Source organism: Artibeus jamaicensis, unplaced genomic scaffold (assembly GCF_021234435.1).
Source record: "Artibeus jamaicensis isolate MK-2021 breed Jamaican fruit bat unplaced genomic scaffold, CSHL_Jam_final contig_471, whole genome shotgun sequence".
Lineage (NCBI taxonomy): Eukaryota > Metazoa > Chordata > Mammalia > Chiroptera > Phyllostomidae > Artibeus > Artibeus jamaicensis.
In genome coordinates, this window is record NW_026521850.1 from 6058207 (window position 1) to 6119198 (window position 60992).

The following is a 60992-nucleotide window of genomic DNA, read 5'->3' on the forward strand; positions in this document are numbered from 1 at the left end:
GGAGGGTGTGCTGCATTTGAAATCAGACAAGCAGCGATTAAAACAGGAGAGCCCCGACCGCTGTGGCTCTGTGGCTTGGGCATCGTCCTGCAAAGCAAAGAGTTGCCAGTTTGATTCCCAGTCAGGGCACATACCTGGGTTGTGGGTTCAGTACCGGGTTGGGGTGTGTGCAAGAGGCAACTGATCTGTTTCTCTCCCTCTCTTTCTACCTCCCTACCCTCCCTCTAAAAAAAAAAAATCGCACAGTGGTTCAGAGCTCTGGCTCCAGTCATGAGATTTGAAGTCAGCTCCATCACTGATCACCCATGTGACCCTGGCCGTGCTGTCCCTGACATCCCTCTCCATTTGATCGAGCTCCCTGTCCTCGATGAGCATAAGGGCCCCTGGAGTCCCCATGTGACCCTCGCCCTGTGGGGGTTTAGTGTCAGCGGTGTTCTGTTCATTTCTTCCTTCCGTCCCGTCTCTACTCACTCACTGGATCCCTGTAACGCGCCTGCCCTGGGTGGGGAGGGGGGACGGACATAAACTGTTCTGAGAAGTGGGGATGATGTTGATTCTTAGTCTGTCCCAGCTGCTGTGACAACATACCACAGACTGGGTGGTGTATAAACCACAGAAATCTATTTCTCAGAGTTCTCAAGGCTGGAAGTCCAAGGTCAGGGAGCCAGCAGGTTCGATATCTGGTGAAGGCCGGCTTCCTGGTCGGGAGAGGGTTGCCTTCTTGCTGTGTCCTCATATGGCGAGAGCAGGGAAAGAGCGCTCTGGGGTCTCCTGCAAAAGGGCCCTAACCCCATTCAGGACGGCTTCACCCCCCATGAGCTGAGGACCCTCCCCAAAGGCCCTGCCTCCAAATGCCACCATCACATGGGGGGGGCAGTCAGGATTTCAACACAGAAATTGTAAGGAGCATGGGCCCCCCGGGGGGGACCCACATGGAACAGCTGTTGTTATCTTTTTTAAAGATTTTATTTATTTATTTTTAGACAGAAGGGAAGGGAGAGAGAATGAAAGGGAGAGAAACATCGATGTGCAAGAGATACACCCATCATTTGCCTCCCTCACGCCCCCAACTGGGGACCTGGCCTGCAACCCAGGCACGTGCCCTAACAGGGAATCAAACTGGCAAATTTTTGGTTCTTAGGCCGGCACTCAATCCACTGAGCCACACCGGCCAGGGTGCTGTTGTTGGTTAAAGAGACGTGACAGCATCAAGGCCTTCTTGAAAGCCACTGTCCCGCAGGAGGATGGTCAATGCCACCCTGCCTTGGGCTGCGGCACTTGTATCCCCAGGGCTTGCAACGGTGCCTCACACACAGGGGGGCGTCAGTGCTTATTGTAGCGAGACAGGCCCTGCTCTAAGCACTTCACAAACATCCATTCATTCACTACACATGACGTCACTGGGAAGTAAGTGATACACTCGCATTTTAGAAATCGGGAACCAGGTCACACAGTCAAGACTCGGCAGAGTTGGGATCTGAACCCCAATGTTTGTGGGAGGAAGGAAGGAAGGAAGGAGTGAGGTACGGGCTCTGGGGTCTCTAGATCTGACACGCAGAATCAGAGAGCCGGGTCCTCAGCAACCTCCGCTCTCACTCCCTCCTGGTTCCACAAGTAACAAGTGGAGACTGGGGACTAGGAGGGTGGGACCCCAAGGCCAGATAGGATGTTAGAAGTCAGGGTTCCCAGCTCACAGCCCTGTGACCCCGGGCAGTCAAGAGTACGGGATGCGTCAGGAAGCCCCAAGCTTTACATTCCCTACTGTCACTGAAAAGAGGCTCATAAGGAGTTGAGTAGAAAGGACAGATTACAGCACAGAGAGTGAAGTTAATAGTCAGCATTTGATAAGCACCTCGCACATGCCAGGTAATTTACAAAGTCCTTTAAATACAGGGTCCGGCAGACGCAAGGCCTGCCTGAGTGTGGTGGGTAGGGTAATAATATGGGTGTAATAAGTTACAGTTTCAGTTTGACCATTTCACCTAAAATGTCATAGGGTGTGCTTGAATGTGATATTGTTATGTTACAGAATGACATGCTTATGATTTTGCAATAAAAGATTGTATCATTTTTTAAAGGGTGTTATTTGTGTTGGACCCCTGTACATTATTACCACGTTGAGTCCTTAAAAAAAAAAAAAAAAACGCAAAACCACCAAACCCATCTCACAGCTGTCAAAACTGAGGCTCAGAGGTTCCAAGCACCTGGCTCCAGGCCACAGAGCCAGCAGGCAGGAGGAGGCTGAGGCTCACGCCGTGGTCCGATCGCTCTGTCCCAGCTGCTCCCCGACCCCACCATCCACCAGATGTCTCACCACTAAATGGCATCACGGATGATTTTCACATTTGAAAGTCATAGCTTCTGCTGACAGTGACATGAGCGACTACGACTAAGAATTCAGAAAATAAGCAGAGCTCAGCAAGGGCTACAGGGCTGTGTGTGTGCCAGTACCACAGAGGACAGGAGGGTGACCTGGGAACACCTTCGTAAACATGGCTCTGATCACTGGGTGAAAGGCACCGGACTCCTGACTGGTTGTGTAAGCTCTGGGTCCACTGGCCGACTCCCGGCCCCTTGGGCCTGCATGGGGTTGGGGTGAGGGTCTGAGAAGGCCAGGAAGACCGAGTCTAACTCAGAAGGCCTCCTAGCACATGGTCGAGCTGCCTGGGAAAGGCCTCAGCCGACCCTTCCCTCCACCCCAGTTGGGGCTAGTGGGCCACAGGGACCCCTCCAGGAAATGGGACGACCCCCGCAGGAAGGCGTCCTTCAGGAAGCCCCCTCTGCGGCTTTGGGTTGACTTTGCCTGGAAGGACTTCAACGGGACTCCATTTCCTGAGTGGCTCTGTGCCATGTCCTTTTCCCTTGTAATTGGTGTTACTGTGCAAGGTGGTCATTACCTCCACTTTATGGCTGAGGACACTGAAGGTGAAAGAGTAACCTGGTGAAAGCAATAGGGCCAAGGAGCAGCAGGGCTGGGCTTTGACCCCATGTCACTTCAGGCAGAAGGAAGAGCCTGAGAACCGTGTGCTCATCCAGTATCTTGAGACCTGGGAGCAGGTGGAGAAGGGAAAGTGGAAGCAGGTAAATTCCTGAGTCTCCCCGGGAGACCAGAGGTCACGTAGGGAGCTGGCCTGGAGTAATCCCACCATCCTGTCTCATCCCTTCCGTGGCTCCCCATTCCCTTTAGGATCAAAGCACAACACCATGAACGTGGCCGGCCAGGCCCTCCCGTCGGATGGGGCCTGCCTGCCTCCAGCCTTGCCCTTGCCTCTTGCAGATCCCAGGCTCCCGTGTCCTTTCAGCTCAGACTCTCCCCTCTACCAGCTCTCCCGGCTCCTGGCTGACTTCTACCCCTTCATCAGCCTCAGGCTCGCGTCCCCCGCCCCAGGCCAGCCTGCCCGGACCACACACTCCCGGTGGGGCCCCCTCTGTGTTTCCTGGATCTTTAAACCATCCCGACTCCATGGGTGTCACCGTGCTGGTCACTTGGGCCGCATCTTCGTGCTCGCCGCCACAGCCCCAGTCCCAGAGCATGTGGCCTGAAAAACACCTGTCAGTAAAAAAAGGAGTGAATGATGTGAACAGTGGAGCGCTCGGCAGACCTTGGAAGGCCGGGGCGGGAGGCTGACCCAGGGCAGGGACCGCGAGGCTGCTGGGCTGACCTGCGGGTGGTACTAGTGACAGTTCTCCAGGGGCAGGGCCCGCGCTGGGAGCCGGAACACAGGCTGAAGTTTGGACTTCGTCCTGTCAGCAATCTGGAGTTCTGGGCTGAAGGCATGTGAGAGCCGGAGCCTGGGTTTGAGAGGGGAAAGCTGGCCACAGGGCCGGAGGGGGAGACAGGCTGCCCTGGGGAAAGCCACCTAGGGGTCTCTCTGGACAGGATGGACATGGGGTAAACACACTTGAACGTTCAGCCCGGAGTCATCTGATTCCGCACAGCATCGCCTCAGGCATCGGGCCGCAGCCTTCACACGCCCACTAACCAAATCTGGTCAAAGGCGCCAGGAGGCAGGGATCACCGTGGCCCCTCTGGACAGATGGGAAGGCTGAGGTCAGAGAGGTGGTGTCATCTGCCCCAAGTCACAAAGAGACTCTCCAGCCCTGCCTTAATTGAACTTGGTATTGCATCTCACCCAGAAGTGGGAGGGACCTAAAAGCTGGACCCGTGCTGTCCAATATGGGAGTCATTAGCCACGAGTGGCTATTTAAATTTTAAACTTAAAATAAGTGGGATTAAAAACTCAGTTGCTCAGTCACACTAAGCCACATTTTAAGTGCTCAATAGCCACATGTGGGTAGCGGTTACCACATTGTGCAGATAGAGGACATTTCCGTCCCTGTGGAGAATTCTATGAGCAGTGCCGGTCTAGACCATGGAGGCAGACAGGCCCTCAGAGACCATTTAATTCCATGCTTGTTTTTAACAGACAGAGAAAGAGAGGTCAGGGACTGGTTCAAAGTCACGCGGTGAGTCAGCGGCAGGGGTGGCACTCAAAGCCTGGACTCCTGACTCACAATCCAGTGCTCACTTCACTGAAGTAGGTGGAGTCCTATCTCTTAGTTGGGGCTTGGTAAGGGGAGTCTGCCAGGCAGAAAGGCACCATAGACAAAGTCCAAAGACAATTCAGTGGAATATATAATATAGGTAACAGAGGTTGACATCCACCATATGTATGTCATAAGCTACTACAAATAAATAACCAAAGATGACTGCTCCAATTTAAAGTGTGGACAAAGGATAGGGTCAGGTAGTTTACAGAATAAATTTAAACTGCAAAAAAATATATGTGTGTGTGTGTGTGTGTGTGTGTGTGTGTGTGTGAAGTTCCTAGTGAAAGAACTGCAAGCATTGCAGTGTAGTTTTTTGTTTGTTTGTCAGACAGATGGAAAAAGATGGGGAAAGCATGAGAACGGGCACTGTCTTGTACTGGGTGGGCGTTCAAATGGGTCCAGCCTCTTTGGAAGGCACTTTGGCAGCATCTCAGCTGTAAATGTGCAAATGCCCTTTGACTCAGTAATCCCTGGCCAGAAACCCAGGGCCACCTGACTCCAGATCCTGTGTTCTGAACCATGACTCCCCTTGGTGAGTGATGGTCAGGCTTGGGTTGGAAAGGGCAGAGCTGACCGCTCAATGGGGAGACTTGTGGACTTGGCCGTGGGAGGTTTCAGCAGGACAGCTCACCACGGGTGAGTTCTTTGGAGACTTCATCTTCTTGTGTGACTGGCTCAGACATTAGTGAGGAGCCCAGCAAAAATCAATACACCCTTGGTCAGCTGCTGGGGTGGCTCGGCTGCCATTCCAGTTCTGCAAATAATTGGAGCCCAGTCACTGGTGAATCAGCACTGACCGTCCTTGACAAGCAGGGCTGGGAAGGCAGGGTGGCGTGGCACTCTGTGCTGGGTGTCAGGTGACCCAGGGAGCGGTGCGGCTGGGCAGCTGCCCTCAGGATGATTCGGGCAAATGAGATTCCCCACCCCTACCTCAGTTTCCCGTCTCTTTCTCTGTTTCTTTCCCTTTCCCTTCTATTCATTTCTTTTTTCCTCCTTCTCTTCTCCCTCTCTTCCAGTGAGTGCCAAATGTGCACCAGGCATTGTGACAGAAGACAGGAGGCCAGGAGTCCCTGTTTTTTCTGCACACAAATCGTTGGTGACTTGGGGGCACAGAGAAGGGAGGGAGTATTGCGCCTGATGTAGTGGGAAATGGGGTGGGAGAGGGTGCTGTAGCTGAAGATTGACACTTAGTAGGTGTCACCAGGCAAGCAGGGGACCAGGCCAGGACCTTTGGGCAGGGCTGCAGGGGCCTGAGGGAGGGAACTAGGGAGAATCCAAGCTGCTGCTTCCATAGGGGCCTGAATGCTGGGCTAAAAAGCTTGGATTTGTATCTAGAGGTTGACAGAGAAGCATAGGCTTTTGTTTACCTTATATAAATAATCTGTCGAGAAAGTATGAGGCCATGTAATATGAGAAATAGAGACATTTATTGAAGAAGATACAAGATACAAGGAACATTGCACACAGGACAATGACGCCTCAGTCCCCTTCAAAGTAGGCACCTTGGGACCTCACACAGTTCTCCCACTCGCCATCAGCTGCCCTGTCATATTTTTCTGAATTTCATTGACTATCTGAAATCTCTTCTCTTTCAAATGTGATTTTAGTTTTGGGAAAAGCCAGAAGTCACAGGATGACAAATCTGGGCTGTAGCAGGGCTGAGTCACCTGGGCAACTCGATATTTTGCCAGAAAAACCCTGTACAAGACGTGATGTATGTGTGGGCATGTTGTCATGATGAAGCTGCCAATCACCAGTTGCCCGTAGCTGCGGCCTCTGAATCATCTGAATAGTTTCCATGGAGGAATGTTCAAGCTTAATGCAAAATTTGATGCAGATCTGTTGCTCTACTGGCTCAGTCATTTTGAATGTGACAGCCACACAGTACAGATGCTCACTCGACAGCATCTACTGCCCCCACTGACTAGTACAGTGAAGTCATCATTCACACATGCGCACTCCAGTCCACCCTCCTTGGCTGCCAGGTTACACCAATGTGGCACAAACTGTTCTCGTTATATTAACAATGGCTGGACTTTTTCCGGACAGACCTCATTTTCCATTAAAAAAATAATTTGATTGTACTACAAAGATCAAACAATACCCAAGAGTATTCATTAAAATAGAGTAACAATTGCCCTCTCAACCCTCTCCCTAGTTGCAAGCCTCCATTAACATTTTCCGGTCTATCTTTCAGGATTCTTTTCTACGAATCCATAAATGATACAGTTTTCTTCACATCAAGCTTGTCCTGTACGCACTGTCCTGACTTACCTGCCACCGCAGTGTGGATGCTCCCACCTTGGAAACGCCATCTCCTCCATTCTCCTCAACGGCAACAGCGCAACACCTCACTGACGACGGCCCCCTCGGTTCCGCAAGCATTTACTGAACCCTGTTGTGTGCCAGGCGCCAAGGATGGAGCAGGAGTTAGAACACAGTCTTTACCCACAGGCCTTGCTCTTCCTGTGGCCAGACATCAGGCTGCTTCTGACATTGACATCTAATGTATCACGGAGCAGGGACCATCTTCTACATTCATCTCTTATGCATGCGTGAGTATTGCTATTAGGTGACTTACCGCTGACTACTATTAACTTACTCTAAAAGGAACTGTGCACATTAAAATTTTAAAAACATTTTTTGTTGATTTCAGAGAGAGAGAGAAACATAGAGTTTTGTTTTTCCACTTATTTATGCTTTCATTGGTTGATTCTTATATGTGTCCTGACCTAGGATTGAACCAGCAACCTTGGTGTCTCAGGATAATGCTCTAATCAACTGAGCTACCCGCCCAGGGCCTGCACATTGAATTTTGATAGGTATTGGCAACACTGAGGAGTGTTAAAGTAGGGGGTGACATAGTTATATGTACAGCCATCCACCCATCCATTTACTGATCCATCCATACATCTATCTATCTATCCACGTACTCATCTGGCAACTATTTATGGAGTGTCTGTCATGCGGCTGGCCCTGAACCGAGCATGGGCACACCATGGGTGTGGTGTCTGAGACAGTAAACAGCCCCATGAGAGTTGGTCCGGGTCCAGGTAAGGGTAAGGTTCTCCAAGGCTGTGCCACTTTCTCCCACTGTGCTCCTAGAGACCGCAGCCCCGCTCAGTCCCTGCCCCCGCTACTCCTGCCCCACACCTCTTGCTGCACTTCTGCTCATTCACCTCCCGACTTCAAGAACCTGATGACCTTCGGTCAAATTCACAACCCTGGGAACATTTGAAAAGTGCTCATTGAGTAACTGTTATCACTGCGCAGCATGTGCTGAGCTCTTCCTCTGAAATGTATCCCCTTTCTCTTCCCATCGCCCTGCCCTGGCTCTGCTCTGGCCTGGCCACCAGTCTCCCATTGGGATGCCTGTAATGGCCTCTTCACCTGGCTGCCTGCTTCTGTTCGTGCCCCTGACAATCAACCCATTTCCCAAAGAGCAGCCAGAAGGGACTTCTAACATGGTATTTTGGCTCTTGTCACTAGCTTGCTTACATCCTCCGATGCTGTCCCTTTGGGGTTAGAATAAAATCTGAACTCCTAGGACCATGAGCCCCTGTGAGCAGGTTCCTGCCAGACCCCATGCCTCTCTCTCTCCTCCCTCTACTCGCTCCCCTCCAGTCACACTGAGTCCCCCAAACCTGCCTCTGCCCCAAGAGCTTCCTGTGCTTGAGTCCCCCTCTATTAGTCAGGTCTGGGTTGAGACAGCAGCTCACAGAGACCTTCCTAGACTACCCCATCCAAGTCAGGACCCCCAATCCAATCACCCTAACATTTCCATGGGGTTCCTTCTCTAGACCACTTGTCTGAATTATCTTGTGAAATACTGGTTTCCTCATATGTCTGACGGGGCCTCGAGAAGGTAGGACAAGCTATCTTTGGGAACATTCCGGGGCTGGAGAAGCATGGAAGTGCTGGCCCAGGTCCCTGCTGCCCACTCTTTCAGATCCCCACATCCCTCCAGGCCTAAGCCTTTCGCAGGCACCACCTTTGGAACATTCTGGAAAAGTTGGTATTCTCATTCCCATTTTACAGGTGAAGAAACTGTGGCTCAGAGATGGAAAAGTTTAGGGTATGTGCTTCAAGATTCTGTCCTATACAATGCAAATGACATGCAGAGTCTGTGTGACACAGGTGGTCAATGTTGCATCTTCCGGATTTGGACCCAACTCTGTTGGCTCCAGGGCAAGTGGCCCTGACCGTACCACACTGAACTCCTTTGGAAGCCCCCGAGCTCCGTGTCCCGGACCGAGGTCACACTGCCCATGCACAGCAGAACCAGGATTCTAACCTAGGGTTGTGTCACCCCAAATGGAGCCTCCTGTCCTGGCACCACAGTCTCTCCCTTCCCCAGGTACCATCTGGGAAGGAAAACTTCCTGGGTGCCCTGCTCTGAGTTTGCGGGGAGTTGGATGCCCCACTGAGCTCAGTCTGGCAGCCGGGCCCCCGCCCTCCGGTTAGAGTGGCCCAGGGTTACTCACAGTCACCGCTGAGGAGCCAGCCAGGTCTCGGGACATCGTTGGCTGGCTCCTTCCTCTGAAATCCCCTCCTGGGGTCAGGTAGCCACAGACTCTCACCCTGTGGGGGAGGAGAACATACCCCACAGTGGGAGCAGCAGGGCCACACACTAGAGTCTGTGCTCTGGGGTCAAGACCTAGTCAAGTGTTGTAAATTCTCCGGGTCTCAACTTCCTTGGCTATAAATGAGGGTACATAAACGGGAGCTGCTATTATCATTATGTTTCTATAAGGCTAACTGTGTGTTCTCAATTATGGGATAAAGTGGAGATAAATACAGGGTAGGGCAAAAGTAGGTTTCTAGTTGTGAGTACACAGAACACAGTTTATTCTTGTATCATTATTTAATTGTTGCATTATTTTCTATACAAACAACTGGAAACCTACTTTTGCCCAGCCCTGTACAGGTCACCACCCACTTCATGACTGGGAAGGAGGGAGAGATCAGAGATCTGAGCTCTCCAGTTACATGTCTGTATCCAAATTCAGCTGATTCGTGAATACCTCTCAGACCCATCCTCTCACTTTCCCCAGTGCTCAGGTTCCACTGTCTTTGTCTTGGATCCGCACAAGGGGCCCTTCACCTGTTTCCTATCTCCTCCCCTCTATTCTACCTGCAGCCAGAGCAAGCTTCTTATAACAAAAAGCAAATTTGTCAGGGTCACTCTCTCCTCCTCAAAATGTGAAGTGGCTCCTTTCGTTACTCTAGTCTACAAGACTCTGCAAGATTCCACTCCCATCCCTGCCAAATCGCCCAGCCCCCTCCCCCCTGAATTGCCAAAATGCATACAGATGGAGGGACTCATAGCTTTCTGTGGGCACTGCTCTCCCCGACCAGTCGGCCCCTGGAGGCTCCCTCTGCCTGGACCCTATCTAAACCAGGGCATGCGTCCTGTGGGTGGCTTGGAATATTTTGTGCCAGAAGGCTTCTGGGTCCTCATCGCCACCATCCTCACTCCACTGAGCTTCTCCAGTCCCCAATTACAGTTCTCATCCACTAGATCTGTCTCTGTCTGCTTCACCTGTTCTTGAGCTTGGAGAGGTTGGAGAGCTCAGGCCCACCAGGCTCACTGCTAGGTCCCAACCTGGCTCAGAGTGGATTACACCTAAACATTGGGGTGCTGTATGAATGAACTACAGTATGCTGAAGGTCTGAAAGGTACAAGGCTCCAGAAGCGACCTCTGTGCCCAGGGCAGTCAATCTAGTCAGGGAGACCAGCCATAAATAGGTAAGAAACTAGCTGACAACAAAAGGCGTAGATAGCAGTTTGGGTTGGGAGAAGCTGAGTCTATCACAGGTTGGTGATGAATTGCTCTAAATCACCTCCTCCGCGAAGCATTTGCTGACACGTCTCTCATCAGAGCTGAGAACTATCGTTTCAGAGGCTGTTAAGACCTGCTTGGTCTAGTCCCCACCACCTCTCTCGGTGTGTTTTCTGAAGAAAAAAAAAGGGACTTGATACCTCCCAGGCCTAATTAAGGGGTCAGCGGGCTCGGGTCGGGATGGGGTGGACATTTGGAAGGCCATTCCAGCCACAGTTTCCATATTGTTTCTTCTCTTCATTGTTTCTTCTTTTCTTCTGCTCGCGCCCTCCTCCTTGCTTCGCCAGCCCCGGCTTCCCGCCCCGCGACCTCCCACTGCCTTCGCGGGGCCCCTCTCTCTCTTTCCCTCCGCTCCACTCGGACCAAGGAGGCGAGCCCAGCCACGCGGCACACCAATGCAAGCTACACCAGCAGCCTCTGCCCCTCCAGGTCCCGCCTCACGCCTCCACTCACCAATCAGGTTCCGCGCCCGCTCCGAAGGTCCGCCCAATCGCTGGCGGGCTGAGCTGCCGGCGCCCCGCCCCTCCCGCGCTCGGCCGCGGCTCCACCGGCTGCCGTGCTGGGCCTCGGCATTCTCGCAGCGGCGCCGCGCAGCATTACGCTCGGGTCGCGGCATCGGGAGCGTAAGCGGCGGTGCTGCTGCTCGCGAGGTGCTGGGCAGAGGCAGCACGCGAGGCGGGCGCCACCGGCCGGCCGGAAAGGCGCTTCAGCTCCGCTGGAGCCCGCGGTGCGGGACCCAGGACCGAGAAGGAGGCAGCGCCCTCGCTGTCCCGGGCCCGGCCCAGTGCCGGCCCGGAGGGGTCGCGGCCGGACGTCTTCGGCCCCGGCGCGCCTCCCGGAGAGGCCCCCAGAGTTCCCGGCCGCCCCCTGGGGGTGCCCTCAGCCTCCCCGGATTCACCTGCGCAGGCCGCCTGGCACCCAGGTGCGGGGGCGTGTGCGTGGCGAGTGCACTTCCCTCGGCCGCCAGCGGGGCGGGGGCGGGGCTGCCCGCGGCCCTCGACCTCACCGGTCCGCCTGCCGCCCTCAGTCTCACCGGTCCGTCCGCCGCGCTTGGCCGCGGGGCGTGAGCTACCCGGGGACCGCGGGTCGGGATGCTGCCTGCCAGTGCGGCTGCTCGCGTGCCGCCCGCCACTCTTGCCCTTGCTTCTTGGGCCATGGCCCGCTGTTTACATGCCGGTGAAGCCCCTGGCCACTCCGAACCCCTCCGAGCCCCAGCTCCCCGAGGGTGAAGCCAGCCGACCCGCGAATTGGACTGGTCGTTCAGACCTGGGCCCTCTGGACTCAGATCCCCGCCCGCTCTGCCGCCTCCGCCACCATCTGGGCGGGATCGAGCTCTGGTGTATTGAGGAGGGGGTGTGGTGAAGGGAAAGGAATCCTGGGGATTTCTGGCTCTCCCCCTTTTTTGGCCTTCGAGGCTTTAGACTCAGGGAACTCGCTCATGGCTTTCTTGATGAAGAAGAAGAAATTCAAATTCCAAACCACTTTCACCCTGGAGGAGTTGACCGCTGTCCCCTTTGTCAACGGGGTCCTCTTCTGCAAAGTGCGACTGCTGGATGGCGGGGATTTCGTCAGTTTATCGTCCAGGTAGGAGCTGGGACGGTCTCATCTGCAGGGGAGGAGGGGTGAAGGACGGGGTCTAGCCAATTGGCGAATGTGGAAGCGCCCCTTGGGGCTGAGAGTCCTGAGGGTTATGTGTGTCTGGGTTGGGTTTCCACAAGGCAGGGCTTGAGCGATCTGGGAAGTCCGGGCCTGAGGAATCTGACAGAGTGTCCACACAGTCTGCAGGTGACCTGCCAGACACCTGGGGGTCTCTTCTTTCAGCCCCCTCTTGGGGCCCTACATGCAGCCTGCTGTAAGTCCATTCTGCAGACTTGCACAAAGAGCCCCGCCGGTGTGTGCATGGAGGGGCCTGAAATGGGGAGGAGTCTTCTAGGCTACCTTGCACCCAGCTGGCCTTTTGGGCTATCGTATGATTTAGGGCCCGGGGCCAGCCACAGGTGCCCAGGTCCTCCCGGCTCTGGGAAGGCCCAACCCCAGCAGGCACTCCTGGTCTGTCTGGAGGGAGGCGGCTGGATTTTGGCCTGCCCAGCCCCCTCTGAGTGCCCTCTTCTAGCTGGAGCGGGGCTGCTTTGCATTGCAAATGCCCTTGTCAAGGAGGCTGCAGCCCGCTCTGAAAGAGGCTTGATCAACTTTGGTTTTGTGTTCCCCATCCTGCAGGTCCAGCTGCCCACCTCATGGATGAGGGCAGCTGAGTTCCCAGGCTGCACCCCCTGACTGGGTCCACCTGGGATCACATAGTCCTGGCCTGCTTGGGAGAGTTCGTTCCTTGGCGTTTGACAGATGGGGGTTTGACTCTTACCTCTGTCACTTTCTGGGTCCAATACAGGTCCCTTTCAGAAAGTTGGGGAGATGTTTCAGTAGATAGAAGGCAGTGCGGGGCCTGGCCCAGTGCCTAGGACAAGTTGGTTTCCTTCCCTGGTCTGTCCCTCTGCTCCCTGGGCCTTCATGTGGGGTGCCTGTTAAGAGAGGGAGAAACTGAGGCCCAGAAAGAGGAAGTAAGTGGCTTGCCAGAGACCTCTCAGGAAGCAGTTGTCAACTGAACTTGGTTTGTTTGGAGACTTGTTGGGCATATCTGGCGGTCAAATGTTCGGTTGGGAGGAGGGGAGGAGCACTGTACAGCCTAACCCAGATTTAGGGCTCTCTGGTGTGGACAAGGTGGGGTGCCTTTTTGTGCATTTGGGCCTGCTCAGGCCTGGAGGGTCTGCAGTCTACTGGGAGGTGCTCTTCTGAGGGATTCAGACAAGGGCTTCCCTTTGCTGAGGGGTGGGTAGTGGGGATAGGGTGGGATATATACGGTTGCTTAGGAAGCCTGTGGTTCGGGGCCACCCCACACAACAGCCCAAGGGTTCAGGGAAAGGGCTGTGCTCACAGCTAGGGCCTGGGGTTGATCACTTACTCACCGGCTGGTGGCTTTGCGCCAGTTCCCTAACCTCTGTAATCCCAGCAACCAGCAATTACTGGTGCGGTGCTCCCCATTTCACTAGCGCCTTTCACTTAGCTCTTTGACTCTGCCATGGAGCAGGGTGGAGGTAGGGTTGGGGGGCCTGTAGGATCATTATCCCGTTTTATAGAGGTGGAAACTGAGGCTCAGAGAGGGAGTGGTTTGCCTACTTTAATGCAGCAGGGCCCAGGTTCAAACTCAGCATGTGTTTTCAACCCCTATCCTGTTCTGCCTTTGAGCCTTAGTTTCCCCATCCCTAGAGCTTCGAGGGGGACGGATAATACTGCACAGATAATAAGAATCTGGCTCTGCAGATTGTTGCTGCCGTTGTGGTTTCTATGGCAGAGGGCCCCAGCCCCCAACCCCTCCCAGGTCTCAGGGGACCAGCTACAGTCAGCAGGGGGCCTACATGTGAGCTGGCAGTAAGGCCAGGGTCCTGGATCACACCGAGGAATTGGTATTCATCCCCAGGCTGAGGTTTCTACCTGCCTCCCAGGCCCTGGGACCACTGCCGCCCGACCTGTCAGCCTTTCCATGGCCCTAAACCTGCCCCCGAGCCTGGGAGAGTCTGGAAAGTTCCAGGTCTCAGCCTGCAGCTGCTGGATTTCACCTTTGCCTCCCCTTCTTCCCTCCTGGCAAGGGCCCATGGATTCCCTGAACCCGACGAGCCCAAACAGCCTTGCCCAGCCCTCATCCTGGCTGAAACCTGAGTGGGGCTGAGGAGGGAGGAGCTGACAGTGAGCCCCCCAAAGTCGGGGGCGGGGTGCCTGTGCCTGTTTGCTGCTGTGCAGGTGTGGCTGGTGGGAGCAGACATCAACAGTGAGATCCGAGGCAGCTTTAGAGCCGCTTCGGATTTTGCTCAGAAGGTGGGGGTTTCTGTTTTATGTGCTTCTGTGTTTTTATCTCCTCCACTTCCATCCCACCCACCTGGATCTGAAGCCCGGGAACCCCACCTCACGGCCCACCGCTCCAGACAGACAGGCCCTGAGGTTGTGGAGTTGGGGTGGGGTTAGGCGTGACGAGACCTGCCTAGATCCTGGCCCCAGAGCCAGTGGCTTATTTGCCTGAGCACCAGGGGCCCCTGAGATGGCCCAGAGACGGGTGGCGGTGGTGGCATGGGTGGTGTCTGAGCGAAGCAGGCTCCAGGCCCCACCCATGCAGCACCCTCCTTCCTAGTTGGAGTGTTTCCCTGTGTGCTGGGTGCCATGGCAACAGCACGGAGCATGGTTCCAGCCTGACCCACTTTGAGCAGGTAGAACAGGTGGCGGTTTGTTGCCTTGTTCCCATCGTCATCTCTCCGAGGCCTCCATATGAACTGTCATCCTCACAGCTACAGTGTTCCGATGCCCACGCTACATGCCAGGCACCGAGCTGAGGGTCTTGCGGATCGTGTGTCCGTTAATCCTCTTGGCCATCGGGAGAAGCATCAAGGCCAGGGAGGTGAAGCCACAAGCCATTGGTCACCTGGCTGGTCATTTAATTAGGAAAATAACCCTTTATCATTGGGGTTGAAACTGTCATTGACTGTGCGCCTACTGTATGCCAGGCACCGTGAATGCATGATCCTCAAACCACCCCATGAGTTGATGAGGCAGCTGAGGCCAGGAGACCGAAAGTGGTAGGCCGGTGCCACTCTACCAGGGAGTGGCATCAACGTGATTTAAATTCGGGCTGGTCCAGCTCCAGAGTCCTGCCTTCCCTTGGTGGCAGAGGCCTAGAAGCAGCTATAGCCCCATGTGATGTCCCCAGACCTTCAAAGTAGGTCCCTCTTAGTGGGTTGAGTGGGGGGCATACAGGAAACTCCACGTAGGAATAACTGCGAGTCACTGAGCTAGATCCTGTGAGATCCCAAGGTAAGGGATAAGGGGCCCAGGGACATAGCTGGGGGTGGGGCTGAAGCCACTGCCCTGGTTTTGGGGCCAGGCACGGACTGGCACTGTGGTACAGTGGGCACGTGCCAGGGACCCTGCCCAGAGGTCTTCTAAACGGATATATCCAAATGGCAGCTGAGAGGCTTTCCCAGGGGTCCCAGGGGGTGCAGAGGTCCCGGCCAAGTCTGGTAAGTCTAGAAGCGCGGGCTGGGCCGTGCTCTCCCCGGGGTGGGCCCGGAGCACGTTTCCAGCCTCCAGCCGTCTGTCCTTCAGGCACGATCCCAAACATCCCGAGAGGTCGCTGCGTCCAGCTGGCACTGGTCCTGTGGCCTGCCCCGTGTACGTGGCTGGCAGTGCCAGGGGAGGGAGCGCGAGGGAGGTGTTGATTTACCTTACAAGTCCTCTCTGGAGGAGACAGGCAGAGATGAGAAGACTGAGGCCTGAGGCTGAGAAGTCACTTGTTCAGGTCACTTCACGGGAGCTGCTAAGGGCACAGCTGGGTGGATTCGGGTCTGGTCCTGACCTCTGCCTTGTGTGCCTCAGTACCCCTTTTCAAATGAAGTGGGCAGGCAGGACCAGAAAGGGGGGGGACCCCTTCAGGGGAGCCTCCCGCTGCTCTGGACTTGGGTGCCGGGCTGTCTAAGAAGCAGACTGTGACTTGGGGAGACACCTCCCCCTTCCTTTCTTCTTTGGTAACTTTGAACCCTCTATTGTCTCTCTTTAAAAAAAAAAAAGATTTTATTTCTAGAAGGAAGGGAGGGAGAGAGAGAGAGAAACATTGATGTGTGAGAGATACATTGAATCAGTTTTCTCTGCAAGCCTGCAACTGGGGACTTGGCCTGCAACCCAGCCATGTGCCCTGACTGGGAATTGAACTGGCAACCTTTCAGTTCACAGGCCAGCACTCAATCCACTGAGCCACACCAGCCAGGGCTCTACTGTTTCTTCAGTGGGATTTTTACTTGGTCAACCTGTTGAAAGAGGACACGCCTGCCCTCAGTACAGGCACTGCCTTTCCCCTCTGGGCCAGGCCTTGAACCAGCTGGGGTGGGAGGCCTCAGAGGGATGTTTGGGATTTTTGGGGCATGAATAAGGCCTTGGACAGGTCAGCTCTGCAGCTGGAGGGCCCTGTGCCCAGGCCTGGCCACAGCAGGTCTTTGCGTGCACACCACAGGCTTGGCTGGGCCTCCACTTTCCCCTCCCTCCCTCCCTCCTTGACAGAGGCCACTGGCATCTGCTGTCCTAGAAGCTTGCTGTCACCTTGGTGTGGAGGGAGGGTGCCATGGGCATGACATACAGTTTGTCCTTTGGGCCCAAGGGGCTGAGGATGTAGGGGTCCCACAGCGGTGGGACCCTGAGGCAGGCAGCATACCCTCTTTCCATCACAGAGCAGGAGCTCTGGATACTGAGAGTGTGGGGAGGGAGGAAGAGGCCACATTTATTGAGCACCCACCCCCTGGGTCCTGGGCTTTCCAAGGTGAAGGGGGCCAGACAGCCCTGCTTCCATGGAACTCCCCATGGGGCATCAGGGAGAGAGAGTCAGAGCCAGGCAGACCTGCAACAGGTCCTCCCCAGGATTCCATTAGCTCCCCATGGACCAGCTGGGCAAGGCCTTTCTAGTCAGTCATCTCTCCGTTTGTGTGACAGGTGTTGACTGGGCACCCATCTCAGGCTGGACACAGTCCTTGACTTTGTGGAGCTCAAGATCTCGTGATAGGGCACATCTCCGAGGCAGGGAGCAGGGCTGCCCGAGGCAGCCGCCCTTCACAGGAGTCCGGGAGGCCAGGGGGGCGTGGGTAGGAGAGAGGCTGGGAAGAGCCTTTCGGTGGAGGCCCCGGACTACGAGGCGCGTGGTCAGTGGTCCAACCAGGCAAGGGTCTGGTTGGGGTACAGAGAGGGGCAAGGAGGGGCACGAGTGAATGAAGTTGTGGGGAGTGGCTGGGTTGGACCATTCCTCACTTTGGAGGTCTAGCCGAGGGGCAGGGGAGCAGTGTGGCCTGGTGTGCCAATGAGGCTGATGGCTGTTGGTTGCTGGTGAGGAGGAAAGGGGGCCCGAGTGGCACCCAGTAAGGGACAGTTGAGTTGGCTGGGCAGTGGTGGGCAGAGGAGTGGCAGGTGGCTTTCCTCATCCCGAGGTGCTGGGCACCGCGACCGGTGCTTGATCGGTGCTGAAAGGTGGAAGTTCAGAAGGTGCACGGTAGCCACACGCGGCTGGGGTTTCGGTCCCATACTGGGCTCTAGTTGTTTTTGACAACGTGAAAATCCAGGCTTTTGGTGTCTTTTGTGTATTTATTTTTTCACCCTCACACAAGGACATTTTTTTCATTGCTTTTAGAGAGAGGGGAAGCGGGTGGGGCAGGAGGAAGAGAGAGACATCAGTTGGTTGCCTTCTCTACTCATCCCAACCAGGGTGTGATCCCAGACCGGGGATCAAACCTGCAGCCTGGGTACGTGCCCTAAATGGGAATCAAACCCACAACCTTTTGGTCTACGGGACAATGTTCCAACCAACTGAACCACACCGGCCAGGACCTTTTGGTACCTTAAATTGGAAGACCTGGTAACAGTGCCGAGTGGCAGCTTTTGACCCAAGGGGCTTTGCAGCTGCCCCCTCCATGGGTCGCCTGCTGTGGGCCTCTCCTGACCTCACTGCCTGTCCTCAGATCCCTGAGCATGATCTGTCTCCCTCGTCTTACTCAGGCCAGCCTAGTCCTTGGAGCCCTTATGAAGGGCCTTCCATGTGCAGTCAGGGACCTGAGGAGGTGGACGCCTGTGGAGAGAAGTCATGCTGGCAAGCCACAGAGGCCACCCCTGGTGGCCATTTGGTGGCATCAGGCCAGCTGCTAGCTTCCCTTGGGGTCAGGCCGTCATGCTGGTGACGGCCCAGAGCAGAATGTGCAGAAGGCCCCTTCCTATGGGTAGAAGCCCCCCCCAGCCCAGCCCGACACCCCCCCCAGGGGGAGCACTGCAGCTCCCACTGGCTCAGAGCCATACACCCCGAGGCAGGCAGGTTCCTGCAAATAGGCTCCACTGGGGCCCCTGAGCTCCAGCATAAGGCCCTGCCCCCTACACACCAGGTGTGCCCCTCACCTGTCCCTACCCCTCCAGAGGGCAGGGAGACAGCCCTATTTGGGAAGTCCCCTCTGTCCACAGCACCCCAGTCAGTCCCAGCCCACAGGGAAGTGTCAGGGAAGTGTCAGGCTTGGTGAAGCCTGAAGCTATCCAGCCTGTGCCTGGCCTCCTTGTCTGCTCCGTGGCTCTGGCCTTTGCAGCCACTGGCCACACCATTGGCAGGTGCCAACGTGGCAGCCCCTGTAACGTGCCTGCCGGCCTGGCCCCAGCAGAGCCCTGACCCGAGCTGATCTGGCTCTGGAGCCAGGGCTGCTCCCTGAGGTCTGCTCCTCGCTTCCAGCTCTGTCCTGGGAGTTGCTCTGGCCAGGGGTTCTCAGCAGCAGCCGCACTGTGTCTGTGGGCCCTGCTGCCTGGGGTGGCCAGCGTCCTGAGAGCCTTTGAACTCTGCTTGTTCGGAACCTGGAGGCCTGACTTGACTCAGGAAGCTCTGTCTGGGCCTTGTGTTTGCTGCTAGCGTGTCTGTTCTCGGGCCTCAAGAGTCTGGGAACTCGGTGTGTGGTATCCGGTGACTGCCATGTGGTGAACCTGCAGTCACTTGCCTGCTGCTGGGGACAGGCCGTATAGCACCGGTGGTAACCAGTGGAGATTTATGCTTATCTCACCCAGGTAGCCACAGAAAGGCTGGAGCTGTATCAGATTTGCTTAGAAAGCCACCTGGAACCAAGGTGGGGTGGGGAGGGCATTACCCACCTTACCTGGCAAGTGCTTTGGGTTGTGGGGAGACCAGACCTGTCCCCAGGGCTCCAAATGTGCTCTGTGACCTGAGGTCTGTCACCCCGGGCCTTTTGGCTCTCCACAAGGTCCCACTGTGCTAGTGGTGACCTTGCTGAGTGGGGCCTGAAGCTGCCCAGGCTGTGTCCAGCCTGGGTATCTATCTGCTTGGGCATTTGCAAACCTTTGTCTCTGCTCTGAGCCTGTTTGGCATCAAACAGCTCTCACACGCACGGCTGGGGCCACCCGCCCACCCTGCCCAGATGCCAGCCGGCAGCGTCCCTCCTGCCACGCTGTTCCAGGGCTGGGAGGAAGGAGCTCTGGTGGAGGACACTGCCTCTCCAGGCAGGCTGGTTGGTGTCTTGTCCCACACAGAGGCTTGGGGAGGACGTTCCTGTCCCGATTCTGCCTTTGCTGCCTACGTGACCTTGGGCAAGGTACTTAGTCCCTAAGCCTGTGTGGCCCTCCCTACCCAGTGGGGCTGCTGGTGCCTGCCTCGAAGTGACCCTGGGAGGACACAGTGCGATAATGCCTGTCAGATGTCCAGCTCGGCCCCTGGCACACGGTAGGAGTGTGGCGCTCACCGCCACTCACCCTTGAGTCCCTGGGCCACGTCCTGGCAGGGGGCTGATGGCGTTCCTTGCTCGCCCCTCTGCGATCCCTGACACTTCCCTGTGGGCTGGGACTGACTGGGGTGCTGTGGACAGAGGGGACTTCCCAAATAGGGCTGTCTCCCTGCCCTCTGGAGGGGTAGGGACAGGTGAGGGGCACACCTGGTGTGTAGGGGGCAGGGCCTTATGCTGGAGCTCAGGGGCCCCAGTGGAGCCTATTTGCAGGAACCTGCCTGCCTCGGGGTGTATGGCTCTGAGCCAGTGGGAGCTGCAGTGCTCCCCCTGGGGGGGTGTCGGGCTGGGCTGGGGGGGGGGCTTCTACCCATAGGAAGGGGCCTTCTGCACATTCTGCTCTGGGACCCACTCTGGCAGGCAGAAGACAGCTCCCCACGTGAGGTGGAGGGCAGGGGAGCGAGGCGGAGGGGTGGCTCAGCTTGGGGGAGGCCTCTGTCCCTCCTGGCCCTCCCTTTGCTTTCACCACATTTTATCCTCTTCTTGTTTTGTCTTCTGCAGTTGCCTTGTCCTCAAGCTCCCTACCCCCACCCCCTGCTTCTTCACCTAGCTGAACTGCTCAGCACAAGTGCTACCTCCTCCAGGAAGCCTTCCCTGGCTTCTCTCGGCCTTTTGTACCCACTGTGGGCCCTCATGTCAGAATGCTGCAATCTCTGTTCAGACCTTAGCTCCTTCCTCAGACTGTGGGCGGGAGCAGCCTCCGTTGTATCGCAGTCCTGGTGCTTCCTGCCACGGGTTGGCACTAGTGCAGGGCTGCGACGTCTTTTCCTTGGCATTTAACCAGTATGGGCACTGATGGTGCCGGACTGCGTGTCGGCTACTGCCAGCTGCTGGGGTCCAGCGCCTCCCCACTGGTGCCAGAGGTATCAGTCCGTGTCAGGAGCAGCCCTCACCCGAGTCCCGGGCAGCTGGGGACACTGCTGGGTTGTGTTGGGTGGACCCTCTGTGGAGGTAGTGGGGGAGGGGGCTGGGGCTGCCCCAGGCTCTGTAGTTGGACCTTGGAAGCTGCCTTCTGCCTGACTCCGTGACCATGGCTGAGGACCTTGTCCTCAGCCTTGGCTTCCTCCTCCAGCAGTTGGGCGCGGGTGCTCATCCAGGGCCACTTGAGATCAGGGCACTTGCTCAGACGGGGCCAGGCACCTGGTAGCTGCAAACAGACTAAACCTGCCGAGAGGTTTAGCCCGGTGCTGGGGAGGGTGCAGGGGAAGGTGGAAGTCTGGGTTCTGTTCTCACGCAAGGCACCCTCACCTCCTACCACTTCCTCTCTGGTGGCGCTGCCGCTGCCTGCAGGACTTTTCTGCACACCTGCCGGCCCCCCACCCCCCCGCCATCCCTCTAGTCCCTCAGGGGTGGTTTCCTGAGCACCTTCTGTGTTCGGGGGGACCCTGTGCAGCTTCCTGGGGACACAGCACTGCCCCCACAGGTCCCCAGCCCAGGAAGCGATTCTGGGCTTGGTCTCAGGGATGAGTAGGTTACTGGTGGTGGGAGGAGAGCAGCCCAGGGCAGACTGAGGTGAAGGCAAGAGTGCTGAGCAGGGAAGAGCCAGCAGCCGGGGGCTTGGAGTCGGGGAAGGCCCTGGGGAGGGGCCAGGACCTTGTCTGAGGGCAGCCACGGAAGGGCGTGAATCAGTCAGATTTTTATTTTAGAACCAACCAGGGCAGCCAGGCTGGGTGACTCCTTGGTGCTCCACAGGGCAGAAAGGGAGGTGGCTGTCAGCTGAGAAGGGTGGCTTCCCATCACTGTCATCACGGGACAGTCAAAAACAAAACCCAAGCCTACTGTGCACAGTGAGAACCCAATAAGCGGCTGCTGCTCTCAAGGGGGCCGAGTGGTGCAAATGGCCTTGAGGGGGGAAGCTGGAGATGGGAACGTGCCAGGTGATGCTGTTTAAATCGAGTTCAGAAGCATTCTGATTAAAAAAACCCCATCCTGGTACAAGTCAGGATGATATCATCTTCGTCAGGGTGGCGGTCATGTCTGGAAGGGGCCCCTGGGGCCCGCAAAGTCCTGCCTGTTCCGGGCTGGCTCCCTGGGGCTGTTGCGAGGACCTGCAAGCTGCACACTGACGCCGTCTGCACATGCCTGTGCTGGGGCTGGGAGCCAGGATCCTCCAGACAAAAGCGAGGGTCCTTCTTGGGGGCCAAGAGGCCTCGATGAAGTCCTTGGGTCTTGCCAAGGTCTTGTTCACAGGGCAGCCTGAACCATCCCGACCTGTTTCTGAGGCTGTAAGTCAGCAGGGTGGCTGCCAACAATCTTTGGCCAGGGCTTTCGACTCCTGCAGATCGTCACGGGACCTCTCCGAGCCTTGCTTTCCTTGTCTGTGAAGTGGGTGCCAAGTGCTTTCCCGGTGCTTGGATTAAAGGAGCCAACACTCTATGTACCCAACATAGTCCCTGGCACAGAGCTGGTGGTTAGTGAAGGCTGGCCGTGGTTGGTATTAATTGGGGGCAATTACTGGAGGGGATGCAGGGTGGGGAGCAGAGAGGGAAGGTCCGAGTTCCTCCTCTCCCTTTAATTGTTTCTCTTTTCTCAGCCTGCGGTTCACCATTTGGCAATCATTTCTGGTGAGGGCCAGGCTGCTGCCCGGGCTCTGACTCAGGGCCCAGGGGCCAGGACACCATTAGACACATCGGCTCTCAGAGGAGTGCTGTGCACAGCGGGGAGGGAGGCATCAGCCTGTCCTGCCTGCCCTGGCCCTGACCCCTCACTTTGGGGGAGGGCCTTTGAGTGACTGGGTGCTCTCCCTGGGTGCCAGGAGAAGGGCCTGACCCTGGGTCCCCGTACCTCTCCAGGGTTTCATGTCGGCTAGAGAGAAATCGCATGGACCTGGGTGAGACCGGCCAGGCCCATTTTGGATGCAGGCGAGACGGAGGCCCAGGCTTCTGGATGTGTCCCCAATGTCTCGCTCCGCCTGGCCTGTAGTAAGTGCTCAGGGAACGCGAATGGCCCGGGGTCGTTCTGTAAGTCCGCAGCAGAATCAGGTGTTCAAGGAGGAGGTAGAGATCAGGAAGTCGGGGCCTCAGGGTCCCACCCGACCCCGTACCCTCTGACCTGTGGTTGGAATCTGGGACGATGGCTGGAAAAGCAGGCCTGAGTCTTTGCTGGCTCTGTGAGATGGGACTCTGGCTGAGAGGTCCCTGATTATTCCCTGGTCTCCTCATGGGGAGCTGCGGGAACAGCTGGGGTAGGTCCAGTGCTCCCAGTGTCCCCGACCCTCAGACTCTGCAGAGAGCCGGGGGACAAGGCCTGACCTCCGCTGGGGGGCTCCTCTCCCGGAGGTGGGAGCACCAGTGCCCGGAGGCCCAGGGCAGCCCTCGTTGGAAGCAGGGCTGCGAAGGTCCCTCACTGAGTCATCAGACTCTCACCGAGCGCCTGCTATGTACTGGGCAGTGAGTGGGGCAGAGGCCTTTAGGACCTTCGTGCTCTGGGACACCGGAGCTTCGTGCCATGTCCCCACACCTAAGACCCAGACCCAGAGGAGGAAGCCGTTTGTCCAGCCACAGTAGTCAGGGGGAGGGTGCTTTCAGGAAAGTCTACGTATGGGGTTGGGAAAGGACTCAGGGGACAGGGGCATTCCCGTGACTTGCTTGAGTCCAGCCATTGAAGGAACAGGGCTCTGGGAATAGGGATCCCTCCCTTCAGTCGCTTCCCTTCCTGGGGTGATTCAAATGCCACCCAGGCCTGAGTCAGCCAGGAATGGCCCAGGCATGCCCAGGCCACCTGTCAGTCTACCCCCCAGGACGTCCCAGACAGGGTCGAGGCCTGGGGACGAGGGAGCTCCCCGAGCACAGCCAATCCCGAAGCTCTGGCTTTCTACGTTGGTGTGTCCCGGGCGAGGAGAAATCGTGCTGCAGCTCGGCTGTGCCTCTTGGTTTGTGTTTCTCGGGCCTCCAGCCTGGCCCAGCTCTGGCCTGGGGGCCCGGTTTGAGATTCTGGGGTCACACAGCTGTGGGCCCAGCGGGCAGGTGGCTTCTGTGCTCTGGGCCTCGGTATCCCTGCCTGTGACATGGGGGTGGTGGAACCTGTCTTCCAGGGTGGGTTGCGGTCTGGATTCTGGGAGGTCAGGCAGGGAGAGCTCTTAGGTAAGTGCCTCATGCATAGAAGGTGCTCAAGAGGTGGGAGGCTGATGTTACGAACTCCTGTGCATGCCCCCATTTCTCCCTCCCATCAGGATCGACCCGGCTTGGTCCCTGACGCCAGCAGATCCTGGAGGATTTGGCCCAGTGCCTCTCCGTGACCATGCCCTCTGACCCAATCACCACCCTTCCTTCGGCTTCAGCCCGGTCTCAAGGCTGCCTCTTCCCTGGCATTGAGACTCTCGGTGAAGGGTCAGCTCACACCGCACAGGCACGTTGATGTCACAGCGGCCTGAGAACGGCCCTGATGTCTTGGTGCATTTTCCCAGCCATCCTGCAGGGTGAGGGGGTGGGGGTGCACATCAGCCCCCACCTCCTGGGTGATCTGTGGACCCCGAGTATCAGTTTGCTCATCTGTGAAGAGGGTGTAGTTGTGTCTGTGGAGAGTTAATGCTTCGGCAGCACCTGGCTGGGGGGGGGGTGCCTGGGAAACAGGAGCCAGGCTGGGTCATGCTGGGTGGTAGGGACCTTCGCCTGGGTGCACAGGGGGTGGGGGGGGGTGAGGGGGGCACCAGCACTTTGTCAAAGCCAGCAGGTTACTTTGCGTCCCTTCAGGGGCCTGCTGTCCTCTCGGGCCGTGAGAGCCAGAGGGTGTGCCCATTGGCGTCACGTGAGGAGAGCGCCTGGGCGTTCTCCTGGGCGGTGGGGAAGCAGCCTCCCAGCCGGACCCCAGGTGCGGAGGGCAGAGCAGGGGAGTGCTGAGCCTGTGTCTGTGCAGCAGGAGGCTGGCGCCTGCCCACTCGGGGTCTTTGATGTGTCCTGGTGACTGGGCTGGTGCGTAGCAGGGTTCGAACCCACGTGCACGTGACTCCAGGCTTCTTCCGCTTCCCGTGATGCCTCCCCGCCAAGGCGGAGAGACCTGGCTGACCCTGACCCCTTCTCTCACGTGGCGTTTCTGAAGCTCCCTGTGTGCTGTCCCCTCTGCCTCCACGGGTCACCTGCTGCCCCAGCCTTTTACTCCCAGCCCACCTGCCAGCCCCTGGGCCACCCTCCGGGCTCTCTTTTTTGGCAGGAGAGGAGAGGAGGATCCTGGTGACCCCTCTGAGTGCTCCAGTCCCCAAGCACAGAGTGGTTTGGTTTCTAGGAACTTCTTGCTGCCTCACAGTGTTGTGGGGGGGTGGGGGGAAGGGGAGCAGGGGGGTGGCGGGCTGTGTCAGAACTGCAGCAAGCTGCTTCCCCTGCACACAGCCCTGAATTCCTGGCAGGAGCCAGATACTGCCAGGCTGCCACGTTGGCCACGTCGTCGCTGCTGTTGGGATGAGGTTCCACCGCCCCACAGCCCTGGATGGATGCCTAGGCTGGTCCCCGGGTGGGCCCCTCCCCGGGTGGGCCCCTCCCCAGGCGGCCGTGCTCTCTTCTCTTTGGGGAAGCACAGGCAGATGTTGTCGATTTAAATTGTTTCCTTATTAGACTCTCGCCTTTCCCTGGCTGGCTTTCATCAGCCGGGAACCTTGGTTGCATCACTAGGGCCCCTCCCTCCTCCAGGAATCTGGCCAAGGACTGGGAGATCACAGAGTGGGTGTGCCTGGGGGTGCAGGCTGGATGCTGTGGCAGCCCCCCAGCATCTGCCAGCGGTGGGGGGGACTGGTGATGGAGCCTTGCTCCGCTTACCTCTCATAGGCACCGAATGGGAGGAATAGGGGACCAGCCCTCTCAGGAACCCAGGAGCACCGCCGAGGCCGAGAGAGGTCCCTGGGGTCCCACTCCGTTCTGGTGGGCCTGGCCTTTCTTAGCTGGGTGCCCAGGCCCTGCCTCAGAATCACCTGCGATCTTGTCTACAAAGCTCAGTCCAAGTCGTGCAGCACGGGTGCTCCACTGGGGCAGTTTGCACCCCACCCCCGCCCTGTTCCTAGGGGAGCATTCGGCAGCGTCTGCAGAGGTTTTTGGTTGTCTCAGCCAGGGTTGAGCTCCGGCAGGGAGCTGCCAAACACCCTGCACAGCTCAGGTCAGCTCTGGGGGAAAAGACGGGATTATCCGGTTCAGAGCATCGCTATCGCAGGGATTGAGAAGCCTCGCCCCACGGAGCCTCCAGTCTCCAAGGGCCAGGGAGTCTTCATTTGCCACAAGCCAAGGATTTTTCACTGCTGGCTTCAGTCCGATGAGCCCCGCCCACTGTGGCCACAGCAGAACCGCTCCCTGCCAGGCCAGGCCTGCGTGCTGGGCAAGCACCGGGGGTGAGACGGCCGTGGCAGATGAGCACCTGTAGCCCAGCAGCCAGAAAGGGGGTTTTGGGAGTGGCCACAGCCCAGAGTCCATTCCCTGGGCTGCCCCAACTGGCCCTGGGTTCCCTTCTCCCGACTCCTCTCCTGTGACTGCTGCTGTGACCAAAGGCTCAGTCTTCGCGCCCCCGAGACCCCACCCACTCCTGGGAGGGGCCCTCGATGATTCCTAGGACCCTGGGGGGCTTGGCAGCCTGTGGCCAGGAGGTGGCTCCCCTTGCACGGACCCCTTGTCACCTTCATGGTGGAGACACTGTCCACAGTGTCTGTGGTTGCGGAATAGAGGCCCTGGTCTGGGGCCACGGGAGCTCCGTGGGAGTTCTGGCGGACTGGGGGGTCCTCTATTTCAGGACAACCCAGAAATAGCCAAATTCTGCCACTGTGCTGGCCTCAGTGGGCTGTGGTGGGTGGGTGGAGGGCTCGCTCTGCTGCTCTGGGATTTGGACGTCTAATTGTATATCTCAAAGCCAAAAAGGAGACTCCCCTGAAGTTGCCCTGAAAAGCCAAGCTCTGTTATTACCTGTCCCTGGCTGGCAGCTGGAGGCCCAGGCCCTGAGGCCCCAGGCTAGGGAGGGTCGGGCCTTCCACATCTCTTCCCAAGGGAGTTAGTTGGTCCAGCCAGAGGAGAGTAGACCGGGGTCTCGAATCAGGTAGATGGAGATTCAGATTCCTTTGCTTTTGATCAGCCCTTCTAACCTCACAACCTGTTTTCACTTTTTAATTTAAATTTTACTTATTGCCCTGGCTGGTGTGGCTCAGTAGATTGAGCACCAGAGGGTCACCAGTTTGATCCCTGGTCAGGGCACATGCCTGGGTTGCAGGCCAAGTTCCCGGGGGTGGGGCAGCGCTCAAGAGGCAACCACAGATTGACGTTTCTTTCCTTCCCTTTCCCCCTCCTTTCCCCCTTCTAAAAATAAATAAAATCTTTTTAAACAGTAGATTTCACTTATAGAAAGGATTCTTGGACAGCAGCCAAGACCGTGGCCCTGCAGCCCCCTCACCCGGACCTAGAGTCACGCTGCGTCCGTGGGCCTCTGCTGCCCTGGTCGTCACTGCGCACAGTGGCTTTCTGGCCTCCGACCTCGCTGCAGTCAGGGCTCCCAAAGAAGTTGGTCCCCCCCCCAGCCCCTCATGCTTTTACAAAAGCCACAACTCATCTACTTCCAGTTCAGAAGGAGAGGAAAAGGGCCCGTCCCCCTCCACCACGGTAACCTCCCGGCTTCTCTGTTCTTCCCCACCCGCTGTGCACGGCGCACGCCCGGGCTCCCTCCCCAGTCTCCGGTTCCTCCACCCTCCCCTGCACTTGCTCTCCGCCAGCCACTCTGGCCCCCTTGGGCTTGCTTAGGTGAGGCAGGCACACTCCCACCTCAGGGCCTTTGCACTTCCTGTCCCTCAGGCCTGGACTGCTCTTCACTGTTACCTGCATGGGTCACTTTCTCACCTCCTTCAGCCCCTGGCTCAGATGTCACCTCCCATGAGTGCCCTCCCTGGCCAACTGTTCCTCGCTGCGCCCACGCCTAGGCGCTGTCTGCCTGCTTCGCGGGTTCTGTTCCTACCACAGCACCAACCTCACCGCCATGCGATGTGGGGGCTGCTTCATTTCGACTGTATCCTACCCACTGCCAGACGACAGGCCCCTTGAAGGCAGGGATTTCTGTCTGTTTTGCTCACTGTTTCTGTCCCCAGCAGCGTCAGCCATGCCTGGCACTGAGAACGCACCCAATAAAAGGTTTTTCAGTGACTTGAGCGCCTGGGATTTCCTCAGACCTGGCCTGGCCAGCTCCCGCCCTGGGCTCCCGGCCAACTGCTTTTCATCCTCCTGCCGGTCTCTTTTATGATACCTCCCTGCCCCGTTCATCTCCTCTCCCCATTATTCCTGTCCTGTGCGTGCGACCCCATGCCACCTGGCTGGCAGTGCTCTGCCCCCTCTCTGCACGGGGCTGAGTCCTGGCTGCACTGTCTCAGGCCCTGGGATGTGGGCTCTGGACACAGATGGGCCTGGTCTTCTGAGCCTCGCTTTCCCAATCTGTAAAGTGGGTCAGGATAACAGTCAATTTTCAGTGTTGAAGAATTCCAGGTGGCACATAGTAGGCCTTTGGGAAATGGCCACCATCGGGGTGTGTATTTTACCTTTGACGTGACCTCCCTGGCATTTAGGGGTGTGTGCGTGGAAATAAGAGGGAGGCGCAGGGCCGAGCCCCAGAGCCCTACCCAGACACTGCCGCCCGTCACCTGAGCCCAGGAGGGCTTCCTGGGTGTTCCCAGGGCAGACTCACGAAGGGGACGGGAGAGGGCGCGCGATTCGATATGGGTTTTTGTTCCCTGACACTAATCCTGATTCCTCTGGGTGTGTCTGCACGCCCAGCATTGGGAGCTTCCCCCTCGGGTCTCCAGCGGCAGCTTCCGGCTCCTGCGCTGGGTCCAGCAGAGCCGGTAGGAGGAGATCTGAGTGTCCACTTGGGAGCTGAGTCCCCAGCTTCTCCTCTGTGTCAGCTCAGGCCTCTGGCTGCTTGGGAAGTGTTTCCACTCTCCGCCCTTCCACCCACCTCCACCAGGTTGTCGGCCCCAAAGCCAGGATTCGCAGTGGCAAGACGGGCCCCGTCAGAATTAGATCTGAAGGGCTCACTGTGGCCCTCGAGGTCCAGCACGACCTGACCTGACGCCTGCTCCCTTGCCGACCACATCCCTCTGTGCTCCTCCCCAGTCCATTCACTTCTGCTGCTTTTTCATCTGCCCAGCACATCTCTACCTCAGGGCCTTTGCACTGGAAGTTCGCACTTTTAGACAGCTCTTCCCCCTTCTCTGCTCAGCCCTCAACTTGCAGGCGGTGAGTAGATGTCACCGCCCCTGGGGCTTTCCCAGACCACCTTCTCCTCTCTGCCCAGCACTCCCTGCACCTTCCCTGCCCTGCTCTGTTTTCCCCATTTTTCTCTCTTTATCGGACTTACCGTGTGTGTGGTGTGGTTTTCTTTTCGGTTATCCGTTATTTTTAAGTGTACTGCACATCACACAGTCCACCCATTGAAAGTGTACAACTTAGTGGTTTTTAGTATGTTCAGAGATGTGTGACCATCACTACAATCGATTTCAGAACAATTTCATCCCCCCAAAAGAAACTTCACGCCCCTTAGGAGGCAGTCCCCCTTTCTCCCCAGGGCCCCTTCCCCCGGCAATCACCAGTCTACTTTCCGTCTCTTATGGGTTTGCCTGTTCTGGACATTTCATATCAATGGACATACAATACGTTGTTCTCTGTGACCGGCTTCTTGAACTTAGCGTGTTTTCCAGGTTAGTCCACATCGCGGCACGCGTAAGCACGTCGTTTCTTTGGATTACGGGGTGAGAGTCTGTTGTGTGTATGGGCCGCTCTTGTGTATGTCCACTCTTTGGTTGATGAACATCTGGGGTGCTTTCACCGTTCGGCTCTCATGAATAATACTGAGGTGTACAAGTTTTTGTGTGGACATACATTTTTATTTCTCATGGGTGGATGCCCAGGAGTGGAATTGCTGGATCGTAGGGTAACTGGATTTAACCTTTGGAGGGACTGCCAGACTTTTTCAAAGCGGCTTCCCCACTTTACATTCCTACCAGCCTGTGCTGAGGGTTCCGATTCCTCACGGGCTTGCTAGCACTTCCCTTGTTATTACCTGCCTTGATTATAGCATCCCGGTGGGTGGGAAGGGGTAGCTCATCATAGTTTTGGTTTGTGTTTCCCTGGTAGCTAATGATGTTGAGCATCTTTTCATGTGCTTTTTTTTTTTTTTAACTTATTTTTAGACAGGGGAAGGGAAGGAGAAAGAGAGGGAGAGAAACATCAATGTGTGGTTGCCTCTTATGCGCCCCCAACTGGGGGCCTGGGCTGCAACCCAGGTATGTGCCCTGACTGGGAACCAAACCAGTGACCTTTTGGTTCTTAAGCCTGCGCTCAATCCACTGAGCCACACCAGTCAGGGTTCTTTTCATGGGCTTATTGGCCATTTGTATATCTTCTCTGGAGAAATGTCTATTCCAACCATTTGCCCATTTTTTAATTAGGTTTTTGTCATTTTATGATTGAGTTGTGCTATTTATACATTCTAGCTACAAGTCCTTTATCATATATGTGATTTGCAAATATTTTCCCTTTGTATTTGTGGGTTGTCTTTTCAGTCTTTTTTTTTCAATTTCATTTATTTATTTTTAGAGAGGAGGAAAAGAGGGGGGGAAAGGGGGCGAGAAACATCAATGTGTAAGAGAAACATTAGTTGGTTGCCCCTTGCCCCAACCAGGGGCCTGACCCACAGCTTGGCATGGGCCCGAACAGGGAATCAAACTGGTGACCCTTTGGTGTCATAGCTAAGAAACCACTTCCTGATCCCCTATCACGAAGTTACCCCATGTTTTCTTCTCCAAATTTTATAAATGTAGCTTTTAAACTTAGTTCTTTGATTCATTTTGAGTTAATCACGTCACATGGTATGAAAAACGGGCCCAAGTTTGTTCTTTTGCCTGTGAATATCCAGTTGTCCCAGCAGCTTCGGTTGGAAAGGCTGCTGTTTCCCCCACCACACTCTGAAAAATCAGTGACCATAAAAGTGACGGTTTATGTTTGGACTTTCAGTTCTGCCCCCTCCATCTGTGTGTGCGTCTGCCTTTGTGCCACGACACACTCACTGTCTCGATTATTGCTGCTTAGTAAAAGTTTTGCAATCAAGACTTGAATTCTTTGATTTTGTTCTACTTTTTCTAGGTTGTTTGAACTATTCTGGCCCTTTGATGTTCCAAGGTTTGGGATCAAAGTCTCAAAATTCTACAAAGAAGCCAGCAGAGATTTTGATAGTAATTGTGCTGAATTTTTAAATCAATTTGGGAGTATTATCACCTAAACCATATTAAATCTTTTGATCCATGAATGCAGGATGTCTTTCCATGTATTTAGCTCTTCTTGACTTTTTTCACCCGTGTTTTGTACTTTTCCAGAGCATATATTCTGTTCTCTGGTTAAATTTATACCTACATATTTAATCCTTCTTGAATAAACCATTCTTCATTTTGTTGTGGATATTTGCTAGTATATAGAAGTAGTCGATTTTTGTATACTGAGCTTGTATCCTGAAGCCTTGCTGTACTCGTGTGTCGTAATAGTTTTTCGTGAATTCCTTGGCACTTTCCGCATGGTATCAGGTCGTCTGCCAGTAGGCACAGTTTTAGTTCTTCCTTTCTACTGCCATGCATTCTGACTGGTGGGACCCTCATCTTTCTGCTCCCACAGGTCACTGCTGTGGGGCCAGTGCATAGAACAGGGTCGGGCACACAGCTGGAGCTCGGTTCTGGATGGATGGATGGGTGGATGGATGGATGGATGAATGAATGAATGAATGAATGAATGAGTAGAGCTGGCATGGCAGACGCCCCGACCCAGGGCTCCTGCTTCCCCCATGGCATCTGCTTCCTGAGGGCCCCTGCCCGTGTCTGCTGGCGGTTGGGGACTGTCCGTCCCTCCTTCCCCGGCCCTGACCTGCTCTGCTTGTCCCCGTCTCGGGCTGTCCAAGGTGACTAGGGCTCGCCTTCCTTACAAGGTCGGAGCATTCTGGTGACTAAGTCTCTGCATTGCTGGTGTCTTCATCAGATGAGACACATCTCACGGACCGCCATGGGCCTGGCCCTTGTGAGGCTTCCCTCACCGATCGCTCCCCTGAGCCAGTGGCTGGTGCGTGGCTGGTGCGCCTGTGTTTTACCAGTGAGGGTGGAGTGGCCAAGCCCCAGCCCAGCTGCACAGAGAGCCAGGGCTGTGAGCCCAGGTCCTGTTTTCCCTTGTCACAGACCTGGCAGGACATGGGACACGCCTTGGTCACATCCTCAAAGCCTGCAGAGCCCGAGGGAACTCCACACGGGCTCTGCTCAGAGGCTCACAGCAGCGGAGGACACCGGAAGCACACTGGCCCCTCACTCGTGCTGTTCCCTAGGCCTGTGGGGACCATCTGCCCCACTGGCAGTCCCATTCTCCATTCCAGTCTGAGCTGGACTGTCACCTCCCCTAGCTCGCCCCTCCCCACCCCACCCCCTCTCCTGGTGACACCGAGTCCTTACTGGGGTGACTGTCAAATGTTGGTGTGTGAGTCCCCTGCAATGCCCAGTGCCTGGCCTGTGCTTGGCACTCAGAGAGCACGGGAGCCTCGGGTGCACAGTAGGTCACTGCCGGCCCCACAGCCCCGCGGGGTTCCACCTGCCAGGCTTTCTGGGCTCTGTGGCCTGGGAGCCACGGTGATGGGTCACGGCTCTGACTCTGCAGTCCGACAGTACTGGTTTGAACCCTGCTCTGTCAGCCACTGGTGATGTGAGCTGGGCAATCTCTTGTGGCCGCCTCGGTGCCCTCAGCTGCAGGAGCAGGTGGTGTAGAGCCTCTCCTTCCCGAGGTTGTGGCGAGAAGCAAACAGGGCGGGTTCAGGAGAAGCTCATCCTGTGCTGATCCTCTGCCCTCGGGCCCCAGTCTGGCAATTAACCTGCCCCCGGCCGGCCCCTGCCAGGGTGTGGAGGGGTCACTTCCTCAGCTGTCTGCTCGGCCATTCCTGTTAGGTGGGATGAGGCTGGAGATAACTCCGGTCGTGCCGGCCCCGCCCTTCCTGCGCACCGGTTCCGCCAGACTGGCTGTGGGGGACGGGGAGCCACACGGGGGTGCAGAGCTCATCTCTGACATGTGCCGCTGCCACCCCCAGCTCCTGCCGGGGCCCCCACAGCAGCCGGGAGAGGGTGCTCAGCTCAGATGAGCTGCCCCCACCAACTCCCACTCACTCCCAGGGCACGAAAGCGCTTTCCCTCTTAAGGGAGTGCTGGTCTTGCTCCCCAGGCTCAGGTGGAACTCGGAGGGCTGGGAGGACATCCCCCCAGTTAGCGTCAGGGGAGCGGAGGGCCTCGAGTAGTGCCTTAGCCCTGGAACGGGGCGGCCCCCGAAGCCAGGCTGCTTGGGCTCGAGACCTTGGTCTGCTCCGCCATCGGTGGCCTTGGAGCAGGGGCTTAGCCCAGCGTTTGGTTTCTTTGAATGTGGGTGGGATTCATGGGGGAGACTGCCCCACTGGAAGGTGTGGCGTGACAGTGAGCTGCTGGCACTTGGAGCAGGCTCCAGGGGTGGCTGGGTTTGCAAAGAGCTTTGAGTGGGGCACACGGGAAGGGCTGTGTGAGTGTTGGCTGCCGCCGTTGTTATTAGCGGTCAGGAACAGGGCTTAGGGCCAGCCGCGCCCTGGCTGGCTGGCACCGGGGATTCGCCTGGCCTCGGTCTCTGCATCTGTCCAGTGGGCCGTCGGTCCAGCCTGGGGAGACTGCTGGGAGGGCCACTTGGCGTGGCCCGTGGCCACCTGGCTGGTGGGAGGTAATGGCCACAGAAGGAGCCGCCAGAGGCCACAGAACAGGGGGGTGGGGAGGACAGTGCTGGGAGCAGAGGGTGGGGGCAGCCGGCCCCAGCCTGACCTCACCCACCTTGTGTTTTTTCACTTTTATGGCATATTTTTGTTTCTACAACACTTATGCAGCACATTCTTGTTAGGACAGTATGGCCACTTTGTGGTACAAAGTGAAGAGTGACCTCCCCTTCTTCCCCACGCCACCCCCCACCCGCCCCTGCCTCCCCAGAGCCGAGCCCTGTCCCTTATGTGTTCCCCCCGGCATTGACCTCCCGTCTGGCCTGCAGGGAGGAGGTGCAGGAGAACCGCGTGCGGTGGCGGAGACGGTTCACCTTCGTGTGTAAGATGAGCGCCAACCCAGCCACTGGCCTGCTGGACCCCTGCATCTTCCGGGTGTCGGTGCGCAAGGTGAGGCCGGGCCAGGGGCTGGGGGCCAGGGGTCAGGGGGCCGGGCCGGGGCTGCGAGCCAAGGCCAGAGGATGGGTGGGGGCCTCTGCTCTCGTAGCTATAGGCTCATCCCCGGGGTTGTCCCCCCTCAGGGAAATGGGGTGAGTCGTTCTGCCCCTTCTCTTGTCCGCCTCCCCAGCGATCACATTCCGGTGGGGGGAGGGATGGGGATTAGGGAGATGTATGAAGTCCCCTGGCTTCCCCAGTCACCCTGCTGCTTGTGTCTGTCCCCCTGCACAGGAGCTGAAAGGCGGGAAGACTTACTCCAAGGTGAGTGGAGCCGTGGGAAGGCGTGGTGGGTGGGGTGGGGTGGGGCAGAGCAGAGCGGGACGGGCAAGAGAGGAGCTGGCGGAACCCCCAGCCCCCTCTCTGCCCCAAACCGGAGACACTCAGCCCCCTAGAAGGTTTATTATTTTGGGGAAAGATCTTTACTGATCGACTCTGCACCTCACATAAAGACAGTGCATGTTTGTCGTGTCACAAACGGGCACAGACACTTGTGCAGCGGAAGGGTCGGTTTCCATCCTCGTCCTCCCCCCCAAGCCCTGGGATTCGCTAGGGTCCTTCCAGACCTTTGAAGAGAAAATATTCTGAGACATATCGTACACCAGAGCGAGAAGAAAGCGTTCGCACACGGTTCAGCGACGTGGAGAGTGGGCGCCTTCCCCGAGTGCCCGTGCCGTGCAGACGTGTGGTCTTGAAATGCACAGGAGCAGCTCGGCGCTTCGCTCGCCAGCGTGTCACGGGCACGTTTTCGTGTCATCACAGATGTCCTTTTGCTTTAACAGCCTCAGTGGTGTCCCATTGTGTGGCTGGGGGACGGGTGACTCAGCCAGGCCCCGCCCTTGCACCTCTGTTGCCAGGGTCTCCCTGCACCCACACACGGTTCAGCCCTCCACCCGGAAACCTTTGCCACTGGGGAGAGTGGGAGAAGACGGGCTACTCTGGCTCTGAATCAAAGTTCTGCCCTTCAGCCCCCTTCTCTGGGGCAACCTGCACACACCCGGCGAGGCCTCCCCCAGGGAGGTGGCGCAGTGGCTGGGGGATGGGGGGCACTTAGTTTGGAGGGGAAGTGCCTCGCCTCACCTCGCCCTGTGTGTGGGGCGTGTTCCTTCCCACTGACCAGAGCTCAGGAAGCTCAGAGCTCAGGAAGCTCAGCGCTCCGGCCCTCACGCTCTGCCCTGGCTGGTCACTCATGTCCCTGTCCTGGAGCAGAGGGCAGGGTGGCCAAAACCGGCCTGTGGAGGGTGCCATCAGAGTGGAAATTTCCCCTCCATCGATGCACGTGGGTGAGGACAGCTGCCCAGCCAGGAAAGAAACTACCAGCAAATAGCTGGAGCAGCCTCCCCGCATCCGGCAAGTGTTGGTCACGCACCTGGCACGTGTCAGACCCGCCAGGCCCTTTCCTCCCATTCCCCAGTCAGATGCCCAAGCAGCATTGACACAGAGGACAAAACCGAGGCCCAAAGGGGTGGCCTGCAGGGAGACTCAACGCTGATCGGGCCCCATTCAGGCCTGGTTCTGCCAGTTGAGCCGTTTGGGGCCCTGCACCTGTTACTCCCTCTCTTCCAACCTTAGTTTCTTTGTAAAATGGGGGCTGCTGAGTTGCTGGGAGGGCTGGGATTTGAACCTGGAATCCCCGATTCTGGCATCCATGCCCCAAAGTCTGCAGTAGAGACTTGCACACAGAAGGTGCTCAATAAATGTCCCTGGTTGGTTTGGTTGCCGCCCAAGTCTCTAACCCCAGCGTCCCCTCGCCTGAACCTCTGTTGCCTCTCCCAGCCTGCCACAGCTGGCTTCCATGGAAGGCGCCTTCTTAGCTCGCAGACCCTGTTCTCTCACCTTCTCCACTTCCTTCCCCACCCCTCCTCTCTCTGTATTTGAGGAGCGTCACCCCCGACCGACTGCCCAACACCCCCTCACTCCAGCCTCCATGCGGGGCTCCTGTGCGCCCTGCAGCGTGCACCCCGCCCACCCATCCCAAGGCCAAGTTCCCACGGGCTTCTCCTCCCCTGCCCACTGTCCCGGCAGCTCCCACAGCACAGCCTTGTTTCCCGGGGAACAATGTGTCTGTGTCACAGACAACAATGTCCTTTCATCTCAGGCACTGCCCCGGTGCACCCTGGGACACAACACAAAGGGCGCTTTGTGCGGCTCCGGGACGCGAGCTCCTGGCTCTGCCGCATTGGAGCCTCCAGCCCAAGCCACCAGCCCGGCCCCTGTCCTTGGGTGCCGGTTACGCAACAGTCAGTCTGGGCCGTCTGGGCCTAATGGGGCCCAGGGCTTTGCCGCCCCTCCCCCTCCGCCAGGTTAACTCTCGTGCTGCCAGCCCCGCACCCACACGCCTGCGCCTCCCACGGTCTCCTCTCTTCCTCCCAGCTGGGCTTCGCCGACTTGAACCTGGCTGAGTTTGCAGGCTCGGGCTCCACCGTGCGCTGCTGCCTGCTGGAGGGCTACGACACGAAGAACACCCGCCAGGACAACTCCATCCTCAAGGTACGGGGGCCCTGCCACCCACCAAGGGGCGGGCAGACCTGCTCTTCCCTGGAGTCCCTGGAGGGTTGTTAAAAATGCAGGCTTCTCCCCTGGACAGGTGTGAGTGAGGGGTACTGGGTGGATGTGGGCCCTGACAGGAGTCCACCATCCAAGGCCTTGCTCTGCCACTGGCCTCAGTTTCCCCGTCTGTAACTGGGAGTTGGACCCCAGCGGTCCCTTTAAGGGTTTGGTGAGATCAGCAGCACTGAGCACTGCCACCTCTTGCCTTGTGATGCCTGACAACAGCCCGTGGGGTGTGGTGTCTATTATTAGTCCCAGTTTTGCACAGGAGGGAGCTGAGGCTCAGGGGTTAGCTCATGGGCCTGGGGCCACAGCAGTGCTGGCCCTTGAGGCTGCAGTCCAGGGCCTCATTGTTGCCCCGCGTGACCTGAGGCAGCCTGAGGTTCCGGTGAAGCATCAGTGACTGGAAGAACCTGCTGCCCCTCCACCTGGCCAGGCTGAGGGCGGCTGCTCCGAGGGCCCAGCCACGTTTCCGGTGTCTGGGGTGGCTCCCTTCCCATCAGGCAGCTGCCTCCTTGGCCTCTTAGGACAGATATCTGAGTATCTAGCACCTGCATACCTCTCTTCCTTGTCTCCACACCCTTCCACCTGGCTGAGAAAACAATTTTGTGCTCAGTACACCTCTGCCAGCTGACCCGGTGGGACCGGGGCAGCGCTGGGCCGGAGCTGGGTCTGAGAAGCGGGCAGAGGCTCCGGGTCTCCCAGACCCATTGCAGAGGGAAACAGAGGCACCTGAAAAGGTGTAGGCTGATGGTGGTGGCACCAGGGACCCTTCAGCCTTGCCCCAGTGGCCCCAGACACCTCGGGCCAGACCAAGGGCACCTGAGGGGCAGGTGGCCTCAGCTTCAAGGTTCCTTCCTGTCTACAGGGCCTTGGGCAGTCACTTCCTCTAAGTCTGGGTCTCAGTCCCCAACCTGGGACCATCACCCGCTTTGCAGGGTGCTCTTGTGACCAAAAATATAACCCGTAAAAACAGAAGCCTCAGCCCAGGGGTCTCCTTTCGTTGGTGGTGGCTGGGATCCAGCACCTTTTCCACCTGTTGCTCCATCTCAGCCCAGATTTGGGCACCCAGACATTGCCTTGTTTGAGCCATTGCCAAAGTCTTTGCCTGCCCAGGTGGATGTTAAATGGTTAAGCTTCTGGTGGGTTTTTGCTTTACTTGATTCAAGAAACTTTCACTAAGCCCCACCCTCTGCGTTGGACTCTGTGAGTGCTCTGCTCCCCCAGCCTTCGGCTCCGTGAACCCCTCCTCACAGGGCAGGCTCCTCCAGCTTCCTTCCCTCTGCCACATGGAGCTCAGGCTCCTGCACCCACTCAGAGCCCCAGGCCCTGCGGACGGAGAGTGACTGGGTGGCCCCTCCCGCAAGGGCTTCCAGTCTCCCTGTAGTTTTGAAACAACCGTAGCTGGCTTTTGCCGCCCAGCCGCTCTGAGCCGGGTGCTAGGCCAAGCAAAGCCTCCTCTGGTGCTGCATCCTCCCCGCGGTCCCGTGGGGCAGGGTCAGCCCTGTCTGTGAGGAAGCGGGCCTGGCGAGGGGTGGCAGCTTCTCCAGGGCCAGCAGGGCGCAGAGGTGGGATCAGACTCCGAGCCCCGTCTGAACCCCGAGCGGGGAGGCTGGGCACCTGGGCTGAGTGGGTGGACGGGGTGTGGCTGACTCCACCGCCTCACCCCACAGGTCACCATCGGGATGTTTCTGCTCTCTGGAGACCCGTGCTTCAAGACGTGAGTGTGGGTGCAGGCTGCCGGTGGGGAGAGGGCTCCTTTGTATTCGGCCAACTTCCAGGCTGGAGCTCCATGGTCACACCTCTCTGTCCTCCCAAGGCCGCCGTCCACTGCCAAGTCCATCTCCATCCCAGGCCAGGATTCCTCCCTGCAGCTGACCTGTAAGGGTGGTGGGACCAGCAGCGGTGGCGGCAGCAGCACCAACTCCCTGACGGGGTCCCGGCCCCCCAAGCCCCGGCCGACCATTCTTGGCTCAGGTACCTTCCCCACCTGCCTGCCCAGCCCCTTTTACCTCCGAGGTGTCCCAAGGGAGGCACTTGCTGAGGAGAGGGAGGTGGTGGGAGTTGCTTGCCCCGTGCATGCTTCCGAGGGGCAGACGCTGTCCAAGCCCCTCCCAAGGGCCAGGCGCCTTGCAGTGCCCTGGACTGAGACTGATGTTGTGTCCCTGACCTCATGGCCCTCCCGATCTAGCAGGAGAGAGGCATCAATGAGACAGTAAATAAGTCAAATGCACATCCACCTACGGAGTGGCAGGAGCTGCAAGAGACGCAGCAGTGTCTGTCTGGGGCCAGGGAAGTATCCCTGAAGTGGTGGCATTTGAGCCGAATCTGGGGTGTGGGGCGCAATATTCCTGGCAGAGGGATGTGTGCTGTGAACTCTTATTCCCCCACTTGCGACAGGTCCTTGACTGGCCATCTTACCTCTTTGGGCCTCGGTGTCCTGTAAAATGGGGTCAGCAGGAGGAACCAGGTCCGGGGCTGCTTTGGGGATAACCTGGGCAAACGGTGGGCCGTGCCCGCGCAGTGCGTGTGGTCTGTGGGTGTCGTTGTTAAATTATCATTATTACCAATGCTGTGAAAACTCCAGATGAGCCCTGACTGGTGTGGCGCAGTGGGCTGGGCATCATCCCTCAAAGCAAAAGGTCGCCAGTTCAATTCCCAGTCAGGGCACATGCCTGAGTTGCAGGCCAGGTCCCCTGTTAGGGGCGTGTGAGAGGCAACCTACTGATGTCTCTCTCTTGTGCATCAATGTTTCTCTCCCCCTCTTCCTCCCTCCCTTCCCCTCTCTAAAAATAAATAAAACCTTTCTAAAGGCTCAGACTAGCCTGCATCCCCAGAGGAGATGGCATGGTGATTAGGAGGAGGGGGTGCCACCAGGGGAGGGGCCCTGGCCCACCTCCCCCCAACCCCATATCCGGTGCTGTGCAGGGGGAAGGAGGGCCTCAGCCCCGGCGCCCCAACTGATGAGTGAGCAAGGCGGCAGGTGGTGGCTCTAATTTGTGTCACAAGAGCAATTAATGCACAGGACCAGAGGCTCAGCAGGTGTTTGCTGGGTGATTCCACCCCCAAGGGCTGGGAGCTTCCTTCCTCTCCTGTTTTCCTGGAGACCCAGCCAGGGGAGACCCAGAGCAGGGAGCCAGGGTTCTCGCCTGCCTCAGCCTGGGGGCTGTGCTAGGGAATGGGGCTTATCAGCACCACTGCTTTCTCTCGCTTCGGCAAGGGGTTCTCCAGAAGAGAGGTCAGGGGACCAGGCCACCCCGGCACAGACAACGCCTTTGTGCGAAGTAGCAGAGGTGCCTGTCCCAGGCAGCGTGGGTGGGGAGGGGGCTCAAGTGCCCCTGTAGCTGGTGCTGCAGAGAACCTGTTGGGGACTTAAAAAGCCACCTGACTTTGAGTGGGGACACGGGCCTGGGCTCCAGCTGGTGGCCTGGCTGTACTCAGCTCTGACGGGGATGGGTGAGTCCTTGCTTCCCGTGTTTACTGCGGGAGGACCAGCGGGTGGGTCCTTGTGGAGCTGGGGTGGGTCCACCTGCTTCCCCTGTACCTCCCGGTGGCAAGTGCTGGTGTGTTAGTGTCAAAGCCGAGCTTATGGGTGACCTGGGGCAGGGCTGTCAGCCAGGTCCCCTCACCCTTAATTTGCCTTGTTCCAGTTGCACTGACTCAAGCTCCATCAAGCCTCAGGGTCTTTGCCCGAGGCTGTGCCCTCCAAAGGCCCTTTCTCTGACGCCTTATCTGGCTTGCTCCCTCCCACGCCTCCTGGAGGTCTCCCATGAAGGCCACCACCCCAGAGAAGCCTTCCCTGTCCTCAAACTGGGCCGGACCCCCACACCCACTGCTGCCTGCCCTGTACCACTCACTGCAGTTGTAGTTCATTGTGGGTCCCGTTTTGTTCAACATTTGCCCTCCCTGGTGGCCTGTGACACCCAGGCTCCTATTCACAGCACCCAGTAGAGCACCCTGCAAGGAGGGGTCCCTAGCAGATAGTCATAGAATGAATGCACCTGGGTTCAGATGGTAAACTGTGGCTTGGAGCAAACGCTGCTCCTGTGAACCTCACTTTTTCAGTCTGTTAAATGGAAATACATCGTGCCCCCACACCCCGCCAGATTCAGTGAGAGAACAGGCACCCCTGTGACCCGTGCCCTCTCCCTGCCTTCCAGGGGTGCCGGAGGAGACAGACCAGAACCTGTCCAGCCCTGAGGAGGTGTTCCACTCTGGCCACTCCCGCAACTCCAGCTACGCCAGTCAGCAGTCCAAGATCTCCGGTGAGTGCCCACTTGGCCCCGTGCCCTTGGCCTCCTGTACTCCCCAACTGCCCCTGATGAGCAGCCCCACCCGCCCACCAGGCTACAGCACGGAGCACTCGCGCTCCTCCAGCCTCTCGGACTTGACACACCGCCGCAACACGTCCACCAGCAGCAGTGCCTCTGGTGGCCTCAGCATGACCGTGGAGGGCCCCGAGTCCGGCGAGCGCGAGCACCGGCCTCCGGAGAAGCCCCCTCGGCCACCCCGGCCCCCGCTCCTGTCTGAGCGCTCCTTTCGGTGAGTCTCACTGTGCAGCGCTTTAGGGAGCAGACCACCCCCCCACCCCCCTCCCGCCCAGTGGCTCCTGCAGCTTTTGCTTCGTCACCTGTAACGTGCGTGAGGCAGGAAGGTCCCTGCCTGGGGGCTGCATGGTGGTGATCCAGCCAGTTGGTGTTCGCGAGGGGCGGAGCTCTCACCTGTCTGGCCTGCGCATGCTCAGTTAGCCGTTGCTGTCTGTGCTTTGGGGCACCTTGTGTCCCCTGCCTAATGCCAAGTGGCCCTTCGGAGCCTCAGTGTCCTCACCTTTGAGAGCAGGTAGCGACGGCACCTGCAGAGCAGGGCCGCATGAGGGCAAGGCCAAGTGAACGCGACCTGCGCGAGTCCCCACGGGCTCTTCCAGTGTAGTGAGAGAGGAGGTGCTTGCTGTTGTCCTCATGGGGCCTGTCCCTGCGCTGACTGTCTCGACTCTGCCCGCTCTGCTCCAGGCGGAAGAAGGACTCCATGGAGAGCCACCCGCCCTGGGTGGACGACACGCGGATCGACGCGGACGACATCGTGGAGAAGATCATGCAGAGCCAGGACTTCACAGATGGCAGCAACTCCGAGGGTAAGCCACACCCACCCGGCAGGCTGAGGGACCTTGCTGCCGGCTTCCGCCCCTGCCCTGCTCAGCTCCGTCCTCCCCTGTGTCCCCACAGACAGCAACCTCCGGCTGTTCGTGAGCCGCGATGGCTCCACCACACTCAGCGGCATCCAGCTGGCCAACAGGTAGGGTGCAGGTGCAGGGGCGGGTGGTTAGGGTGGCCCTGGGAGGCATGGGACCCAGAGCAGGGTCTCTGAAGCCTACTGACCTGCCTTGGAATGCCAGCTTCTGTCACCACAGGGTACCTGGGGCCAGTCACTGCTCTCTGAGCCTCAGTTTCCCCCTCTCTCAAAGGGTGTGGACCACATCTCACCTAGAAACCTGGGCAGTGTTCCAGAGGTAACCTTGGAAAGCACCTAGCACAGAGCCAGAGCTTAACGATCTTTATTTTGGACCTGCCCTTCCCTTCCTCCTGGATCTGGGAGCCCCTTAAAAATGAAAATGATGACCCATTTATTGGACAGGTATTTACTGAGCACCAGGTACGAACCAGGCACTGATTGAGGTGCCGGACGTACAACAGTGAGCAGTAGTTCTCCGCCCTCTTGACGTTCAGAGACGAGGTGGTGGCAGGATCACACTTCTTGGGTTTGCAGTTTGTAGACCCTATGCCAGTACCCTCCCAGTTATTTATTTACAGTGTTCACTATGTGCCTGGTTCAGTGAATGAATGAATGAATGGGTGGAGGGGCTTCCCACATGCAGGGTTGTGGGGAAGGCTTCCTCGCCCCCCACCCTGTTCCTGTGGGCAGGGCAGGACAATGCCCATGAAACATCTAGGGCCAGAGCTAGAGGAGACTTGGCTGGGCCTGCCCAGGGGACCCAGGCCTGCCCCCTGGCGCTGCTCTGCTGACCCCTGCTGGCAAGGCACGAAATTCTATATGCCATTGCCCCGTGGCCTCCTCCGTTCTCCCCACAAGGTGGGCAGGGAGAAAACAGCGACCCTTTGAAGGTTTGTGAATATGCCTCCTCCCTGTGAAACTGGGAGTCAGGGAGGGAAGAACCAGTCTGGCAGCGAGGTCATAGCAGAGCAGCTTGCTGAGCCCAGAACGCCCACCACCTCATGGGTGGGCCTGGCCTCAGGGGGAGGAGCGCCCAACCCCCATGCCCTCTTGGCAAGCCTCGTAATCCCTCTGAGCCTCACTTTCTTCACCTGCCCAGTGGGGTGGGGTGCAGCCCCTCCCTGCCAGGGTTGGTGTCGGGATGGGCTCAGCACACCCCAGTGTGAAAGCCACTGCTGCCCAGGAAGAGCTCGGGCCCAGCCTGTGCGCACCGGCTCTGTCATCCCATACACTCTGATACCTACTGTCTGTGTTACTTGGGCAAATGACTCAACCTCTCTGAGCCCCCTTTGCAAAATGAGGCCAATTAACAGTGCCTGCTTGTGAAGTACTTCTGCGGGCCTGGCCCAGAGGAGCACTGAGGAGGACAGGCTGACCTCTGTCCCCCCGCAGGGTCTCCTCTGGGGTCTATGAGCCAGTCGTCATTGAAAGCCATTGAGGAGTGGGTGTCCAGGCTGGAGAAGGGCCCTGCCTTTGTGGGCGTCCAGACCCGCGTCATTCCACGAGGGACCTTCCCCTTCGGATCACCGTCCACGCCACATCTCATCTGTGCCTCCTCCGTGCACTCCAGCCGCAGTCCTGCCCCAAAGCCTCATTCCACTGTCCTCCCATCCATGCTGGGACCCTCCTGGCCTGCTGGAGTCTGGGCACCACTGTGAACATTCTTCTCTGAACCACTAGAGGGCAGGACACATGGGCCCATGAAATAGGTGGGCAAGACCATGATGGCCAGAATGCCCTGCTGGTGGCTGACCTGGTCCCTTGATGAGGACATGCAGTGGATCCTACACACAGGGAGCTGCTCAGGGCTGAGGGGCCCCTTGCCCTGTCCCCCGCTCCCTCTAGGAGCGCCAGCTCAAACCATGCCCTGGCAGGGCTCTGTTCCATCACCCCCTTTGGGGATCATTTCACCCCCCGAATCCTGCCACCATGGCCCTGTGACTGCTTAGTGCTTCAGCTATCCCTCCCCTGTGCCCTGGGGGACCTGCTGGCAGCCTCCTCCTGGGAGCCAAGACCTCAGACCCTACCCATACTCCAGACTCAGACTCCCTCCCCCAGAGAATGTTCTCCTGCTGCCTGGGCAGCCTGCACTTTGCACACGCTTGTGTCTAACACAGCCCCACCGGCCCTCGCTTGCCCTTCCCCTGAACCCTTCCCCAGGCTTCCTGGGCGCTGCCTGCTGTGCAGTCTGTGGGCCCAGCTCTAGCAGCCCGGCTGGCACGGGGCCCTGCCTCTCCTCCCTCCAGCTAGCTGCAGCTCAGGCCCGAGCCCCGAGGCCTGTGCTGGGAAATGTCTGAGCTTAGATGGTTGTTCCCCTCTGCCCAGGGCTGGGACCTGAGCAGCTGGTTTCCTGTAGGAAGCCAGAAAGGTGCCTCCAAAGCCCTTGGAGGTCAGGGACCTGGCTGGGCTGAGCAAGTGCCACCCCCTTCCTCTCCCCTCAGGGTCAGCTGGCCCAGGCTGGGGCCACTGCTGGTGGGCTGTGACTGGACCAGCTGGAGCTGGCTTCCTGGCCAGAAAAGCCTCAAACCTCCTCTGAAAGCATCCCCCTCTCTGGGCAAGGGCTGGACAGGGTCCTTAAAGGAGGGTTTCCAGCAGGGAGCAGCCTGGCCCTGCCCCTGCCCCCTCACTGAAGCCTCTGCTCTGAGCACTTTCCGCCTGCCCCCTGGCCCCCCCAATCCTCATTACTTGCTTGAAGGTAGGTGCTGGCTGTCAGCCAGTCTCTGGACAGTCTTCCCTGCCACTCTTAATTTCGCTCATTTTTGTATAAACCCAGCAGGCTGGTGTTTATTTAATCTATACATTTTTCTCTTTTTTCTTTTCTTTTTTTTTTTTTTTTTAGGGTTCACAGTTTGACATTTTTTCCTCCCCCAGGTGAGGGGAGGTGGTTCTGTTCTCTGTCCCACCCACTGACTAGGTCGCCAGCAGGGCTGGGGATCTGGATGGGGGGCCAGGAGACTGGTTCTCTCTCTGGTCGGGGTGGGGGTGAGCGTGTCCTCCCCAGGCTGGGAGGGCCTCTGCCCCAGCTGGCAAGAGTTGGAGTCTTGGTCTTAGAACCTTCCAGCATTGGGACCAGAGTGTTTCTAGGATTTGGTTGTTGTTTTTAATCACCTAACTCTTTTAGAAAAAGAATGTTAGCAGGTGCCTGCCGAGGCAGGGTAGCGCATTTGCTCCGACTGGAGAAGGCTCTGGTCAGCTCTGTGGGTCCCTTCCTGTCTGTAGACACCTGGCACTTTAAAAGGGGGCTGGCTGCACTGTCTCCAGATGAAGTGACTCCCAGAAGGTGGGGGGTACCACCCTTCCCTCCTGTGTCTGCTGGGCCTCAGCCCAGGGGGAAGGTGCATTCAAGGTGTATTTGGTGTCTGGTTCAAGATTCTGGGGCATTAGGCATAAAACAGCTGGCTTTGGCGCTGTTGGGGAGAGCCCCCAAAAGTAGGAACCCTAGCCCCACTGTAGATGAGGTCTGAACTTGACAGTCACCCCAGGAGACAGCCTCCCACATCCTCCCATGCCAGGCCCTGGGCCAGGGTCATTGGACTGAGAATTTGGCTGTAACCAAATTAATGCTGGCCGGAGCTGGGGGCCCAGAGCCCTGGCCTCATCCCCCTGTGGGAGCCACCGGTTCACTCAAGCTCAGTGAATCCCCGCTAGGCGCCCACAGCTCCTGGACTTAAAAATTATATAGAGAGAGATAGAGAGGAATATATTAGAGATATTTTTGGAAAGGATTTGGTCTATGCAATGTCAGTTTGGAATCTCGGAAGACAGTTTAACGTTTTTACTAGGAGATTTAAAGAAAATAAAGGTCTACAATATTTTTAGGTTATTTTTTTTTCTGGTCACCCACAAACTGACCACATGGCATGATCTGCCAGGACGGAGAATGTCCACGTTCTCCTCTCTCTAGGGAGGTGAGCAGGGAGATGGCGGGGTGGGGACGGGGAGGTCTTTATTTTTTTTTAATTCCCCTCTTTCTAACAGAATGTTGCCACCACCACACCGTGACTCAGTGGGCTGTGTTTGCACCTCTGTCCCGGCTTCTGTAGAGAATAACATTGTAAAGGGGAATCAGCCTAGTGTCAGTGTCTCGATTTGGGGGGAAAATAAATGTTGCAGTTCTTGTTCGTTAATGACACGGGGGTCCTCATTTGTTTTGCCGACTTGACTTTGGGGTCAGGGACAACACCAGATGGATGGAAGGTGATGCACCGGGGGTGGGGAAGAGGTAGGTGGCCAGGGCTCTCCAAGTCCTGGCTGAAGTCACAATTCCCACCTTTACTACACCAGAGTCCTGGGGAGGAAACCGAGGCCCAACAGTGTGGTTTCTTGCCAATATCAGACCTAGTAAGTGGCAGCTCTGACCTCAGAGCCCAGGTTCTAACCATTCTGCAGGCCTTCCCAGCGGCCAGATGCCCCTTGCACGTGTGCCTGAAGACACAGAGCTCTGTGCCTCCATGTTCTCAGCAGCCAATGAAGTTGTAGATCAAATGAGAACCTGCGTGAACAGCTTGACCTAGGGAGGTGCTGAGCTTGTTCCCAGTCTCTAAATCTCCAGGCCAGGGCCTCTCACTCCCTGCCCCTGTCTAAAAGTTATAGAGGCATCTGCACCAAGCTCTGAGAAACGCATGTCACCCTGGACCCTTAATGAGCTCAGGAGTGGCAGGAAACCTCTGTGGCTTTGGACAGGCAGAAGCAACCAGACTACCAGGCCTTGCCCCGGCCACGGTGCTGCCTTGTCCCCATCCCTTTCAGGGCTAGTGCCCAGGCACAGCCCCTGTGAGCCCTGGGGGCTGATTCTCCATCCTGTTTTCCAGCACACACCGGGAGACAGAAAAGTTGGCTCTCAATGGAGCCCAAAGTGTGTCCTGAGACAGGGAAGGAATTGGGCTACAGAGCAGAAAGGGTTGCTCCTTTGAAACACAGTAATGCTAACTGAAAAGTCAGCACACAAAATGGTAGGAGAGAAAAAAGGATGCTCCTATGAGCTTTGGGAGGGCAGTCCCCATCATCAGAGATGGCTCAGACAACCCAAGGCGGTGGACGCTGCCAGAAGGAGCTTTCCAGGTTCAGGCCTCATCTCCGCGGGCCATCCCCCCCCCACCACCACATGCTGTACACCGACTGTAACATTCCAAGATCCAAAAAGCCACCAAATCTTAAAGCCGGTTGGTTGATTCAAAGCTCCTACTTTGTGCAAAGCTCCATTCTCGGCACTGGGGACACATACCCCTGACTACCTGCAGGGAGCTCACAGTCCCTTGGGCCAAATCAAGTCAATCGGCTAATTCAAACACGGGAACAAGTGTCATCAGGGAGACACTTGGGGCTGTGGAGCACAGAGGAGGGAACAAACCGCTTTCCAGCTGCGAAGGTGACTTCCCTGGGTTGTGTGGCATCCCAGTGAAACCGGAGTAGTGAGGCAACAGCCTCCCTTGTTCTCAGAAGAAAGGGCCTCCAAGCCTGGGGAGGGGCCCGCGGACGCACCCAGGCCGGGGACAGTCTGGGTTGCCGCTGCCTGGGCTGCCGCGACACCCAAGACCGCAGAGGAAGACGGGGCGGGGGGCGGGCAGTGAAGAGAGTACAAGCGATGGTAAGGGGATAAGGGGACGCCTCCCCTGATAGCCCACAGAACCCCTCCCCATCCCTGAGGACTCGGACTAGCCCCTCCTCCTCCTCCGACCCGGGCGGGGAACGTTCTCTGCATCCTCCGCTCAACAGACAAGTTAGGGCCTCGAGCCGAGGACTAGGGCTGTAGGTGCCGGTGTTGGCTTCACCACAGCCTTGAACTGTGATCTCCCGAAGTCCTCGCCTCTCTCTGAGCCTCATTATCCCCATCTGAAAAGTAAGACTTCTGGGCCCCCACTCCACCCGGCTCTGGCCTTGGGACTTGGGGATAATTAGAAATGGGCTTTTCTTCCGGGGAGAGATCGACTGAGGCCATGAGTACCACGCAGTCTGGATTCTCAACTCTGACCCATTACGTACGAAGATTCGGGAACAACTTGTCCCACAGTCCTCTCAAGAAACTACATTTCCCGACATGCAAAGCGGGGGAGGCGGTGCCTGGCCGTCATAGACCTCGTAGGCCTAGGCCCACGTAAGGACTACGACTGCCGGCGTGCCACGAGGCAGAAGGCCGGAAGGGCCTGGATCCGGAACCGGATGTGGCTAGGTGCTCCGGGGCGGAGCGCGGGGGAAATGGTGAGTGTTGGGTGTGTTTCTTGGGTCGGGGGCCCCGGGTCTGTTTAGGAGCCAGGGTTTGGGCACTGGGACCCGGGATTGGCCCCCCGTCGGCCCATGGTACGGATGAAAACTCCGGACCCGGAGCTCCGCCAGCATAATCAAGCTGCGATGCACCCCGTCCCCCATTAGTACACCTGAACGGATAATCACTTAGTCAACTAAGCCCTGCCTTTTCTCCAGGCCACTGGGACAGACCAGGTGGTGGGACTCAGCCTCGTCGCCCTTAGCCTGGTCATCTTCACCTACTACACCACCTGGGTGATTCTCTTGGTATGTGTACTTACCCCGCCCTCTCTCATCTCCATTCATGGGTCTGGCAGCCAACCCCTAACATTATTTAAATAGCTATGTGACTGGAACTGTGAGAGTTGCTTTAACGAAGTATCACTGGAAATCTCCAGAACAGCACTATGAGAAAGATGCTTGTGCTGTCCCTATTGTATAGATGAGGAAGCTGAGGCTCGGGGAGAAAGGTCGGCCCGTGGTCCAACCCTTACCTGCTACACTGTAAAGCCCTCTTCCTGATTTGCCCTGCCCCTGAAGGAAGATCTAGTCCGTCTGGTTATCCTACTGGCTCCTGGGCACAATGGGTGCCAGTGGATTTTGTGAGGACCTTTAGGATTTGGGATGTGGGGTGGTTGTTGGTTACTGCTAAAGAAATGCAGTGTTCGAAAGGCAAAGTCTTGCAGAACTTGGTAATTTTTGGAGAAAAGGGTGAGGAAAGAAGAGGTTGGAGCCCAGGCTGGGCATCACTCCAGGCTTCCTTATGTACCCTTTTCCGCTGTTAGGCTGTGAGGGCCTTGCGACAGGTCCTTAATATTCTGTACCCTGCCAGGTCCCCAGCACTACCAACTTAGGGTAAATGCCCTGTAAGCAACTACTTAAGTGAAGGAAGGAAACAAAGCAAGGCACACAAAATGCCATGATCTTAAAGAAAAGTAAATGCTGTCCCAGTGGTTTGAGTGGGGGCAACCCCCGAGATGGAGGAGGTGGAAGGTGGGGCTTGGGGGTGCTGAGCCAGGCCCGGAGTGCTCACCAGAGCTCTGCCCTGGGTGCCAGCCCTTCATCGACAGCCAGCATGTTATCCACAAGTACTTCCTGCCCCGAGCCTACGCTGTGGCCATCCCCCTGGCTGCTGGCCTCCTGCTGCTCCTGTGTGTGGGTGAGTCACCACGCCCCTGGGCTGGGTGTCGGGGCGGGGGCGATGACCCTCTCTTACCCCTGAACGTGTGGCTGCATCTGGGCACTTGCTGGACTTCTGCTTGAGGCTCCTTGCCCTGAACTCACCTGGGGAGTTTCCTGCTGACCCTTCAGGGCTACTATCAGTCTTCCAGATGCTTGGGGCCCACTGGGCTGTAACGGGAAGTCTCCCTGTGTTCTGCTCATACCTCAGTCACCTCTCACCCCCTTGTCACGCTAGCTTGTGATTCCTGCACCTCTCTCATCTCCCATGGTTTAATGTGTGTGTGTGTCCTCGGACTGCGTCTTTGTCATTACTGTGTTCTCAGCACCTACACAGGCCGAGGCACTGAGTTGGTGCTCCAGAAAGTGGTTTGGGCCCTGGCTAGTGGGCTCAGTTGGTTGGAGCACCATCCCATAATCGAAGGGTTGTGGTCTCGATTCCCGGTCAAGTCACATACCCGGACCACTGATCCAGGTGTATGGGAGGCAAGCAGGTAGTGCTTCTCTAGCATTGCTGTTTCTCGCTCTCTTTTCTTTCTCTCTAAAAGCAATGAAAAAAATGTTCTCTGGGGAGGATTAAAAGTAAATAAATAAATAAAATAGTTTGAATGAGTCAACAGTCAAATGATGCGGTGGGTGGATGCTGGGTGTTGAGTGGGCAGGTGGGTGGGCAGGCGGGTGGATAGGGCGTTGCTGGTGAGCGTGATAGTGCAGCGGGTCTTGGATCCTGTGGAACCTGAAACACTAAATGCCGCAAATGGCCTATGGTAGGCACTCAGTGGTGTTTGCTGAACGAGTGTGGGAGGACGCATGGCTTGATGGATGACTGGAGATGACCAGGTGGCCTGGAGCGGGGTTGGGGAGGTGCTTGGCCACATGTATGTATGGGTGGCTCTGCCACACCGTGCCTTGCACTGGCCTAGCAGTCCCGAGCCCCTGTCTCACCTGGCCTTTTTCATCTGCATATTCCAGGAGTGTTCATCACCTACGTGATGCTGAAGAACCAGAAGGTGACCAAGAAGCCTCAGTGAGGGCTCTGCAGGGATGAGGCTGCCGACCCCTCCTCTGCCTCCCCTCTTGGGCATACCAAGGGCAGGGGCCCACAGTACTGGTCTGCACACTGCAGCCCCCTCAAGCATGGCTGCCCTGCAGACGCCCCCAGGGATGGAGCTGTTCAGGACTGGCCCCTGACTGACCAGAACCCCCACTCCTCTCCTGCTCACCCTTCCAGATCAGGAGGGAATACCTGGAAGTCTCCTCTCCCCATTCTGGCTCAGGGTCTGAAAGAAGCACGTCCTCCCTACCTCAGCTTCAGACCCGCTGCCACGTTTTCCTCTGGGTTCTACCCTCTTGCCTCCATTTCCCTCCTGTCACCTGCTAATGTTGGAATTGGCAGGTTCTGAGACAGCATGTGGCCTCTCCCCCTGTGTCCTTTTCCTCCATGAAGATAGCTTTCCCAGATCCGATGTAGCCTGGGACCCCACAGGACTTCTAGACCTGGAAATCCTAGCAGGGGGTACTGACGTGCCTCCGGACCAGGACCAGGCTTCAGGACACATTAAGATGGTCACAGCGAGCCTCCAGACCTACTTCTCATGGAGGCCCACCCAGCCCCTCAGCCCTAGCACCGGCCTGTTGGGGAGCTGGACAATAAACCTTGATGGTGTGTTTGTCTCTGTGCCATCCCTGACCAGGGGCGCTGGGCTTTGGGGGCTGGAGAGGGGCTAACAGGTGGTCACTTCAGTGGTCTCAGGTCAGGAGGCCCTGGTTTGGGTAGTGAAATGCCTCAGGTGCCTCCTGGGTCATCCCTGCACTGGACACAAGACAAAGCTGGAACTGGGGCAACTGCGGTACTGACTTGGGGCAGCACATGGCTGGGGACTCCTGACAATCTGTCAGTCCCCATGGCAGCCTTCTCCATGCCACCTCTGTCAGCCCAGCCAGCATGCACTGGTGTTTTAGGGGTCCTCAGGCCAGTCTCCTAAAAGCCCAAGCCTGTTGTCCATCTTTTACACCAGCAGCCCAACTTGGTCTGAGTGGTGAGGGCTGCTACCAAGCCAGAGCAGGGCTGGTTCTGCTGTGTTCAGGTTGATTACCTGGCACAGGCCTGGCCCTAGCCAAGCAGCCATCTCTGCATGCCCCTCTGGGCAGCCAGCTGTCCCATGCACAGTGCCTAATGTAAGCCTCCATCCTATCACCTGGGATGTCCACTCCCTGCAGTTAGCAGAGGTGTCATTCTCAGGCCAAGTGCAGGCACACCTGCACTGCCCTCTCCCAGTCCCCCAGGTGGAGCTCACCCCTAGGTTTTAGGTCCTGTCCCTTCCCACAATTGTGGCAGGAGCCTCAGGACTCTGATGTACTGCTCTCCTGGGAACAGCCTCTGCCTCTCAACAAGGTCTTCCTGGCATTTCCTGACAGGGTCCAGGCTCTCACTTCAGGGACCTTCCATCAAGCTAGCAATTCCCTCCAAGTTTCTGCCCCCCCCCCTTCATAGCCAGACTTGCCAAAGGTTACTCACACCTGCTTCCTGTATTTCCTTACCTCTGCTGTGCCCAGCCTAACCCCAGGGGGGCTTCACCCACCCACATGACCAGTGGTGTCTGCTTTTTTAAGTCCAAAGCACATTTCCTCGACTCCCACCACGTATGGCCTGTGACATCACCCTTGGGTGCACCCGTAGATGTTCTGATGTCTCATTCTATTTTATGTCTTAGTCCCTCTGCTCTGCCATGAGAGGGCAGGGCCCTCAGGACTCGGTCACAGGGTTCCTCACCTCCCACTCTCCCCGGGTGACCTGGCCTGTACCCAGACACCCCCAGCCTGGCTATCTCCTGAGCGGCCATGTGTTGCATGTGCACCAGCCACTCAGCTAATGTCTCCTTCGAATGTCATAATGGCACCTCAAGTTAATCCCATCATGACCTGAATTCTCTCAGGACCCTCCCTCCCAGATCTGGTTCTCCCCTCACAGCCTGCACCCTCTTGACTGGTGTCATCCTGTGTCCCTGGTCCCAACCAGAGGCCCGGCAGACATCACTGACCTTGGCTTTCGTCTCTCGTCCCCCTAGCCACAAGACCCTGAGTCCTGTCAACTCTACCCCTCACCCCCCAGCCATTCTGGATGCAAAGCCACCATTCTCTGTCAGATCACCGGTTTTCCTCGTGCCCCTGGTCCCCTCCAAATGGACTGAATGATAACCAGTGACCTTTCAAAAACAACTGAGCATCTTCCTCATGCACTTACAATGCTTCTCTGGGCCCCCACCCCTCTCCATACCATGGGCTGTCTGCAAGAACCTGCATGCATGCCCCCTAACTTCTGCTCACACCACCCGCTACCGTGTTGGCCTTTCCTTTCCTGGGACTCACTGTGGCTCTTGGCACATCCCACTCCCGCTGGTTCAACATATACTTACCAAACATTGGTTCGTGCCAGGTGCAGAGCTAGGAAGCGCGCCTTGTGTGTTTTCTGCCCTCCTGGAAGCCCCATTCTAGGAAGAGGGTTTGAGAAACAAACGAACAATCTCCAACAATGTTACGTGTGATAAGGAGAAAGCAAGGTGATGTGATCAAGACGAGAAGGAACTCGACGAGGAGTCGACCAAGGTGACGAGGGAATAAGGAAATGGAAGTCCGAGGAAAAGGTTTCGAACAGGGAACTGCACTCGCAACAGCCCCGAAGTGTGGAAGTTTTGGGTAGCCGAGGGCTAGCGGGGAATCCTGTGGCTGTGTAGTGGACGTAGGGAGAGTAGGTTGGGATGGGGCTGGAGAGGGGGCAGAAGGCGCTGGGGCTGTAGCGGGGCGGGGGGGGGGGGGTGTTAGATTTTGTTCAGTGCCGTGGCAATACCCAGTGAAGGCTTTCGGCAAGAGAGTGACATCATCTGCTTTATACTTTTTAAAGATCTCCCTAGCAGCTGTGTTCCTCCCGTTCACCACCAAATGCCCAAAGCCTAGCACTGCTCCTGGCCCGTAGTATGTGTTAAAATACACGTGTTGAATGAATGCTTGCCCCAGACTTCCTATGTAACCTGGAGGTAGTCGCTTCTCTCTCTGGACCTTAGTTTCCTCACCCGAAACACGGTGGATGGGAATTTCACTCCAGAGTGTGTGGGCAGGACTGTATTTAGCTTACCTGCCTCCTAGAGCAGCCTTGAGAATCAGGGAAGGAAAGCCAGGGAGGGTAAGGGAGGATGGTTTTCCCTCCCAGGGACGACGGCCAACGCGCCCCCACCCCACCCCACCCCACCCCACCCCACCCAGGACCAAGGTCCGAAGGATGCTGCAGCTCCGGAGGCGGGACCCGCAGGCGGCTTCCGCGTTGATTGGGTGCAGCCGTGACCGGCGCCACGGTATTGGTTAGTCCAGAAGCAGGGGCGGGGCCCGGCTCCCGCAGCTGGGCTGCCCAGCGGCCGGGGATGCGGTCAGAGCCCGAGAAGCTGCTTTGGGGCGCCATGGCCGCGCCGAGCCCGGGGCCCCGCGAGGTAGGTGCGGACCCGAGAGAGGACAGTAGAGGGAAGGGTTTGGGAACAGGAGCCGGGCCTCCCCTCCGAGGCGGGGCGGACACACCCCCACCCAAGCTCCGGAGGGGTCCTGCACTGGGTGGGGACAGGGACACGCCCCACGTGGGAACCTCAGGTATGAAGGGGAAAGCCTGGAGGGTATCCCTCGAGTTAATTTCTTCAGTTTTCTTGTGGGGGGAAATAGAGGTGATAATAAAACCTCCTCCTTCATAGGGCTGTTAGGAGGGCGAGTTCTCAGCCAGTGCTGGTCACACGATGGGTGCCCAGTACTAGTGGGTCAGCAGCGGCTATGACCTCTGCTCCGTGCCGATCTTCCGAGCTGGCCCGGAGGAACTCAGCACAGATGAGAGGAATAGAGGACTCAACCACGGCAGCGCACGCAGCCTCTGTCACGGGCTCCTGTGCACAGATCCCAAACTCCACAGTAACAGCGGTTAATATCTGCCACCACGTTGTTAGAGTTCTCATTTCACAGATGAGAAAACGAGGCCCGGAAGGTCAGGTGGCTTACCTAAGGTCGCACAGCTGGGGAGAGACGGTCAGTCTTGGGCCAGGTTTGGCTGCAGAACTGCATTTTGTGCTTAATGCTAATAATAACCAGAACTCTATTTTGGGGGTGCTGACTGCATGCCAGGCAGCGACTGTGTGACCTCTCTCAACAACCAGTGAGGTGGGTACCAGAATTATTCGTATTTCACAACTGAGGAAACTGAGGCAGAGAAGGGCTCAAAGTGGTGGACGCGGGACTCACAACCATACCTTTCCCCTCTGTGATGCTGCCACATACTCATTGCTTCTTGTGCCTTCTGCCACCAGGTCCTGGCCCTGTCCCCAGAGGCTGGACACAAAGCAACTACCTCAAGGTCCGGCCGCCGTGGCCTTCTCTGGCGTCTCCGAGACAAGCAGCTGCGCCTAGGCCTGTTTGAGATCAGCCCGGGGCATGAGCTGCACCGGCTGACATGCATGATGCAGGCGGGGCTGTGGGCTGCCACCCAGGTCTCTGTGGATCACCCATGTGGGGTGGGTGGCCAGTCTGCTCTAGGCACTCATGGCAAATCCAGGCTGGTGCCCTGTCTTACTAATACTGTAGACTTGGGGTTCAGAAAGGACTATAACGGGAGGGAGTCAGGGGGGTGGTACAGGGAGGGAAGGACATTCTGGGGATGGAACGGAGGCCAGGAAGCCAGAAAGTCCAGGGTGTGCCACCTGACTCAGGTGGTTGCTGTGTGACTCTTGGTGGGCCTCTGCCTCTCTTTGTGCCTCAGTGTCCCCATCTGTGTAATGCATAATGACACGGCCTGTGGGGCCCTCCCAGTTCTGCCAGGGTGTGTGGTTGAGAAGGGACCCTACCGCCACCCCGGCAGCACAGCCCATCCTCCCAGGAGCTCAGGCTGGGGCCAGGCTGGCTCAGCAGAAAGGGCTGCCCAGCTGCAAGCTCAGCAGCTGGACGGGCCCGGGTGAGCACGTGTGTTATTTGTGTGTGCACAGTGTGATTGCATCCCACAGATACAGGGGCCTAGAGGGTCTGAGAGAGTGTAGGAGCCAGAAAGGGGGGTCCTTTGAATCTCATCGCCTGCTGAAAATCACAGCCTGACCTCATTGCCTGCCGATTATCTCCCATGGACCCCCAGTACTGAAATGATCATGGCCTCAGCATCTTGTTGGTTCAAGGCCAAGGGGTAACTGCTCAGCCTAATTCACACTCCATCCCTCCCTTACTCACTTCAGCCACTTGGGCCCTCCTTCCCTTCCTGGTGGCCACCAGTGCTGTTCTCACTGCACTGACCATCCTCCTCCTCCTCTCCACTACCCTTCAGATTTCAGCTTCCAGATCGCCTCCAGGAAGCCTCTGATCCTGCTCCTCCCAGGCTGGGTCAGGCAGGTCCCTTGGCTTCAAGGCCATCTCCTTTTACTGAGATGGCATCCAGCTTCACTGTGTGTCTGGGTGAATGTGCCAGGTGCTAGGGACCCAGCTCTGGAGGAGACATACCCGGGACCTGCCTCCAGTCACTCATCCTCCCTGCAGCTCTGGCGTTGTCTGCAGGCCCCATCTGCCCACCTCGGGCACACCCAGGGCAGTCTGTTCGCTGGAGGAATCAAATTAGGGAAGGGGTGAGGCCAGGTGCAGAATGCTTGGAGATCCCAGGTCTGGCAATGGGGAGCTGAGACTTGCTCTGAGTCCTTCTGCCCCTCCTTGCAGGGGCTGCCCACTGAAGAGGATTTCTCCGAGGTCCTGACCCAGGTTCACGAGGTACGAAGCCTCAGAGTACAGCAAGGAGGGGGCAGATGCCATCTTAGTTCTCTTTCCTCAGTTCCCCTGTGGGTGCAGAGCCTCTGGGCCTTCAGGAAGGGTTGGCACCCCTGCACCAGGGCCAACTGCACACACCTGGGCCCCAGTGGACACTCTTGGGGCTGCTCTTCCTCCTCTGCAGGGCTTCGAGCTGGGCACCCTGGCTGGCCCGGCCTTCGCCTGGCTGCGCCACTCCCTAGGCCTGGCCGAGGAGGACTACCAGGCCGCCCTGGGGCCCGGCAGCCCCTATCTGCAGTTCCTGAGCACCTCCAAGAGCAAGGCCAGCTTCTTCCTGTCGTGAGCTGGCAGCAGGGGTGGGGAAGGGGTGGGAGTGGTGTCCTGGGGTGGAAGGTGGCTTTTGGGGAGAGAAATAGAATGGTCAGGTCAGGGAGGGTCCCAGCCAGATAGAGGCTGGAGAAGAAACTGAGGGCAAGGGGCTGGCCCTGGGCAGACAGCCACACCGACAGGAGAGGTCAGGGAGCCTGGTGGGAGCCGCTCCCACCCGGCCTAGGCAGTGACCTCCACCTCCTGTCCCTCCCCCGCCCCAGCCATGACCAGCGCTTCTTCCTGAAGACCCTGCGGCCCAGGGAGGTGCGGGTGCTGCTCTCCCACCTGCCCCGTTACTTGCAGCATCTGCGGCGGCACCCGCACTCGCTGCTGGCGCGGTTGCTGGGTACGGCGGGGCCAGGGACCTGGGACTGCTGGGGCGGGGCGGGGGCCAGGGAGTGGGGCGCGGAGTAACTGAACTTAGCCAGGTGAGGGGAACTGGAGGCCGATCTGACTACAGCCAGAGACAAGGTTTCCTGGGTGGTAGTTTAGGGGGGCCTGGTGCGGGGGCGGGGGGCGGGGGGAGGCGGGCCCCAAAGGAGGCGGGGTTGGGATTGGACAATCCTCGGGGAGGACATGTGGGCGGGACATCTTTGGGACAGAGTCTAGAGGCTGTGGGGTCTCCGACTCCGGAAGGAGGGGTCTGGTGCCGCAGCTGGACGGGCAGGATCAGAGTGGTGTGCAACTCGAGGAGGCGTGGCCCGGAGCTGGAACTAGTTGGACCCTGGGTTTAAGGGTTCGGGGCCCCTCACCTGGCACGCTCTCTCTTTCTAGGAGTGCACAGTCTGCGCATGACCCGGGGCAAGAAGGTAGGTGAGGCCGAGTGGAGGGGTCCTGGGCGCGAGCGGGCAGCTGCAGGGTGAGATCCTGTCCTTCCTCACTCCCCACCGCGTCCCCAGAAATACTTCATCATCATGCAGAGTGTCTTCTATCCAGCTGGCCGCATCTCCGAGAGGTGAGTTGGCCTCGTGGGGCCTTAGTCCCCCTGGGAAGATGCCACCAGAAGGACTCACCCTCACTAGGTAGAAGGCAAAACTGAGGCCCAGGGGGAAAGGACGTTCCCAAGATCTCCTGATGGGTCAGAGACCATGATACCCATGACCAGCTTCTCTCGAGCACTCATGATGCATTGGGTGCCGTGTTGAGACATTTGCCTTCGTAATCTGTATTCCCGAAACAAATTGGAGGGGCAGGAATTGTTTTCGCCCCCATTTTATAGACAAGACGCTGGGGAGGAGGGGCCACACAGCTACTGCGTGAAGGGCTCGGAGTCAAGCCCGGCCTGCGAGTGCCTCCCCACCGTGACTCCGTCCTCACTGAGGCTCCCCAGTACTGTTCCTCGGGCCTCCGGGGGTTAGACCCCTGTGTCTGGGACACCCCCAGGCTTGACTGGGTGCTGGGAGTCAGGCACAGGCAGGGGTAAAGCCTGGTCTGGGCTTCCAAAGGCCCGAGTTCAAGTCCCTGCTCTGCTCTTTACTGTGTGGTCTTTGGCAAGTCAAAGAAAATCTCTGATCCTTTCTCTTGTCCCCAATATGGGGACGACAGCAGAACGGGGTGGTGCTGAGGATTTGAGCAGTTACCTAGTGGAAGCTCTCATTTTTTCTCGTTCCTCATTATCGTGAGAGTCCCTGTGTATCTCGAGTCTGTGTGGAGCTGAATTCCGGCGTGTGCCCCCGCTCCCCTCGCCTGCAGGTATGACATCAAGGGCTGCCAGGTGAGCCGATGGGTGGAGCCGGCGCCTGAGAGCAGCCCCCTTGTCTTGGTGCTGAAGGACCTCAACTTTCAGGGCAAGACCATCAACCTGGGTGAGCCACGGAGCAGTCACTGCCTGCACTTCCTCCATTCTGGGTGAAGTTCAGAGGGTGTCCTTGGCACCACCCTCTGCCTAAGTCATCCAGAACCGAGATTCTGGAGTCAGGCAGAGCAGGGTTCAAATCCGGACTCCACAATTTAGTAGCTAGGTGACCAAGGCAAATTACAACTGAGTTTCCTTATCTTCGAAAGGGGGTGGCGATGACACCTGCCCTCTTGGGGCAGATGCGTGCAGAGCCCTCAGCACCTTGCCTGGCGCCCTGTGAGCACTCAGGCAGGGCTGCCCGTGCTTCAGCAGGGCCCCAGCGGAGCTGGCTGCTCCGGCAGATGGAACTAGACACCGCCTTCCTCCGGGAGCTCAATGTGCTGGATTACAGCCTCCTGCTGGCCTTCCAGCATCTCCAGGAGGATGAGAGGGGGCCAGGTAGCCTCCTGTTCCGCACGGCCAGGTAGGTGCCACCACAGGGTTAGGGCACAGTGCCACCCTCGGGCAGCCTGGCCTCGCTTACAGGGTCAATTGGCTGGGGCCCCCAGAGGAGGTGGTAGCTTCACCCCTGCCCCTCCCCGTCGGCCCCCAGGTCTGTACAAGGGGTACAGAGCCCGGATGAGCCCGGAGCTCAGAACCGCCGGCTGCTGCCCGATGCCCCCAACGCCCTTCACATCTTGGACGGCCCGGAGCAACGCTATTTCCTGGGTCTCGTGGACCTCACCACCGTCTACGGGCTTCGCAAGCGGCTGGAGCACCTGTGGAAGACGCTGCGCTACCCCCACCGCACCTTCTCCACCGTCAGCCCGGCTGTCTACGCCCGGCGCCTCTGCCAGTGGGTGGAGGCGCACACTGAGTGATCAGCGTCTGGCCGCGCGCTCCTCGTCTGGACAAAGGGTGCACCTTTGGAACGCCTGTTCCAACTTGGTCGGGGCAACGGATCGGGCTCCCCTCACCTGCTGTTCCTCCAGCTGGCCTCCAGAGGGCAGAATTCCCTAACTAATAAGACACAACCTCGTCTGAGGGTGATGCTGTGCCTGGCATTGTGCCAGGGACTCCCCACATTAGCTGATTCAATCTTCAAAAAAAAGTGCTGTTATTCTCTTTTTACAGACCACGAACTGGAGGCTCATGGGGTGAAGGGACTGAGCGAGATGACTTAGCAATAAATGCCGGAACAAGGACTCAACTATGCCTTTTGGACTCAGGAGCCCTATTCTCACTCATCCATCAGCTCCTGCAGCCCTGTCCTCATGCTGTGGGAAAGGGGGGAGGCCTAAGGCTCCAGCTCAGGCTTTTTGTCGTCCAGATGGGGAAACTGAGGCCCAGAGACTTTAAGGGGGCTTATGCACGGGTAAGTGGCAAGGCCAGCCCGAGAACCCGTGTCTCCCTCCTTCTACCCCTGGCTCATGGAGGGCCCCCTGGCCTCCTTCTGGCGTGGCCTCTCTTTCCTGCAGCTCTGGGATGCACTGTGTTTGGGCCACTGTTGACCTTGAGTGAGTTCTGCCTTGCTCTAAGTCACTTCTCTTTTCCAAGAAATGGGGCAGGGGGTGGTGGGCAGACCAAGGGCCCTGGCCAAAGACGTCACCAAGAGCAGGAAAGCAAAGTGCCTGCATAGCCCCTGATCATCCCTTCTCCCTCCTCCAGGAAACTGCAGCCTGGCCTCTGACATCCGTCCAGTCTGACCGTGCCCAAGCCAGCCTTTCCTCTGGCGCTGCTCTGAGGGCCTGCTGTGTGACCGGGGCAAGGTGCTAAACCTCTCTGTGCCTCAGTGGTCTAATCTGTAAGATGGAAGGATGAAAATGGACCTCCCAAACTCATTTATTGAGCACCTGCTATGGTTTTGGGGGACCTAGGGGTGGAGCAAGAGGCCCAGATTTCACCTCTGAAGAACTCAGTGTGGAGCATGGCAGCGGTGAGGAAAGCAGCCTGATGCAACAAAGCCTTGTGAAGGAGCACAGGGCCATGAAGCTCAGGGCAGGGGCCCCTCCCAAGTACAGGATGGGCGGGTGGTTTCTAATCCCTAAACTGAGAGCAGAAGGGTTGGGTGCAGCCCTGGGAAGGTCCCAGGCTAAGGGCACAGCAAAGGGTTGAGGTCGAGAGAGGATGGCCTTTGAAATAAAGAAACGTGTCTGTGGTCGGAGTTGAGAGCATGGTGAGGGGCTACATGGGCCGAGAGCTGACCCCCAGGGCTGGGTGACTCTGGACCTTGGGAAAGCCACTCAGCTACACCAAACACTGCCGTTCCGTTTGTCTTCAGAGGAAAGGAGGAAAAATGGCTGATGGGGAAGGGACAGGAAAGGGAAAGCTTATGTTGCAGGCTTGGAGTGTGGGTTCCTGGAGGTACAGATATACAGATACAGATATAAATATAGATGTGTAATTGACATCACCCCTAGATACCCAGGTGACCTTCGGCTACAACTTTTCTAAGCTAACACAATCCTGGGAGAATTTCTGGTTCTGACTCAGTAGGAGGAAGTCAAGACATCGGTGTGCTCAGCTCAGCGCCCACTCGGGAGACGGGTGGGTGGTGGAAATGCGATCGAGGTAGGGTAGCTCTGCAGGGAGCTGGGGTTTGGCTCCACATTTACCTGGGGTCTTTATCCACAGGGCTAAGTCGGAGCCCCAGAGCCCTGCACAGCTAGATAAGGATGGCTCAGCCCCTCCCTCCCTTGGGGTCTCTGGCAATGGCCTGAGGGGTGACAGGTAAATGACTTGCCCAAAACCTCACGGGGCCTGGGACTCCTGGCTTTCCTAACTCCTGCATTCAGCAGACCTCGTGTGTATCAGGCACTGTGCAGGTGCTAGAAATGCCCTGAAGACATGGCTGGCCTGACTGCCCACACGGAGCTCAGAATCCAATAGGTCAGTAGACCACAAACAAGAAAACCGTCGTACACAGGATGATTTCTGCCTGTGACAGTAATTGAAAAG

The 60992-nt window shown here is 57.6% G+C and overlaps 3 protein-coding genes across 5 annotated transcripts; all 3 read left to right on the forward strand.

The window, feature by feature from the left end:
• Window positions 1-10928: 10928 nt before the first annotated feature.
• Window positions 10929-45828, forward strand: EEIG1 (estrogen-induced osteoclastogenesis regulator 1). The gene is made up of 11 exons (XM_037154765.2): window positions 10929-11978; window positions 33754-33874; window positions 34154-34183; window positions 36293-36409; window positions 38143-38189; window positions 38289-38446; window positions 40630-40734; window positions 40816-41011; window positions 41479-41600; window positions 41692-41761; window positions 43091-45828. The coding sequence occupies exons 1-11, from the start codon at window positions 11833-11835 to the stop codon at window positions 43134-43136; spliced, it is 1158 nt and encodes a 385-aa protein (XP_037010660.2). The 5' UTR covers window positions 10929-11832; the 3' UTR covers window positions 43137-45828.
• A 1978-nt stretch (window positions 45829-47806) lies between these two features.
• Window positions 47807-50790, forward strand: DPM2 (dolichyl-phosphate mannosyltransferase subunit 2, regulatory). The gene is made up of 4 exons (XM_037154862.2): window positions 47807-47896; window positions 48119-48208; window positions 48998-49100; window positions 50093-50790. Exons 1-4 carry the CDS (start codon window positions 47858-47860, stop codon window positions 50149-50151), a joined length of 291 nt encoding a protein of 96 aa, XP_037010757.2. The 5' UTR covers window positions 47807-47857; the 3' UTR covers window positions 50152-50790.
• Window positions 50791-53535: 2745 nt separating this feature from the next.
• Window positions 53536-60165, forward strand: PIP5KL1 (phosphatidylinositol-4-phosphate 5-kinase like 1). 3 transcript variants are annotated; one of them, XM_037142833.2, is made up of 11 exons: window positions 53536-53601; window positions 54457-54660; window positions 55841-55891; window positions 56073-56227; window positions 56479-56603; window positions 57032-57066; window positions 57157-57212; window positions 57950-58062; window positions 58368-58518; window positions 58648-59409; window positions 59703-60165. In XM_037142833.2, exons 1-10 carry the CDS (start codon window positions 53536-53538, stop codon window positions 58913-58915), a joined length of 1224 nt encoding a protein of 407 aa, XP_036998728.2. In that variant the 3' UTR covers window positions 58916-59409; window positions 59703-60165. The 3 variants fall into 3 exon arrangements, with proteins under 3 accessions (XP_036998728.2, XP_053523765.1, XP_053523766.1); XM_053667790.1 differs by having other exon boundaries at window positions 53564-53601; window positions 58365-58518; XM_053667791.1 differs by having other exon boundaries at window positions 53564-53601; window positions 54457-54636; window positions 58365-58518.
• The last annotated feature ends 827 nt before the right edge of the window (window positions 60166-60992 follow it).

Bases quoted from the DNA above. Each gene is read 5' to 3' on its own strand.
- EEIG1 (XM_037154765.2), top strand. From the start codon at position 11,833: ATGGCTTTCTTGATGAAGAAGAAGAAATTCAAATTCCAAACCACTTTC. The intron at 36,410-38,142 runs GTACGGGGGCCC...CTCACCCCACAG, and splicing joins AGGACAACTCCATCCTCAAG to GTCACCATCGGGATGTTTCT. The intron at 41,601-41,691 runs GTAAGCCACACC...GTGTCCCCACAG, and splicing joins AGATGGCAGCAACTCCGAGG to ACAGCAACCTCCGGCTGTTC.
- DPM2 (XM_037154862.2), top strand. From the start codon at position 47,858: ATGTGGCTAGGTGCTCCGGGGCGGAGCGCGGGGGAAATG. The intron at 48,209-48,997 runs GTATGTGTACTT...CCTGGGTGCCAG, and splicing joins CCACCTGGGTGATTCTCTTG to CCCTTCATCGACAGCCAGCA. The intron at 49,101-50,092 runs GTGAGTCACCAC...TGCATATTCCAG, and splicing joins CCTGCTGCTCCTGTGTGTGG to GAGTGTTCATCACCTACGTG.
- PIP5KL1 (XM_037142833.2), top strand. From the start codon at position 53,536: ATGCGGTCAGAGCCCGAGAAGCTGCTTTGGGGCGCCATGGCCGCGCCG. The intron at 56,228-56,478 runs GTGAGCTGGCAG...CCCCCGCCCCAG, and splicing joins AAGGCCAGCTTCTTCCTGTC to CCATGACCAGCGCTTCTTCC. The intron at 56,604-57,031 runs GTACGGCGGGGC...CTCTCTTTCTAG, and splicing joins GCTGCTGGCGCGGTTGCTGG to GAGTGCACAGTCTGCGCATG.